The following is a 72,089-nucleotide window of genomic DNA, read 5'->3' as shown; positions in this document are numbered from 1 at the left end:
ACTTTACAGTTGGCACTATGCATTGGCGCAGGTAGTGTTTTCCTGGCATCTGGCAAATCCAGATTTGTCATTCGGGCTGCCGGATTGTGAAGAGTGATTCATCACTCCAGAGAACATGTTTCCACTGCTCCACTGAGTCCAATGGCGGCTAGCTTTACACCACTCCAGTCAACGTTTGGCATTGCACATGGTGATCTTAGACTTGTGTTCGGCTCCTCTGCCTTGGAAACAAATTTCATGAAGTTCCTGACAAACAGTTATTGTGTTGACCTTGCTTCCAGAGGCAGTTTGGAACTCGGTAGTGAGTGTTGCAACCGAGGACAGATGATTTTTATGCGCTATGCGCTTCAGCACTCTGCGGTCTAGCTCTGTGAGCTTGTGTGGCCTACCACTTCAAGGCTTAGCCATTGTTGCTCCTAGATGTTTCCACTTCACAATAACAGCACTTACAGTTGACTGGGGCAGTTCTAGCTGGGCAAAAATTTGACAAACTGATTTGTTGGAAAGTGGGCATCCTATGACGGTGCCACGTTGAAAGTCACTGCGCTCTTCAGTAAGGCCATGATACTGCCAATGTTTGTCTATGGAGATTGCATAGCTGTTTGCTCGAATTTACACACCTGTCAGCAATGTGTGTGGCTGAAATAGCCGAATCTACTAATTTGAAGGGGTGTCCACATACTTTGGTATACAGTATATAGTGTATAATATGATTTGAAGTCATTTTATCTGTGGCCAATGATCTTGTGCCATTTTGGATGGGCACTTCTACTGTAAACGACCACTTCCACTGTTTGACAGCACCCAAGGGGAGCTTGACCTGCCTAGCTCTCCTGTAAATTCTGTGGTGAAGTCGTGTCCCCATGAGTGACAGAACCCTGAGCCAATCACGGTGCAACTAAAAAAGATTATCGATGCCTACGTTCTGTGCTTTCTCTGGCTGCCACTCCAACACAGAAAGCACTGAGCTAGGCTGAAACACCTGCATTTTGGAGCTACCTTACTCAAGGAAAGACACCATCTGGTATGTTGCTTTATTTAACTCAAGGATTATTCTTTCTACATTGTTTGCTAAACTGATATGTGACACAAATTAATGCTAGAATTACATGCAAAACAGGTCAACCTTTTTCACAGTATTTATATTACAGTAGGTGTACTGTAATATTAAATACGGAATTTTACTTGCCACTGAGTACGCTGTAAATTGTCAAATTCATGATAACCGCTTTAGTGTTCAAATGGTTTTTAGTGCTCCAAAAATGAAGTATGGTTCTTTCTTCTGAATTAATGGCAGCAATTGGCCAGTAGGTTTCTTTAGATTTTCAGGACAAGGCTTGTGGAATATGTAAAATACAGTATATTACTGTATTGTGTGGTAGTAAAACATTCTCACTCATGGGTACAACAAATATAGCCTCTTAAAAGGCACATCTTAAAATATGTTAATTAGACAGGTACTTTTTCTCCGCACACAATATTTTCCCACAATGCACCATCATGAATTATGTAAACACATTTACTGTATTCTGCTGTGCATTCTAGTGTTTTACTGTTGAAATTACAGAAACGTCTTACAGTGTTTCACTGACCATGAGAAATTAAAGGTCCCGAACAGTCAAAATCATGTTTTCTTTTGAAATGTGATATTTTGATGAAACCAGATCAAAGTAAGATGATCAAAGTATGAAAATGACTTTTGCTTCAGTATTGGTAAAGTTTGATTGTAAAGTTACATCAACTTTTGAATACATCAACATTTGAATACACACACCAATGGTAATGTCTTATTCTCTTCCCTAATTCAAATAAGCACCGCCTTGTAACCAATATTGCAGAAGTCATGTTAACAAAAGGGCGTGGTTTAAATAGTTAGGTAGCTTGTCTACTGGTGCCAAAATTTGACTGCAGCGTGTCAACAAAGATTATTTGTGATCAGCTATTCATCTAAGGCAGTGGTTCCCAAACTTTTTATAGTCCCGTACCCCTTCAAACATTCAACCTCCAGCTGCATACCCCCTCTAGCACCAGGGTCAGCACACTCTCAAATGTTGTTTTTTGCCATAATTGTTTCCAGTGGTTTGTAGAAGAGGGTGTATTCCTTAATTGACCCCCCATAAACGTAACGGACATATACCAGGAGCTGTGCCAGGCCCACCACCTCTGTTGACTCATCCAGCTGTAATGCATAGAATTCACTGGCTTGTATGCGAAGCAGTAATTGTTTCAAAACATCTCCTGCCATGTCAATGATGCGTCGTGAAACAATGTTGTTTGATGAAGTGATTGTCTGTATAGTTTTTTTGTCCTTTTCCCCCAGCATTGTCTCAGCCTCAGCCATATAAGACACTTCTAACCCCTTCTTATTATTAACGGTATCTGATGCTTTTATACATGTCTTACTACTCAAAAGTCTTATTCATTTTCACTCAAAAAACTTCTGTGGCTTATTTTTCAAATGGTCATGTTTCATTTCTACATTTCTGCGCAAGAGTGAAGGTTTCCCACGAGAGAGTAACAGTTCATGTGATTGGATGTTAATTATTTGACTAGGCTACCTGTATTTTACATTGTTTTGTTATTTCGGTGAACACTATATGGTTTAATTTGATTTTGTCAGTGAAACGAGGCTACTCAGGTGAGAAAAAACATCACCCAAATGTATAGCCCCTTTGGAAAATCTAAACGGACTGTTTGAAAATGTGAATCACATTTTTATTTGGCATAATTCCGACAGCATTGCGCGTACCCGTACCCCAGTTTGGGAATAACCGATCTAAGGCAAAGATTCTTATATGTTTCTGCTTTCATATGTGTCTGTTTAAGCTAGTAACTGGGTAGCTGGGTCTTCAGCCAGCATGGGACAAAAGCAGGGGAAGGGATACCCTAAATGCTGACGCAGTTGTCATGTCATTACATACACAGACATACCAAATGGAAAATGAATTCAGCTTTCTTGATGTCATTGATAGTCAGAGAGATAGATAGATGTATGTATAAACAATGTCTAATAAGTATAAACAGCTCTGGAAAAAAATTAAGAGACCACTGCAAAATTATTAGTTTCTCTGGTTTTACTATTTATAGTTGTGTGTTTGGGTAAAATTAACATTTTTGTTTTATTCTATAAAATACTGACAACATTTCTCCCAAATTCCAAATGAAAAAATATAGTCATTTTGAGCATTTATTTGCATGAAATAACAACTGGAAAAATAACAAAAAATATGCAGTGTTGTCAGACCTCAATAATGCTAAGAAAATCAGTTTATATTCATTTTTAAACAACACAATACTAATGTTTTAACTTAGGAAGAGTTCAGAGTTCAATATTTGGTGGAATAACCCTGATTTACAATCACAGCTTTCATGCGTCTTGGCATGTTCTCCACCAGTCTTTCACATTGATGTTGGGTGACTTTATGCCACTCCTGGCACAAAGAGTCAAACAGCTCCGCTTTGTTTGATGGATTGTGACCATCCATCTTCCTCTTGATCACATTCCAGTGGTTTTTAATGGGGTTCAGGTCTGGAGATTGGGGTGGTCCTCCAGCCACACCTTGACTGACCTGGCTGTGTGGCATGGAGTACTGTCCTGCTGGAGAAAAAAACAAACATTTTCTTTTTTTTTAAAGCACCCCCAGGTCATCACCGATCCTCCACCAAATTCCACAATGGGTGCGAGACCTGTAGAGGCCTACAAGCCACAGTGTCTTGCACCCACTGTGACATTTGGTGGAGGATCGGTGATGAGCTGGGGGTGCTTCAGCAAGGCTGGAATCAGGCAGATTTGTCTTTATGAAGTACACATGAATCAAGCCACGTACAATGTTGTCCTGGAAGAAAACTTGCTTCCTTCTACTCTGACAATGTTCCCTAGCTCTGAGGATTGGTTTTTCCAGCAGGACAATGCTCCATGCCACACAGCCAGGTCAATCAAGGTGTGGCTGGAGGACCACCAGATCAAGACTCTGTCATGGCAAACCCAATCTCCAGACCTGAACCCCATTGAAAACCTCTGGAATTTGATCAAGAGGAAGATGGATGGTCACAAGCCATCAAACAAATCCGAGCTGCTTGAATTTTTGCACCAGGAGTGGAATAAAGTCACCTAACATCAATGTGAAAGACTGGTGGAGAGCATGCCCAGATGCATGAAAGCTGTGATTGTAAATCAGGGTTATTCCACTGAATATTGATTTCTGAACTCTTCCTAAGTTAAAACATTAGTATTGTGTTTAAAAATTAATAGGAACTTATTTTCTTTGCATTATTTGAGGTCTGACAACACTGCATATTTTTTAAATTTTGATCAGTTGTCATTTTCTGCAAATAAATGCTCTAACTGACTATATTTTTATTTTGAATTTGGGAGAAATATTGTCAGTATTTTATAGAATAAAACATAAAAAGTAATTTACCCAAACACATACCTATAAATAGTAAAACCAGATAAACTAATAATTTTGCAGTGTTCTCTTAATTTTTTCCAGAGCTGTATTTAATGAAAAGTACCCTGACCTCACCCTGTAAAGTTTAAACTGAAATGACCTAAGATGACTTATTTTACTTAAGATTAGTAAGATTACTTACTTAGCTTGATAAACAGTGCTGACAACGTTATTAGGGCTAAATTAAATAGCTAACGTGGCGATATTGATTACGTTAAAATATCCAAACAGGATAAAAAAATAATTTGTGAAACCATGTGATGTATGGTGTTTTAGTTGCTTTGTGATTTGATAATTTCCCTGCAACACAGCCCACTGTATCCATGTTGCTTGACATAGGTGATGTCAAAGAACCGCCAGTCAAGGTGAGCTCTCCATCCATCCATCCATCCAGCCAGCCAGCCAGCCATCCATCCATCCACTCAGTCTGTCTTTCCAGACTTCTTGGTAATTTGACATGAGAGGAAAAGTGATTTTTCTCAAATTTTTAGCGTTTATATAATGGAAAAATATTATGGGTTATATTTTAGTCACTCAAAGGGCTATTTTACATGGAAATCGGAATGAGTGCACGGGACCTTTAACGGATTCCCATCTTCCAACGCCTCTATGTAATATAACACAATACTATGTGTTTAAATAAACCAAGACGTGCAGCATTATGTATCCTCCCACACTCCCACCCCCCGCCTCCCATTATTTGCCTCTCTCTCATATACTGTCTCCCGTACGTCTGTTTAGCTGAACACCTAGCAGATAACTACAGATCTATGTGAATGTACGGAGTGAGGAAGTGTTGCTGATCCGTTCTGCATATTCCTCTTGGCATCCCAGAAGAACGACGTTCGATTAGGGGGGCTCTCCGAGACTCTCGTGATAGAAGTGCTGTGGCTGTTCAATCCACACTCCGCAACGATGTCCGAATTTATAAGCGCCTTTCTCACCATATCGGGATTATTTTCGAGCGTGAAGACCCTGACAGCCGTTAATGCAGAGCAAGGTAAGAGAAGCAGGGAGACAGGGGCGTAAGAGATGCGCAGTCCGATCAAACTTGCCTGGTTCATGCTTTACCCGTAGGCTACCGATGCATGCTACCGGAATAATTCAGTTGTCTTAACATAATGTTCCTTTTATTCGCCCTTTGCTAGTCAGTATCATTGATGCCTAATTTACAAATTGCCCACTATGGTTCTGGCGAAGGTGCAAATGTGAATGAAATGAATTGACTCCCCATTCATCCCCATTTTTTGACACCGGACTCATTTAGTCAAAATTATTGTATTTGTGTACGGTGTAGTTCTATTCAGAATGATGAAGTAATATAACTTAATACTGGATTTACTCTGAATTTTATACGCATAAGTAGACTAGATCATAGTTCATGGAATATTGTGAGTGGACCGTGGAGCCTTGTGTTTTAGGGTGTAGAATGCAGCAGGTGACAACCGCAACATGGGATGCAGTGACACGCGCACGGTGTATTCATAATGATATGAGACTTTTCAAGAGCAGACGCCTTTTATTGGCATGAAGTAGCCTACATGAATGTTGCGATTCTTTGTGTGGTTGTTACAAATGGGGTGTGTGCAGAAGTGGTATAAATTGGGAAATTATTGTGGAAAGTGAATTAATTGGAGAGCTGATTTGGGATGCCCCCCTTCCATAAATCAGCTGATACATAAGATCGTTTTGATGCTCTCTAAGATAGAAAATGTACATTTCAGCTCATCTTTTGTTTTACTTTGTTGCTCTAGTTGCTGTGTTGAGAGGTAGGCAATATAAATATAGAAAATGTAATCAAATACACCCAACAGAGCGTGAATACCATGGAAACTACAGTAATAACAGAAGGTGAGAGAAACAATGTTTACTTAGGCTTTGAAATGAAACGATTAAATAGAAGCTCCAACTCCCGGTGGACGCCCTCCTGCTCAGACAAACCACCTGAAATGCAAAGAGAGCCTTGAGTTTGTGTTTTGTCAGCATTGCGCTGCTGCTATGACTCAGGCATCTCAAATCAAAGTAAGGAAATTGGTGTTATAGGCTTTGTAAGTTCGCATGGTGTTTCAAGTGCGAATGAATTTTGCCATGGATTTCTGTACAATTCAATAAAAAATACATTCACTCTGAGCACATGTATACACACACATCATTTAGCAGATGCTCTTATCCAGAGCAACTTACAGTGGCAATACCATATATTGATATCAGATATATTTGGATACGGCCATTAGAATAGCTAGAGTGAAATTCAGGTCGCTTCTTAAAAAGAAACTATGAACTGGTCTGGTATCCATCCCCCTGTGAATACTTCTGTAGAAACTAATTATTCATGGGAGAGATGGAGGAACCTGTTCATAAAGAAGTCAAGATAACATGACATTTTGGATTTTATAGACCTTCAGCATGCCTGGGCAAAATACCAGATACTGGTAAAGTCATTTGGGTGTTAAGTTTTGATTTTAAATTACTGTTGGCTAATGGTTTCCCTCAGAATAAAACCAAGGACTTCCCTGCAAGTATTCGGCTTGAGAAATGTATAATACAGTATTTAAGCAACCTTTTTATGATATTGTACTTTTTCTTAAATCAGTCCATGCCATCCTGCATTGAGCAGAGCAGCCAGGGGGTAGCAGTACAACGCTGAGCAGACACTGATATGATGAGAGTTGAGGTAGCTATGGCCCAAACCAACCTGCTTTTATTTGATCACAGTACCCTTGATCTCATGTGCTGACCGCCATACTAGATAACCATCACTACATACAACCAGCTCAAGGTTGTTAGAAATGTATAGCCCCTTTTACCAAGCTGGGCTAAGGTTATATGTTTCACGGCACAGAACAGGAACAGTAATGTTTCCCTAATTAAATCTAATGAGATCAGAAAGGTTGCCTTCAGGGTCTAATTAGATGAAATTAGATGCTATCTATCAGAGTGAGCATTATGCTATGCTAGACTATCGTCCAATGGAACCGAAGGCGTTCCTGTTGAAGGGTACAAATCAGTAGTCTCTATACAGAGCTACACAGCAAATTTTCCCGTTTTAAATCAACACTGAAAGAGTGGGACCATATGCACAATGGAACTAGGGTTAAATTAACACACTGCTTAGTGTAAAACCTTATTTGAATATATCAGAGTGCTAAAGCTTTTGAGTGAATTGTAGCGTTTACCAGCCATGACTGTGTTTGTTAGTGACAGAGACATGGTGCGGGAGAATCTGACGCAATGACATTGGATTGATGTGAGGCAGAAGAATGCTAAATGCTTTTGCACTGTAATTGTTAACCTGTGGAACTGTCTGACCAAGACAATATTCTGAGGGCACGGGGGGAAGGGGATCAAGGTCCAGGGCCAGTTAATTCGATTTGTCCAGGACCTGTCTGCCAGACTGTGGAAAAAATGGCAGCAATTCACTCCGATCGGACAGTCACTTGAGTAAAAAGGAATCAAATCCAACTCCGATTCCCGGCAGTACTGTGGGTATGGAAGCAAACACAGAGAATGGAGTTCACAAGCTCCGATGAAGCCCTGAACAGGCTGCAGGAAACCTTTCCAGTTGAAAGAGAGCCCAGTGCCCTGAGGAGAGGCAGAAGCGGAAAAAACAGAGAAGCACACTAGGCTACATATAGTGTTGCCTAAGACCAAGTAACTGTTCTTCTCTAGGAAGTAACTATAGAATTAGCCGATGCCAATGAGATACATGGACGCTGAAAGGACAATATAAAAGAGCAAATATAGAATGTAAGTCAATCATTTTTAGTGATTGTTCTATGGATGTGTGTGTGTGTGGACAAGGGGCTGTGAGTGAGTGTATGTGTGGTTATGAGTCTGTGCATATGAATGGAGAGTGAGGGAGGGGAAATGGGGATGTGTGTGGGAGGGTGGGTTGGGCGGGAGAAGATGGGTGTCTGATGCGTGGAGTGTATGTTGTGTGTGAATGGATGAGTAGGTGGATGTGTAGAGGGGTGTAGATGTGTATGAGAAGAGGGGAAGGGGAAAAGACGGAGGTTGGGATAAACAGGGCCTGAGCGGGCGAAGGGGGGGAGGTGGTTATAAGCTTAGCTAGGGGGGGCAAGGTTGGGTAAATATGGGAGGTGGGGATAAGCTTGGCTTGGGGGGCAAGGGGGAGTAAAGATTGGAGGTGGGGATAAGCTTGGCTTGGGTGGGATAAAGGGGGAAGAACAGTTGGTGGTGGGGGAGAGGGATGGATTTGGTTTGGGAGAGAGAAAAGGAATCATTATTTTGCTTTAAAAAAATATAACTTGTAAACCCCTGGTAAAATGAATAAGAGTTCTGGACAGATTAGGAAAGTATATCAAACCTTTATTAGTCCTTGTTTGTCATTGCAATTAAGATTTAACCTCTGCGCACCAAACCCGTTAGCGGGATTAAATACGACAACATACGGTGATCGCTACATAAATAGTCATATTAAACATTCATGAAAATACAAGTGTCTCACATGGGTCGAAAGCCTAGAATATTGCTAATCCAACTGCGTTGTTAGATTTTAAAAAAGATTTACTGCGAAAGAATACGATGCAATTATCTGAGAACAAAGCTCCATAAAAAAAACTATTTCAACCAGCACAGGCGTAACAACATCACAAATTGCAATAAAATTAATTGTTTACCTTTGACGATGTTCCTCTGTTTGCAATCCCAATGGTCATTGTTACAGAATGAATGGTCTTTCGTTTGCTAAAATCCATTTTATACCTAACACAAAACATTTTGTGAACCGCTTGTGCCGTAAATTCCGTCTCATTCCATTTTCGACGACACATTCAATGTAAATACACACACTAAACGTGACTTTTCCAGTCATGTTTGGTTTCATTGCAATCAACTGGTTTGTTTTTAACACAACCAAACCTGAGGGGTCATTTCGCAGGACATATTGACTGAAAGAAACCGATTTGAAGACAACAAGTAATGACATCATTGTGCACCAATGATATTACCGCGGTTTCGTTGATTGACTGTATTTTAACCCAATGACCACTGATCGTCTTGAAATCTAGCTGGGTAGATAGCCAATGAGCTGAGGTAAACGGCAATATGTAATGTTTATGTTTTGGAAGACCAACCCATGTAGTAAACTCCGGCGTAAAGCGGGTCATTCGCCATTGAAGATTCATGCCGAAAGGAGCCACGCATGTTACACATAGCATTGTTTTGGTAAAGCGCGTCTTCAGCTGTTTATATATCAAGCAGTATGGCGACTAAGTCAGGGAAAGCTAAATCTAAGTCTAGATATACTGATGTACACACAATTTTAGAAGAAATTGATCGGGAAAGTGAGACAGATTGTTGGAGGACGATTCATTTAGCGATTCCCAAATGGAGGAATATTTTTTGAATATTTTTTGAACGGAGAGGACATCGTTTTGGACTGGTAAGTTCCTCTCATGCTAATGCCTTTGTTTGAAATTAATGATATAAAATATTATTTGTGATTTTTAAAATTTTTAGTAGCAATATATACAAATGTAATGAAATGTGTAAAGTACACGTATGTATGTTTATGACCCATAACCTAGGTTTGTGTGTGTATATAAACATATTGTGGATTAGAGGGATCATGGCCGAGATGCGTGTGTCTGCCGCTCCACCCCATCCCACCCCCACATGAAATAGCCTATTTGAGGTTGTTGAGGGGAGGACAGGCCTACAACAATGGCCAAAGTGAAATGGAGACAGTAGATACAGCTGGTCTGTCATAATATAATAGAGACAGTAGATCTACTTGAAATGTCATAATATAAAATAAACAGTAGATCTGGAATATAACTTTTTGAAGTTTTCGTCCGAGTTCGCCTGGGCTGGCGCCAACGTTTGGACATGTGAACTAAACGTGCTAGCAAAAGTAGTTAATTGGACACTAGTAATGGACATTATCGAACAAAACAACGATTTATTGCAGAACAAAGATTCCTGGCACTGCATTCTGATGAAAGATCATCAAAGGTAAGTGAATATTTATTATGTAATTTTGTATTTCTGTTGATTCCAACATGGGGGAGAAATGTTGTGTACCTCTGAGCGCCGTCTCAGATTATTGCATGGTATACTTTTTCCGTAAAGTAAAAAAAAAATCTGACACAGCGGTTGCATTAAGAACAAGTGTATCTTTAATCATATGAAAACATGTATCTTTCATCAAAGTTTATGATGAGTATTTCTGTTATATAAAGTGGCTCTCTGTAATTACTCCGGATATTTTGGAGGCATTTCTGAACATGTCGCCAATGTAAACCGTGATTTGTTGATATAAATATGCACATTATCATACACAACATAAATGTATTGTGTAACATGATGTCCTATGAGTGTCATCTGATGAAGATTATCAAAGGTTAGTGATTAATTTTAGCTCTATTTCTGCTTTTGTGACTCTATCTTTGGCTGGGAAAAATGGCTGTGTGTTTTTTTTGGATTTGGTGCTGATCTAACGTAATGTGTTGTAATATGTTGTGTTTTCGCTGTAAAACATTTTAAAAATCGGAATGGATGGGTAGATTAACAAGATGTTTATCTTTCATTTGCTGTATTGGACTTGTTAATGTGTGAAAGTAAAATATTTCAAAAAAATATCTTTGAATATCTCACGCTGCCTTTTCAGCGGAATGTTGGGGGGAGGGATTTCGCTAGCGGAACGTGTGTCCTAGACAGGTTAAGGTCACTACTCGGGCTCCAAATGACCTATCGAGCCAAAACTTGGGATTTGGGGTCGCCTCAGCTAGACCTACACATAATGTCAGAACTGGACCCGCAGCTAGAATGTAACTTTGTGTTTTATGTTTTTAATATGGTTTGAACAGAAGGCGCTATGAATTTTGGGCCAGCTCTGAAATATGTGATAGTTGGCTTCTAAATGAGTTGGAAAAAGTGGGTGTGGTGTCAGTTTGTATCAGTTTGGTGTCAAAATGATATCTAATTGACTGATGGACGTTGACATGCTGGCTGACTTTTGTCCATTTGCAATATGTTTAAACAGTGAGGTACCATCACCAAAATGACATTCTGAAATCAACACCAATGAGCGATGGAGAGGAACCAGAATCACTGCCCGGCAATCCCGAGTTCATCAGGCCAGTCAATTTAGTCAATTTCGCATTCCTGCAGTATTTTTGAGCATGACAAATTCGTGATGGTAAATGCCCATTGAAACATATTGCAAATGCACAGTGCATTTGCAATATGATTAAACTGTGAAAAAACATCACCAAATGGACATGATGAAATCAACACAACGAGCGATGGAGAGGAACCACTATCACTGCCCGGCCATCCCGAGTTCATCAGGCCAGTCAATTTTGCATTTCTGCAGTATTTTTGAGCATGACAAATTTGTGATAGTAAATGCCCATTGAAACATATTGCAAATGCACAGTGCATTCTACTACATTCCAGAATTTGAGAACTGAACAACATCCATACTTTGGAGAATGTGTAAACGGTCGGTGGAGAAGCCAGCTACGACCCGGTCCATTTTGTTTCATGTTTGTGAAAGACAATACAGCCACATTACGCTAACTCTGTTTAAACAGGTGCCTCAGTTATACGGTTTACATCTAATTATTGTATAAAATGAACGAGTAAAGATTAAACTATTTGTGAAATTCTGTAATGTGATGTTATATCTTTGTGAGAGAATTGTATTCCCTTTAAAGTTGAACTAAGTCATTGGCCCGCCCCAGTGAGCATCATGATTAGGCATCATAGAACCTCCTTTTCTACTGTTACAAATAAAGGCCCCTCCTAAGAAAATCCTCTTCAGACTGAGCAAACCCACAGTGTGAGCTGTGATTGAGAATAGTTTAGACCACGCATACCTCGGTGTAAACTGAGGTGGAACAGGTTTGAGTATCAAGACTGGAAAACCATGCCATGTGGAGCATTGGCTACATGGCTTGAAATGTTTAAACTCTGAGATTATCTATCCCTACAGAATAAGAACAAATCTCAGATACTAATTTCTAGTCTGCAGCTAGAAATGATGTAACCTGGGATGCGAATACCGACAACCACCGAAACATCTATTCTATGAGAACATTTTCTGAATGGTTCTCTGACAAATCCATTCTAACCACGACATACTTTGATCTTCAGGGAAACAGAAAGATAGAGAGAGACTCAGATGAACTCTCCAGCGATGGACTGACGATTCCAACAGAGATCACAATGAGACATGGGCATAAATGTATACTGATTGCAATTATTTCCGAATGAGTGAGCGTTCATGTGGAAAGGATTAGCATTTCAGTGAATATAATTATCAACTGTGTGTAGTGATCTCTTTTGTCTATCCCGCTCTCTCTCCGTCCACACCCCCTTCCCTTTGTCCACCAAGCCGTCATATCGGCTTAGCCCACTAGGGAATTTTCTCTGTCCTTTGTTAGTAACATATATCTACTGTTTGTTTGTTTATGCATTTCTGTGATTATTTAGTTAGTAAATAAATGATTTAGCCAATTGGTGTATGGATGATTTATAGTAAAGGCTGGGTTTGTGCAGATAACCAACAATTTATGACGTTTGAAATGAGACTGACGTGAAGTAAAGAATAATTAATTAATAGAAGAATAATCGTGATTAGTTTAATCACGTAATAATAATTGCAGAGAATTGATTTGATAAAATAACAGTCTTCGCTTTTAATGATGCCAAAGACACGATACAGGACAAAAAACTCTCCCTCAATGTGAGGAAGACAATGGAGTGGATCGTGGTCTACAGGAAAAGGCGGGCCAAACAGGCCCCCATTAACATCAATGGGGCTGCAGTGGAGCCGGTCGAGAGTTGGTATCCACATCACCAACGAACTATGTGTAACTTTTTGTTAACTAGGCAAGTGATTTAAGAACAAATTCTTATTTACAATGACGGCCTACCCCGGCCAAACCTGGGTCAATTGTGCGCCGCCATTTGGGACTCCCAATCACAGCCTGATGTGATGCAGCCTGGATTTGAACCAGGGACTACAGTGATGCCTCTGGCACTGAGATGCAGTGCCTTAGACTGCTGTGCCACTCGGGAGCCCCGAGACCTGAACTACCATGGTCCAAACACACAAAGACAGTCGTGAAAATTCCCCCTCAGGAGACTGAAAAAATTTGGCTTTGGTCCCCAGCTCCTCAAAAAGTTATACAGCTGTACCATTGAGAGCACCTTGACCGGTTGCATCACCGCCTGGTATGGCAATTGCTCAGCATCTGACCGTAAGGCGCTAAAGAGGGTAGTGCGTACGGCCCAGTACATCACTGGAGCCAAGCTTCCTGCCATCCAGACTGCTGAACAATGAATCAAATGGCCACCGGACTTATTACTTTGATCCCCACCCCCCATTCCATTTCTTTTGTACACTGCTGCTACTTGCTGTTTATTATCTATGCATAGTCACTTCACCCCTACTTACATGCACAAATGACCTCAACTAACCTGTACCCCTGCACACTGACTCTGTACCCCTTGTAGTTAGACCCGTTATTGTTATGTTATTGCGTTACTTTTTATTATTTATTTATTATATTTTTTACTTTGGTTTATTTGGTAAATATTTTCTTAACCAACAGTGCAGTTCAAGAAGAGTTAAGGGCTTGTAAGTAAGTATTTCACGGTATGGTCTACACCTGTTGTATTCGGCGCATGTGACAAATAACGTTTGATTTGATTGAATGTGATGAAAAGAAATGGCAATCATTTTTTAAATAATAACTCATGATCTACTCATGATCTTTATGTGGACCACAAAAAATATACAATTCTTAGGATGGTTGATAAGTGACAAATAACAAATATATATAGACAGACTTTAGACTTTATTTCATCACTCAACAATATGAAAGCAGATTTAATTCAATCGAATAATCTTCCCATAAATCTTAGAGTTAGAATAAACCTCTTTAGAATGACATGGCTAGCAAAGTTTTTAATTTTATTTTAGGTAATACCAATAACGTTCTTTAAAAAAGTATACTTGATCATACCAGACATTACATGGGCAAATACAATTCATAGAATAAAAAGGAAAGTTTATGGTGGTTAACCCTTCCAGACTTGGAATTGCATCAACTCGCTACCCAAGGCTATTACTTGTGATATCCACTGTACAGGTATAGTTAAATGCACTAAATAGAAATAATTGGTACATATTGAAGATGTGCATGCTCATCCCCATAATATTTTTACATGTCTATTTTCAAAGGATAAAGCTAAAACACAACTTCATAGTTAAGAACACTATAACGATATGGAAGAAAATTAAATGTATATATTTAACAAGAAACAATATCCTTCCCTAGAACCACAATGTTATTTTTTATTTTTTTATTTCCCCTTTATTTAACCAGGTACACAAGTTGAGAACAAGTTCTCATTTACAATTGCGACCTGGCCAAGATAAAGCAAAGCAGTTCGACACATACAACACAGAGTTACACATGGAGTAAAACAAGCACCCTCTGCTATAGGGTGGTCTATAGCAGGCGGCAACGGTGAGAGACTTGTTTTTAGAGCTGTGGATATTTAAAAGTAGAAGTTCAAATTGTTTGGGTACAGACCTGGATAGTAGAACAGAACTATCAGGCTATCTTTGCAGTAGATTGCAACACCGCCCCCTTTGGCTGTTCTATATTGTCTGAAAATGTTGTAGTTAGGGATGGAGATTTCAGAATTTTTGGTGGTCTACCTAAGCCAGGATTCAGACACGGCTAGAACATCCGGGTTGGCAGAGTGTGCTAAAGCAGTGAATAAAACAAACTTAGGGAGGAGGCTTCTAATCTTAACATGCATGAAACCAAGACTATTACGGTTACAGAAGTCATCAAAAGAGAGCGCCTGGGGAATAGGAGTGGAGCCATGCACTGCAGGGCCTGGATTCACCTCTACATCACCATAGGAACAGAGGAGGAGTTGGATAAGGGTACGGCTAAAAGCTATGAGAATTGGTCGTCTAGTACGTCTGGATCAGAGAGTAAAAGGTGGTTTCTGGGGGCGATCAAATAGCTTCAAGGTTTAATGTACAGACAAAGGTATGGTAGGATGTGAATACAGTGGAGGTAAACCTAGGTATTGAGTGATGATGAGAGAGATATTGTCTCTAGAAACATAATTGAAACCAGGTGATGTTATCGCATATGTGGGTGGTGGAACAGAAAGGTTGGATAAGGTATAATGAGCAGGGCTAGAAGCTCTACAGTGAAATAAGCCAATAAACACTAACCAGAACAGCAATGGACAAGGCATATTGACATTCAGGAGAGGCATGCTTAGTCGAGTGATCATAAGGGTCCAGTGAGTAGTGAAGTTGGTTGGTGTAACGGCGATTCAGACAGCTAGCCGGGCCATCGGTAGCAAGCTAGCATAGGATGGAGGGCTGTTTTTAGCCACCTCGTGCGTTTCCGTCGGTAGATTAGTGGGGTTCCGTGTGGTAGAGGGGATCAATCCAATTGGCAAAGTAGATATAGTTATAGTGACCCAAGATAAATTGTCCAATAGACCTATTCAGATAGCAGCCGATATGACAGCTAACGATTAGCGGGCCGCAGATGGGCGTTCAGGTGACGTCGCGACGGAGGGGCCAGTTGGATAACTCAGATAATGTCGGTAGTCCAGTCGTGAAGGCCCGGTGGAGCTCCGCATCGGCAGTAAAACGGGTCCGGATAGGTGATTGTAGCCCAGGAGTGGCTGATGGAACTCTTCAGCTGGCTAGCTCCGGAATAATTGATGTTTGCTCCGGGATCGACGTAAGCCAATAGTCACACGGATAGCAGCTAGCTAGCTGCGAGATCCAGGTGTAAATGTCCAGAGCTTGCGATTGAAATGTACAAAACTGGCGATAGCTTTTCGAGCTAAAGGACAGCTGATGACCACAAACAGTTGTTAGCTGAATAATAACGTTAGCCAGTAAACTGGCTAGCTTCTGGCTAGCTTTTTGCTAGCTTCTGGTTAGCTTCTGGCTAGCTTCTGGTTAGCTTCTAGCTAGCTTCTGGCTAGCTTCTATTGTGGATTTCAGAATTGAGGTAAATTATTATTATTTTTTAATTGGTGAGGCGGGTTGCAGGAGAGTGTTTTGAAGTTGAGTTTTTGGAAAATAAATATATAAAAGATATGCGAAGAAAGATGTAAATATATATATACACGGGACACGACAAGACGAGGACAAAGGACGTCTGACTGCTATGCCATCTTGGTATAACTTTGATGGAATGTTATGGAACAATCCTTGCATAGCTTTTTCAGAATTCATCGATACATTGGCTCACATGGAAAACTAAAGGCATGGAAACCATAAATTACTTGGTAATATGAAATACATTTATTTCCATGACAGCTTTCTAAAGCAATTTTGGGTTGACCAGTGTAGATATTTTCAAATACATCAAACTTAAAAGTTTCATATCACAAAATGTTGATTTGAAATCTTTTGGACAATAGAGCAATCTTGAGGGAATCCTATTTGTCAGAAAGGATATTCATATGATAGGTAAACTATACAAAACCTTGCAGAGAGCCTATACAACAATAATCTTTTAGAAAAAATCTATACTATGATAACCAAGTTTTAAAAATAACTGATATTGGCACAAGATCGAGGGAATGTTGGAACATGACTAACGAGATTAAAGTTAACAAAAATGTACACTTAATCCATTATGAATTAATGTATAGAATTTATTATACAAGAAACTAATTTCACAAATGCTACAGCACAATGGCAGTCAAGTCTGAAGTTTAAAAATACTAAAGACTCAAAAATTCATGCCTTCTGGGAATGTAAAAAAAATGCAAAGTTATGGGGAAAGTTGGAAGTCTAAATGTCTGAGGTAAGGCAATGTAAATGTACTTTTAATTTGTCTGTCTGTATATTTGAAGACATGATATATTAGGGTGCAGTGAGATACCCGATGTGTTGGACAATACTCTTCTCATCAATTATCTTTAACAAAGTATACCAACATTTTTTAAATCAGCCAATTGTTCACCCAATGGAAAGGTCAATGCTTGATTATCAAAAAACTGAAAGAACATGGTTGACGGAGAGAAATCATGCAGTTTGAGACCATGTGGCAGAAAGTGATAATGGCACTGGAGATAGGGGTGGGGGCTAGTGGGTCTGGGCAGGTGTGATGTTGTATGATGTAGTCATTTGTATTGTCTATAAATTATTTTTAAAAAGCTAATAAAAAAACGTGTTTTTCATGAAATGTGATGATATTTCGAAGAAACCAGATCATAGTATGATTACCAAAGTATGACCAACGACTGTTGCTTCTACATTGATAAAGTTTGATCATAAAGTTATTGGTCCCCACCCCATGTCAAACACTTCAGGAGGCAGGATTATTAAGGGGATAGGGTGACATCACCCTAACTCTCATTTTAATACAACAATGGTAACATGATATTCTCTTACCTAATTTAAAAAGTAGTGCCTTGTAACCAACTTTGGAGAAGACGTGTTTGCGGAGGGCTGTGGTTTATATAGCTAGACAGCTACTCTACTAGTGACAAAATGTGACTGTACGGTGTCAGTAATTATAATTAAAAGTTTACATCTATGGCAAAGATATTTATATGTCTCCCCTTTCATTTGTGTCTGGTGTTAGCTAGTTACTGGCTAGCAAGGTATTCAGCCAGCATGGAACAAAAGGGGTAAAGGGTCATTCAAAACCCTGAAGCAGTTGTCATGTCAACACATCCGTCAGTGCTGCTGTGAACCGCATTACAAGAAGGAAAGGTGACTGATGTTTGTCGGAGATGTAGCCTTCTGGGGAAGTGCGTGAGCAGGAGCATGAATTCTTAAGTGAGAATGGCAGCAGTGGGTGGCTTGATACAGAGTTTCCTGAAGTCCAACTCGGAGATGGAAGTCATCATGCAAGGACGAGGGCGGATGGTGAGATGAAGCGAAGCGGAAAGAAGGGAGTGAGGTGTAAACACGAACCGACTGTGAAATAAAGCAGAATACTTTCTCCTTTGGGTCAAGTACAGGAGAGAAAAATGCATGTTACGCACTTGAGTGAGGAGAAAGAAGCTGTGTCAGGTGACGGGAAGGCTTCCGAGCCTCACCCCAATGATCAAGAAAATGCCTGAGATTACTCTGGCCCAGTGTGAGTATGATTCATGGAGAAAGTGGATCCATGCCTTTTGGACAATCCATTTGTGGTATCAGGCTGGGTGATGAAGGAGTTGGGTTCTGTCAATTCGGTCAAAGTATCCAGAGGTGGTCTTGTGTTGATATGTTTGTGTGCCTGCTGCTCAGAGGGAGAGGGCGCTACGCTTTCAGAGACTCCAGTGAACGTGGTCTCCTGCTTTGCTTTCTAGAGTGGAGTGCCGTTGAATAGAATGATAACTGGGGTGGGGTTGAGTGTTAAGCTGAAGTCAGGGATGCCCAGTGTTTGTAATGCACGCCATTTGGTGCAACGCAGACCTGGTGGCAAAACCGAGACTGACGAGACCCTGTCTGTGTTTGCCGGATAAGTAATTCTAGGGCATATAAATTGTCCTGTGAGAGCTTTTGTTCTGAAGCCACTACAGTGTTTCAGATGCCAAGTTTATGGTCATGTTGCAGCAGTATGCAGGAGACAGATTCCGAGGTGTGAGAAGTGGGCAGAAGGGCATGGGACAAAAGAGTGTGTAGTTTTGTTAGAAAAAGTGGTGTTTCAATTGTGGGGATGGCAATGTTGCTAGGGATCAGAAATGTGGATAAGCAATGCCCATTGCATTTATCAAGAAGAAGCATTACAAGAGACATGCCAATCAGGAGATGTACAACAAAAACAAAACATAATTGATGCAATTTCAATGTTGTTTGAGTTGCTTTGTGTATAACCAAATTTCCTTGAGATGAATTTACTGCAACACTGCTCACTGCATCCAAGTTCCTTGACATAGGCGTTTCAAAGAGCCTTCAGTCAAGGCAAGATCATGAATATACACTCACCACCCACTCAGCATGAATTTTCAAACTTCACGTTAGTTAGTCATGAGAGAAAAATGAATTCTCTATTTTTTTTGCATTTCTATCCCCAATACATATTATGGGGGATATTTTAGTCAATCAAAAAGCTATATATCATGGAAATCAGAAATACTGTTAAGGATCGGACTCTTTTTACAATTTTCGCCTAAATGACATACCCAAATCGAACTGCCTGTAGCTCAGGGCCTGAAGCGAGGATATGCATATTCTTGATACCATTTGAACGGAAACACTTTGAAGTTTGTGGAAATGTGAAATGAATGTAGGAGAATGTAACACATTAGATCTGGTAAAATATAACACAAACAAAAAAACATGCGTTTTCAAATATTTTTTTTCATCATCTTTGAAATGCAAGAGAAAGGCCATAATATAATATTGCAGTTTAGGCACAATTTAGATTTTGGCCACTAGATGACAGCAGTGTGTGTTTCAGATTGATCCAGTGAAGCGTTGCAATACTGGACAATATTTTGTTTTAAGTCTACCAAATGTGCCGAATTGGTCAATTGATACATTTTCAAGTATATAACTATAGAGAACATAAAAAAATTATACGCTAATACAACATTTTAGTTTACACACTCCCAGGAATGTCATACATGATGGATCATTAGCGTATACACTAACTTTCACACATCTAGATGGCCGGACGGGGTGGGTGTGGAACCAGAGACAGCAGGGGTTCAAACTGCAGAACCCAGTTCCTACATTTGAATATAAAAATGGATTTTATCAAGCAAAACTATGCTACATTTTTATCTCTGGGACCCTCAGGATGATAAATCAGAGCAAGATTACTGAATGTAAGTACATTATTTACCTTCAGAGGTGAATGTATCAAACCAATTGCTGTGATAAGAGTTTGTTGTTGTACACTCTTTTCAAAATAATAGCAAGGTATGTTTTTCACTTTAATAGTTACTGTAAATTGAACAGTGCAGTTAGATTAACAAGAATATAAGACAAGTCTATGTCCTGTAAAGTTTGCTGTTACTTACAACGTCATGCAAATGTTTGAGTAATCCAAAACCGTGGCCTATTGTGGAAGTGGCTTTCAGATTGTAATTTTTTGTCCACCTGTAAGAGTCAATGTCATTCATGTTAATGTCATACCCTGCAAATTTCAATTATCCTTTCTTTTTTTTACCACACCTCCAGTTTTCTAATCTTACCCAGTGGATCATAGCTCAATAACCTGGCATCAATAACCCAATTTTAACAAAACAATGGGTTGTATTCTGTCCAATATTTACTCAAATTGTGTTGTTTTTAACCCAACATTTTTGAGAGTGTAGGAGAACCAACCTAACCCTATCCTGTTCCCACATGGCAGAGGAAGTCGAGGCCTCCAGCCCTCTGCATCAGGTGATTTCTGTCATTTTAGCCAGCCCATAGGCCTCTGAGGACTTTTCACACTACTGTGCCGAACTAAACCAAGCCAAGATGAGCAGTACAGTGCTGGTATGGTTACACATCAAATCAAATTATACTTTACACCTGTTGTTTACGAAGCATGTGAAGACTAACAGAGAAATGCTTACCCAACAATGCAAAATATAAAAATTATAGAAAGATAACACAAAGAATAAATACACAATGAGAAGGGTTAAATTGCTATTTATACAGTGTACCATTACTGAGTTGATCTTCAGGGGTAAGAAGTAATTGATGTAGATATGTACATATAGTAGGGATAAAGTGACTAGACAACAGGATAGATAATAAGCAGTAGCAGCATCATATGTAATGAGTCAAAAGAGTTAGTTCAAAGGGGAGGGGGGTCAATGCAGATAGTCCGGTTAGCTATTTGGTTATCTATATAGCAGTATTATGGCTCGGAGGTAGAAGCTGTTCAGGTTCCTGTTGGCTCCAGACTTGGTGCATTGGTACCACTTGCCATGCAGTAGCAGAGAGAACAGTCTCTGACTTTGATGGCTGGACAATTTTTAAGGCATTCCTCCGACACTGCCTGGTATAGAGGTCCTGGATAGCAGAGAGCTCAGCCCCTGTGTGATGTAATGGGCCGTACTCACTACCCTCTGTAGGGCCTTGTGGTCAGATGCCAAGCATTTGCCATACCAAGTAGTGATGCAAACAGCCAAGATGCTCACAATGGTGCAGCTGTAGAACTTTGAAGATCTGATGGCCCATGCCAAATCTTTTCAGCCACCTGAGGGGGAAGAGGTGTTGTCATGCCTTCTTCGCGATTGTGTTAGTGTGTGTTGACCATGTTAATTCCTTAGTGATGTGGACAAATAGAAACTTGAAGCTCTTGACCCGCTCCACTACAGCACCCTCGATGTGTTATGGGGGCGGGCTCGGCCCTCCATTTCCTGTAGTCCACGATCACCACCTTTGTCTTGCTGACGTGGAGGGAAAGGTTATTGTCCTGGCACCTGTCATTGACCTCCTCCCTATAGGCTGTCTTATTGGCATCGGCTTACCACCATTGTGTTGTCAGCAAACGTAGTAATAGTGTTGGAGTTGTGCAAGGCCACGCAGTCATGTGTGAACAAATAAAATCAAATGTATTTATATAGCCCTTAGTACATCAGCTGATATCTCAAAGTGCTGTACAGAAACCCAGCCTAAAACCCCAAACAGCAAGCAATGCAGGTGTAGAAGCACGGTGGCTAGGAAAAACTCCCTAGAAAGGCCAAAACCTAGGAAGAAACCTAAAGAGGAACCAGGGTGTACAGGAGGGGACTATGCATACAACCCTGAGGGGCCACTGTTTTGAGGGTCAGCATAGCGGATGTGTTGCAGAAGGAGGTATTCAGTGCCAGGGTCCTGAGCTTTGAGATGAGCTTGGTGGATGCTATTATGCTGAATGTTGAGCTGTAGTCAATGAACAACATTCTCAGATAGGTCTTCCTCTTTTTCAGGTGGGAGAGGACAGTGTGGAGTACAGATCTGTGGATCTGTTGGGGTGTTATGCAAATTGAGTGGGTCCAGGGTGTCCGGGATGATGATGTGGATGTGAGCCATGACCAACCTTTTAAAGCATTTCATGGCTACACATGTAAGTGCTGTGGGTCGATAGTCATTTGGCGTTCTTGGGCACAAAGACTATAGTGGTCTGCTTAAAACATGTAGCTATTACAGACATGGTCAGGGAGAGGTTGAAAATGTCATTGAATACACTTGGTAATCCATCTGACCCACGGCTTTGAGAATGCTAACCTGTTTTAAGGTCTTACTCACATCAGCTACGGAGAGCGAGAACTGCTGGTGCTCTCATGCATGGTTCAGTGTTGCTTGCCTCGAAGCGAGTATAAAAGGCATTTTGGCTCATCTGGTAGGCTTGCGTCGCTGAGTTTCCCTTTCTAATCATCATAGTTTGCAAGCCCTGCCACATCCGACAAGTCTCAAAGCCGGCGTAGTAGGATTTGATGTTAGTTCTGTAGTGATGCTTTTCCGAAAAATATAGAAAACGGTAAATAGTATGGTCTACAGTGGCGTGTATACATGGATGCCAAGGGAAGCCAGACTTCCAGAGAGACAAAAGATTCTATTTGTATTTTTATTTTTTTTGTAAATGTTTGCATTTACAAAAAAAAACAAATACAAATAGTATCTTTCGTCTTTCTGTGTTTCATAATTTTCCTTCATTCAGCCTATTGCGTATTGATCTCACAGGAGATAGAATCCTAGCGAGCAAAACAGCGCCCCTCTGTCTCTCTAGGCCTTCTATCTGATGCTGTCTGGTCCAAACGAGTATCAAATCAAATGTTATTTGTCACATACACATGGTTAGCAGATGTTAATGAGAGTGTAGCGAAATGCTTGTGCTTCTAGTTCCAACCATGCAGTAATATCTAACAAGTAATCTAACCTAACAACTTCACAACTACCTTATACACACAAGTGTAAAGGAATTAATAACAATATGTACATTAAAAAAATTTGATGGCCGAACGGCATAGGCAAGTTGCAGTAGATGGTATAGAGTACAGTATATACATATGAGATGAGTAATGTATGGTATGTAAACATTATATAAAGTGTCATTGTTTAAAGTGGCTAGTGATACATGTATTACATAAAGATGGGAAGATGCAGTAGATGGTATAGAGTACAGTATATACATATGAGATGAGTAATGTAGGGTTTGTAAACATTATATGAAGTGGCATGGTTTAAAGTGGCTAGTGATACATTTATTACATCACTTTTTCCATTATTAAAGTGGCTAGAGTTGAGTCTGTATGTTGGCAGCAGCCACTCAATGTTAGTGATGGCTGTTTAACAGTCTGATGGCCTTGAGATAGAAGCTGTTTTTCAGTCTCTCGGTCCCCACTTTGATGCACCTGTACTGACCTCGCCTTCTGGATGATAGCGGGGTGAACAGGCAGTGGCTCGGGTAGTTGTTGTCCTTGATGATCTTTTTGGCCTTCCTGTGACATCGGGTGGTGTAGGTGTCCTGGATGGCAAGTACTTTTCCCCCGGTGATGCGTTGTGCAGACCTCACTATCCTCTTACGGTTGTGGGCGGTGCAGTTGCCGTACTAGGCGGTGATACAGCCCAACAGGATGCTCTCGATTGTGCATCTGTAAAGGTCTGTGAGTGTTTTTGGTGACAAGCTGAATTTCTTCAGCCTCCTGAGGTTGAAGAGGCGCTGCTGCACCTTCTTCACCACGCTGTCTGTGTGGGGGGACCATTTCAGTTCGTCCGTGATGTGTACGCAGAGGAACTTAAAATGTTCCACCCTCTCCACAACTGTCCCGTCAATGTGGATAGGAGGCTGCTCCCTCTGCTGTTTCCTAAAGTCCACGATCATCTCCTTTGTTTTGTTGACATTGAGTGTGAGGTTATTTTCCTGACACCACACTCCGAGAGCCCTCAGCTCCTCCCTGTAGGCCATTTCGTCGTTGTTTGTAATCAAACCTATCACTGTAGTGTGGTCTGCAAACTTGATGATTGAGTTGGAGGCGTTGCATGGCCATGCAGTCATGGGTGAACAGGGAGTACAGGAGAGGGCTGAGAACGCACCCTTGTGGGGCCCCAGTGTTGAGTATCAGCGGGGTGGAGATTTTACCTACCCTCACCACCTGGGGGCGGCCCGTCAGGAAGTCCAGGACAAGGTTGCACAGGGCGGGGTCGAGACCCAGGGTCTCAAGCTTAATGAAGAGTTTGGAGGTTACTATGGTGTTAAATGCTGAGCTGTAATCAATGAACAGCATTGTATGACATTGTTGCCGCCCGGGAAGCAGCAAGGGAAGCAAGTGAGCATTTGGCCTCCCTTGATATTTTTTGGGGCCAATCAGCATTGAGCTAGATTGAGCGAGCGCAACTGTGAATGGTCCTGGCGCACTCAAAAAAAGTGTCAAGGGATGCCAGGTTGGATTTTGGCATCACTCCTATTAAATCCCATTGAGAGCATACGTCATTGACAGAAAAACTTTAATTGTTGCATCGCGTTGTGTTGTTGTCCTCCAGTGGCTAGCTAGCTAAAATGATCCCTTTCCTAAATTATCCATGAATGGAGAAAAGGATTTGGACTTGTGGTTTTACTTAATTCTCTGTACTGGTCAATGATTATCACAGCGATTCTGATCCAACCATTAATTCATATATTTTTGTGCCCCTGGCCTGAGAGGATAGAATTCAATATTAACTAGCTAACGTTGCCCATGAATGGAAGTTAGGCAAGCAAGCATGTATTTTAGCGAGGTAGCCTTAAGACAACAACAATAAAAGCGTGTACTGTATGACAGTGATAGTCCGTTTCATCAACATGAAAGAGAGGAGGATAAAATTTATTCAACAAGTAGGGTGAATCAACATGGTTTTTCTACTTGCACGAAAACGCACACACACAGAAATCAGAACCATGGTCAGCCACATCATATTTAGCTTACATTGATTGGACTAAATTGTTTTTGGTTTCTTTATTTGTCACTGTATTAGACTAAGCAGAGGTGATTTGATGATGTTGAAATGTTGAAAATGAAATGTTTTCTTTGTAACTTGCAGTTACTCTGTGGTTATAAATCAATAGTTGTTAAGTGGTCTGAAAATGTTGGAAACATTAACTTGCTTGACCATGCTGTAGGTCATGTCTGTTACATGCAATATGCGTTGTTGCTGTGCGTTTTTTTTGATAAAACAAAGGTGTGGTAGGATTTATTCTGTCTTTTTATTGTCTCTGCCTTTAGGCTTATTTATTACGGTCGTAAGGCATATGAATTAACAGGATATAGCGCAAACAACGCAATTATCATAACAGATTGGTTGTAATATGGCTTTTTTGGGAGGGGGTGATGATTTTGCCCACACACCGCTACTGATGGTATGCAGTTTATCATGAGCTGTTGTTAACAAAGAGATACCCCCCCCTCCTTACCCGAGTCTGCTGTCCGATCTTGATGATGCATAGAAAGACCAGCGAGATGTATATCCATATCCTTGTTCAGCCAAGACTCAGAGAAACACAGCATTACAGTTAATCAGGTCCCATTGATAGGATAGTTTCGAACATAGTTCATCCAGTTTATTTGTTGTCCAGTGACTGCACATTCGCCAACAGAACAGAGGTCAATGGCGGTCTATTTGTTTGGAGGTCCCCTCGCCTGGCTCTTTTTCGCCGCTGCATCCACTTTTGAATCCAGGGGATTAGGGCCTGGTCCAGAGTAACAGAACGTCTAGAGCTGCCAACTCGTTTATCCAAATAATTTTGGTCATAATAAATTATGGGGGAGATATGATGTACAAAAAAAGGTAAGATCTGCATATAAAAACATTGCAGAATTGGTCGGGAGCCCTTAAAACGGACGCTGAAACGTGAACGTGAAAATAAAATATCAAAGCCAGCAAAGCACAGTTCGGGTCAAAAGTTGGAACTATAGTGTGAAGTGTGTACAAAAGATGGGAGAAACCACAATGGATATTGGTCAGCAGAGTTCCCTTACACTTGACCCCTCTTGAAACCAGGGTGAAATAGAGTGTGTTGTCTCAGAGCAGTGAGAATGCTGAAAGCTAGTTTGATTTATAGAGGAAGAGATGAGGCAGTGGAGAGGGCTATTTTGTTGAGGGCTGCACTACTGAGAAGTGATTCATACAACACCTGTATGGTTGACTCTGTTATTTTAGTTGGCATTATTTATCCCCATGTCTCATATTTATAGAATTTTACCCTCAAGCTTAACTTGGGTTGAAGACTTGGGATAATTTTATTAACTTACAGTTTGACTGTTAGGAAAAGGTGCAAAGGTGAGATGTATTTTTTGCAGATTGAGATTTTGTTGAACTACAGTAAAACGGATGGAGATAGATGAAATAGCCTTTTAGTATGTGTAATGCTTTGGGACTAACTCAGTTAATCTGACAATGCGAGAAACCCATTCTATGTTAAAATCCCAAGGTGTCAGCAATAAGAACATTTTATATTTCATGAAAGTAATAAATGTTTTTGATTTGTGTAATCAGTAAACATTACACCATATGCAGGTAACTGCCAAAATAAATGGAACACTTGAGTAAATGAGTGTCGTGTCTTTGGCTATGCGGGACTAATTGCTATGACATGCTATTCTATCCCTGGCTAACAAGTTGAATCAGCAATACAAAATTGGGTTTAATTATTTATTTACTAAATACCCAACTAATCACACAGAATTACACATACACATAATTAATCATAACTTGATTACAAATTACGTCATAAAGGAAGACGTCCCTAGCGGGCGGAACAGATATGACAGCTTGTTACACAAAAGAAAAGGGGCTGGGTTTGAGTGAAAGAGCGGGAAGACTGAGTACAAAGGAAGGAAGAAGCTGTGCTATCGTAAATACAGTATCTTATGCATTTTAAATTAACGCCCATTTGGAAAAGGAAAATGCAATAAATATTTACTCTGAGCTGCGCTTCAGTAGGTTGGTGGTAGATGGAAGACCGTGTTGTCAAACCGAGTCCTTTGTCCTTTGAAGAATGTCTCTGGTGGTCAATTGGATACGTTGTAGTAACATCGTTGTGTGATTGACAGGATACTCTGTCTGTTCCTTCCTAACCCTCGTTTGCAGCTGCTGTTGCTAACTCAAAGGCTAGGAGGTATCACTTCTGTAGTGAATAAGAGCTCAAAGTTCATACCATTTGCAACCAAATTGCAAATGTAACATCAGTAGGGTAGAGAGAGGAAAAAGGGGGGAAGAGGTTTTTATGACTGTCATAACCCTACCCCCAGGCCAATGTCATGACATGAGGTATACAAAGTATATTGAAAGTTGGGGAGTTCCTGAGTTAATTAAGGAATTAACATCCCATTTTGCTTAGGGCCATGTATAAAAATGCCCAGTTGCTCATTATTTTGGCTACCTTGACTAGAAGAAGACATCTCAGTACTTTGAAATAGGGGTCTCAAATGCGCATAGGGATTTTAATATATATATACACTGAACAAAAATATAAACGCAACGTGTAAAGGGTTTCATGAGCTTAAATAAAAGATCCCAGAAATGTTCCATGCATACAAAAAGCTTATTTCTCTCAATTGTTGCTCACAAATGTGTTTACATCCCTGTTAGTGAGAATTTCTCCTTTGACTAGATAATCTATTCACCTGACAGGTGTTGCCTATCAAGAAGCTGATTAAACAGCATGATCATTGCAGAGGTACACCTTGTGCTGGAGACAATAAAAAGCCACTCTAAAATGTGCTGCAGGACTGTCCACCAGTGGTGTTGCCAGAGAATTGAGTGTTAATTTTTCAACCATAACTTGTCTCCAACGTTGTTTTAGAGAATTTGTCAGTACGTCCAAGAACACAGTGGCCTGTGAAGTTTGCAACCACCAAAACTCTTCATAGAGCTGGCCACCTGGTCAAACTGAGTAATCGGGAGAGAAGGGTCATGGTCAGGGAGGTGACCAAGAACCTAATGGTCACTCTGACAGAGCTCTAGAGTTCCTCTGTGGAGATGGGGAAAAACTTCCAGATGGACAACCATCTCTGCTGCACTCCACAAATCAGACCTTTATGGTATATTGCTCAAATGGAAGCTAATCCTCAGTTAAAGGCACATGACAGCCCGCTTAAGACTCCATGAGAAACAAGATTCTCTGGTCTGATGAAACCAAGATTGAACTATTTGGCCTGAATGTCAAGCGTCACATCTGGAAGAAACCTGGCAGTATCCCTACGGTGAAGCATGGTGGTGGCAGCATCATGCTGTGGGGATGTTTTTAAGCGGCAGCGACTGGGAGACTAGTCAGGATAGAGGCAAAGATGAATGAAGCAAAGTATAGCGAGATCCTTGATGAAAACCTGCTCAGGCCCTCAGACTGGGGAGAAGTATCACCTTCCAATAGGACAACGACCCTAAGCACACTGCCAAGACAACCCAGGAGTGGCTTCGGGACAAGTCTCTGAATGTCCTCAAGTGGCCCAGCCAGAGCCCAGACTTGAACCTGATCCAACATCTCTGGAGAGACCTGAAACTAGCTGTGAAGCAATGCTCCCCATCCAACCTGACAGAGCTTGAGAGAATGTGCAGAGAAGAATGGGAGAAACTCCCCAAATACAGGTGTGCCAAGCTTGTAGCGTCATACCCAAGACTCGATGATGTAGTCGCTGCCAAAGGTGCTTCAACAAAGTACTGAGTAAAGGGTCTGAATACTTATGTAAATGTAATTTCAGTTTTGTATTTGTAATAAATGTATAAAAAAACTGTTTTTGCTTTGGCTGACACCCGTGGTATATCAGACCATATACCACGGGTATGACAAAACATTTATTTCTACTGCTCTAATTAAGTTGGTAACCAGTTTATAATAGCAATAAGACACTTCAGGGTTTGTGGTATATGGCCAATATACCACAGCTAAGGACTGTATCCAGGCACTCCGCGTTGCGTTGAGCATAAGTACAGCCCTTAGCCGTGGTATATTGTCCATATACCACACCCCTCTGGCATTATTGCTTATATATAGACTTCTTACATTTAAGAATGATGAGGGCACTGTGTTCTTGAGGACCTTCAATGCAGCAGACATGTTGTGGTAACCTTCTCCAGATCTGTGCCTCGACACAATCCTGTCTCGGCGCTCTCGGACAATTCCTTTAACCTCATGTCTTGGTTTTTGGGTCTGATATGCACTGTCAACTGTGGGACCTTATATATGTAGACAGGTGTGTGCCTTTCCAAATCATGTCCAATCAATTGAATTTACCACAGGTGGACTCCAATCAAGTTGTAGAAACATCTCAAGGATGATCAATGGAAACAGGATGCACTTGAGATCAATTTTGAATCTCATAGCAAAGGGTCTGAATACTTATGTAAATAAGGTATTTTCTTGTGGAAGAACGGTCTCCCTCCAGTAGAGTTACAGACGCTTGTACAATCTGTGCCAAAGTGGATTGAAGCAGTTCTGGCAGCTTGTAGTGGCCCAACACCCTATCAAGACACACTATGTTGGTGTGTCCTTTTTTAAATTTTACCTGTACATGGCAATGGAACAAATGTGATGTTGCAGGCAAAGCCTGCTGCAGTGCATGTATGTTATAAAAATAAGTTAACTACCAAGACAAGACATTCTATCCTATTCTATCAGTTATGTGCTATTGTCAGTGGACTCCTCAGTTCTACACAGGATTAGGCTAGATAGAGTAGCTCATTGCCCCAGGGTATGTACGCAGGCATTGACAGTCAGGTGCTTCTAGAGGGCTTGATGTGGTCTTGATGGGTTTACTGTATGCTACTGAAGCTCAATAGGACACTTATTGAAAGTGGCACAATTGGATTTTGATTGTGTTAACTTAGTGTCACACTGCATAATCCTAACGGATGGCAATTCAATCAGCTGTAGATTGGGTGGCATGGTGGAAGATCTCCAGTCACCCGCTGGTAAATTGACTTGACGGGATTGAAGGAGGAGGAGCCTGTTTGTTCGACCCACGTGATCTGTTCGTGCTAATTCGACTTAATTATTCATCAGCGAGTGGTTTAATGTTACAGAATTGGTTTGTGATTAATGAATCAATGACTGTTTCCTAATGAAAAGGGGCCTGTCTCTGCTGACTTGTCTCTCAAAGTACTGGGCTAAGCCAGCTAGTACTACTGAGATGGCTGTTGCCTTGGAAAATAATCACAATAAATTATTGATATGATAAAAAAATAAAGTAATCATCCTATTATTACCCTAATATGATCATAATTAGTTTAGTTCAAGATAATGTTATATAATGGTAGATGAGATGGTATTGTATATATTTATTGCAGAACACATTGTAAAAGCTGCAAAGGTCACAGCAAATTATCCAGTGTTAAATCAACACCGAAAGAGTGGGAACATATGCACACTGGAATTAACACACTGCTTAATGTAAAACTTAATTTGAATATTTTCCAGAGTGCCTTACCTTTCGAGTGAATTATGACATGTTTATTGCATTGATCAATGTTGACTCCTATAGGCTTCACCAAGTTAGATCCTAAGTAAATATGTTATTCACATATGTGACTCACAACCTTGATTCGGTCTTATGTAGTAATATTTGAAATTGTGTTTTTTACATTGGATAAAAGTAGACTCAGAGCTAGAAAATGGTATATCATACACTGCAGTTGAGGAATAAATGGGAAAGTAATTCAACTTTGAAAGTTGATATACTTGTCACGCCACCTTTGAATGTTTTGGTACACCTACAGTACTGGGGAGCTCTTCTTTGTCTACATCCGTTCAGCATAGTTGACACCCCACCTTAGCCCTACCTATCTCTTTAAGGATTCACATGTAAGGCCAAGCACCAATCCACCAAAGATTTCAAAGGTGAAAGTAATAGCAAAAAGTAGTAGTAAAAATACATTTTATCTAGTCCTTGGCCTATTTCCTAATCTGACTTTGGTGCAGGTCATATTGTTCTTCACATTACCATCTCTGGTAAACAAACACTATATAAAATAAAATAAAATGTTTATTAATCGCATGCTCAGGATACAGAAGATGTAAACGGTACAGTGAAATGGTTCCTTGCATAGTAGTCTTTAGACATGTAGCTAGCTAAACAATGAACCATAATCCAACCCACACTACTAGCAATACAAACTGATTGTCATAGCTAACCACCATGCATGAATCTGTAGGTATCTAAAGCTAACCAACTATATAGGTTCAATGTTAGCTAGCTAGCTAACACTAGGCTATAACCAGCAATGAAAATGGATTTCTGAAATACTATTACTAAACAGATCATACACGTAACGTTAGCTAACGAGACAGCTAATGTTAGCTAGCTAGCTAACGGTACGCTTTAACTTGCAATGAAACAACTATCTGACAAAATTAGAAATGTATAATATCTGAAAATGTGGCTTGACGATAGACCCGTATACATGGATGAACGCTTCTCCTTCTCTGTCATGGATGCCATGGTTTCCCTTAGTTTGAAGATGTAATCCAGAGACAGGTGTTTTATACAACTGCCTTCTGTGTTCTCTTTTCGACTCCATCCGCATTTGCAGTCATACTCTGCTTCCACCGGGCATTCCACTGATTTCAAAACTCGGTCAACTTCTTCCTGTTGATCGTCGTCTCTTCCTCATCACTGTCATTAGAAGACTCTACAATGTCTGGTCCGATAAAAATTATAACTAAATCAGGGATTTCCTCATCGTCTGATTCATTTTCAGAGTCAGGTTGTTAGTATGGCACGATCGTCCTACAGAAAGTAGTCCATCACAACTTTTCCCATTGATCTTTGTCGATAGCTCCTGTTAAATTCAGGCCAGAAATGTTGAGATCAGTAGCAACACTTTTTCAGTACTCCATGATCACTTTCAAAAAAGCCACAGTAGCAAGGATTATCTATACATACTGAGTAGCTTATGTTATAGACAGAAGCATGCTACATGGAGGATCAAGCCAAACTCATCTCCCAACATTTCCAGCCCATCCATCATCTCAGCCAAACATGGCTAGCGGCAAGGTTCCAGTCTTTTCCTTGGCTAAACCAACTAGGCTCGTAATTTAACCATTTTATTTCTATTTACAGATGGCATACAGGTTTGTAATTAAGGCACATGAAAAGTTCACATGTTCTAGAGGGCATTTATGCCAAAAAAGCATTTTGCTTACACAAAATGTTTGTTTTTGCTCGTGATTTTACTTTTGATAACAGATCTTCGAGTCATGCATCAAAATCACTAAGCAGTGTACTTTGAAGCAGTGTGCTGATGCCTGTAACACTTTAGCAGCAGCTCCTGGTCAATGGTGTCCGAAGCTTTCTTTTGATCACATGATCACCGTCGAGCAACCACCTGATTGGTTTGATAGAAGACAAAAGGCTATGCCGCGCATGCACTACAGAGTGTTGGATGTCATCTATAATAATTTAACTGGTCTAAATTATTTTGACCAGCAGGTTCCACTAGTGTACACTAGTTGATCAAATCCTTGTGTAATGATCCTATTTAAGACACAATTGGATGGAAAACCTCAATGCATCAGGAAGCTTGGTTTCCATCACTAGTTTTTGCATGTACATTGATTGATTCATTCATTGATTAATCTTATGCTACACAAAGATAAATAACATACATTTTTCTAAACTAATCCAAAAAGTTAGTTCGATTTTTTTGCACCCCGTTACTGAAATGGTTGTTCTAGTTTGAATGGTGTAGATAGTCTCTACACAATTTTCCTAATCCTGACAGTCATTCTGAATGCAAGTCTCGCTGAGGCTGTGTAACATGCTGTTCTCCCTGTTATCTTGTTTCCCACTCTATCCAGACTGGACATGAAGGTTTCCCTTCAGGAAATACCACTGCAGGTTGTCCTTTTGCCTAACTTTGAACTAGTTTGTGTAGTTGACCTTAGCCCTCCTCCTCTGCCAGGTACGGTCAACTTGGCAGCAGAGTGGTTGTTGTTGTTGCCCTGGGGGTTGTTACCATGGAGATAGCCTCCTGTTGCACTGTACTGTACAAGCCATATACAAAGCAATAGAGGGAGAGAGGAAATGTTTTTTTTTTAAATTATCCTTGGGAAAAACAAGGATTGTAAAACCAAACACATCAAATCAAAATGACCAGCATGGTCAAATAATAATAATCACAGTAGTTGTCGAGGGTGCAGCATGTCAGCACCTCAGGAGTAAATGTCAGTTGGCTTTTCATAGCCGATCATTAAGAGTATCTCTAACACTCCTGCTGTCTCTAGAGAGTTGAAAACAGCAGGTCTGGGACAGGTAGCACGTCCGGTGAACAGGTCAGGGTTCCATAGCCGCAGGCAGAACAGTTGAAACTGGAGCAGCAGCACGGCCATGTGGACTGGGGACAGCAAGGAGTCATCATGCCTGGTAGTCCTGATGCATGGTCCTAGGGCTCAGGTCCTCCGAGAGAGAGACAGAAAGAGAGAAAGAGAGAATTAGAGAGAGTATACTTAAATTCACACAGGACACCGGATAAGACAGGAGAAATACTCCAGATATAACAGACTAACCCTAGCCCCCCGACACAAACTACTGCAGCATAAATACTGGAGGCTGAGACAGGAGGGGTCAGGAGACACTGTGGCCCCATCCGATGATACCTCCGGACAGGGCCAAACAGGCAGGATATAACCCCACCCATTTTGCCAAAGCACAGCCCCCACACCACCAGACTACACTCAATCATATGACCCACTGACCAAATCGGAAAGATAGGTAGGAGCAAGCCCATGTAATGCTTTGTAGGTTAGCAGTAAAACCTTGAAATCAGCCCTTGCCTTAACAGGAAGCAAGTGTAGGGAGGCTAGCAGTGGAATAATGATCAATTTTTTCGGTTCTAGTCAGGATTCTAGCAGCCCTATTTAGCACTAACTGAAGTTTATTTAGTGCTTTATCCGGGTAGCCAGAAAGTAGAGCATTGCAGTAGTCTAACCTAGAAGTAACAAAAGCATGGATACATTTTTCTGTATCATTTTTTGGACAGAAAGTTTCTGATTTTTGCAATGTTACATAGATGGAAAAAATATGTCCTTGAAACGGTCTTGATATGTTTGTCAAAAGAGAGGTCAGGATCCAGAGTAACGCAGAGGTCCTTCACAGTTTTATTTGAGACGACTGTACAACCATTAAGATTAATTGTCAGATTAAACAGAAGATCTCTTTGTTTCTTGGGACCTAGAACAAGCATCTCTGTTTTGTCCGAGTTTAAAAGTAGAAAGTTTGCAGCCATCCACTTCCTTATGTCTGAAACACAGGCTTCTAGCGAGGGCAATTTTGGGGCTTCACCATGTTTCATTGAAATGTACAGCTGTGTGTCATCCGCATAGCAGTGAAAGTAAACATGTTTTCAAATGACATCCCCAAGAGGTAAAATATATAGTGAAAACAATAGTGTTCCTAAAACGGAACCTTGAGGAACACCGAAATTTACAGTTGATTTGTCAGAGGACAAACCATTCACAGAGACAAACTGATATCTTTCTGACAAATAAGACCTAAACCAGGCCAGAACTTGTCTGTGTAGACCAATTACATACACAAATAGATCCAGTTCTGTGTGTCAGTAATGCTCATTTCATGCCCCTGTGCCATGGCAGCAGTAGCTGTGTTGTGGCTGTGGCCCAGGGACCAGGCTGTAGTGTGGAGCAAGGCCCAGGGCCCAGGGCTGCTGAGCCTGGCTGAAGAGACTCTCTCCTTCCCAGCTGCCACCTGGCACAGGCCAAAGGCAGAGCAGAGGGCTCAGTGGCCGATGCAGCAGTGGCCCAGAAATGAGAACAGGCCAGGGTTTCATCCAACACCCAACCAGCCTTATTCAGGATCAACAGAGAGAGAGACACCCAGAGCCAGATGGTGATGTCAATATATAAATATAATTAATAATAGTAATTTCATGCTACACTGTCCTTCGTTAAATTAGGGTGCTAAGACATATGAAAATTGGTGTTGTAAATACATCAGTGGTCACCAACCTTTTGAGTCAAGATCGCTTTCACAGTCAAAAAGCAAGCTGAGAGCTACTGCTCAGATTTGTTATTATTATTATTTTTTTACATTATCCTCACACAAACAATTTTGTAGGAATGAGGTTTAGGCAGTTGGCCTAATACATTATCACAGCATATTAGCTATATGATTGGCAAAACTCAAGCTTTGATAACAAAATAGATCAGTTGGTTTAGCACTTGTGAGGCACTGTGGAGCATGAATTGAAATAATTCACTTTTTATTTTATTTTACTGGAGGACTGATGGTACCTGTATCTGATGGTCAACGAGGTCAAATCACGACGTCAGTGATCTTCAGGTCGAAAAGTCGAAACTCTAGAAAGATGCCCGAGTTTCCGAATTGGAATTCCGAGTTGGTTGACTGTTCACAACTATTTTTCCCAACCGCCTCTCACGGTCCCTGCTCTCTCATTCCTTTCCTCCGGTGAGACTGACCAGAGAGAGGGGACAGTGTCTTCCACCTGCTCTCTCATTCCTTTCCTCTGGTGAGACTGACCAGAGAGAGGGGACACCGTCTTCCACCTGATGGCGAAACTAGAGTCACATCTCATCTGCCTCATGCACAAATTCATGTTGTTCCTATGACCAGAGAAAGTTAAATATTGCATAATTAATATTAAAATCGACACAACGAACTGCTAATAATAATACAACGCAGGGCTATCGATACTTGGCAACTCATTCATTGCAGCTGCAGCCTGAGCGGAAGTACGGAGAAGCGCGTTTGGTAATAATGTTGAATAAAAACAGTGACAGTGCTGAATATAAACTGAAACATATACTCACTCATAAAAACAGCAGCTCTTTGCTGTATTTGTTAACAGTCTCTGTGGTCATGGTTTTAAAAGTTATTAATAGTAGCCTAATAAACTTAGCTCCGGCCAGGGTCATGGAAGCTCTGTAGCCATGTTGATTTGAGCTATCCAATTGGGCAGTGCAGTAGGTGCACTCGATTTAGTCACAGTTTTGTTCGTTGGCTTTTCTACAGAAATATTTGGTGATCGACTAAGAACACATTGAAGATCAACCAGTCAATCGTGATCGACCGGTTGGTGACCACTGCTCTACATAATGTGATCATACTGTATGAATGCATAGGCAACAATAGTAAACTGGGCAGTCACTGTATCAGATATATATTTTGCTTTTACTCATAAGAAATTATCGGTAAACTATTAGTGGTATGAGTCACTAATAGGAGACAGATCAATTGGAGAGGTGCAAGGCATTGTCATAATATACATTATGTATAAGGAATGCATAGGCACTACTGTGTATGGGCATAACACACAGACACGAGGAGGCTGGTGGGAGGAGCTCATTGTAATGTCTGGAATGGATTCAATGGAATGGAGTCAAATGGGGTTTCCAGATGTTTGATACCATTCCAGTCATGACAATACAAATGTACTGCTATAGCTCATCACACCAGCATCCTCTGACGCACACACACACACACACACACACACACACACACACACACACACACACACACACACACACACACACACACACACACACACACACACACACACACACACACACACACACACACACACACACACACACACAAACAAGCACAGGCTGTCATTTTTAAGTAGTTCATTGAGCTGCAGTACATGTAGAGAGGATTTGGCTGTGTACACTGTTACCCAGTCCAGGGCTTTGGAAGTCTAGATGGAAGAGAGAATGATTTGCATTCATTGTTACAACATATTGTAACATGGAATCTACATGGAAAAGACATTGGATTTGAAAAAAATGAATTATAAGTAAACTGTTGTTTTGAGGGTGAATTTTCAACCCCAGAATTATGTCATCACTGTATCCAATTTTCAACATAGACAACACTGAATTTGTACCTTTTGAAACATCAAACCTTCAATGTTATATCCACTATCAGAAGAAAAATAAACTATAGGCTGGACAGCATCTCCTACTGGAGAGTATATCTACAGCTATTAATTGATATTTGTCACTACTACCAATGTGCTATCTTGAGAAATCTTAAAAACTAAATAATATGTTCTGTTGCTATCAAAGTCATTCCAAAGGGTAGGTTTAACAGAGCAAATGAATACTTTGTCATATATAAATACTTTGTCATATAAAACAATACTTTGTCATATATAATCAAATCAGTAGAGGCTGCTGAGGGGATGACGGCTCACAATAATGGCTGGAACGGAGCAAATGGAATGACATCAAACACATGGAAACCATATTTGATACCATTCCACTTATACCGCTCAAGCCATTACCACAAGCCTGTTCTCCCCAATTAAGGTGCCACCAGCCTCCTGTGTCATCAATAGCTTTTGTTTAAATTCAACCCAGGGTTCAACTAAAAGAAGACAACACATGCAGTGCCTTCAGAAAGTCTTCACACCCCTTGATTACTTTTTCCACATTTTGTTGGTTTACAGCCTGAATTTAAAATGGATTACATTTAAATGTTGTTTCATTGATCTACACACAATACCCCATAATGTCAAAGTGGAATTATGTTTTTAGAAATGTGTACAAATTAATTAAAATGGAAAGGCTGAAATGTCTTGAGTCAATAAGTATTCAACTCCTTTGTTAGGGCAAGCCTAAATAACGTCATGAGTAAAACATTTCTTAACAAGTCAGATAATTGCCTGGACTAACTATGTGTGCAATAATGGTGTTTAACAGATTTTTTAATGACTACCCCATTTCTGTACGGTCCCAGTGAATTTCAAGCACAGATACCACACGAGGGGGCTACAACAGACTCCTCCGTCACAACTTCCCCCTAAGGCCATTCTGCTTGCCCCAGCCCGTTAGCTGTCTGAATCACTGTGTCTCCAGCCCGCCTAGCTACTCACTGGACCCTATGATCACTCGGCTACGCATGCTTCTTTCTCCCTAATGTCAATATGCCTTGTCCATTGCTGTTTTGGTCAGTGATTGTCTTATTTCACTGTAGAGCCTCCAGCCCTGCTCAATATGACTTAGCTAAACCTTTTGTTCCACCTCCCACACATGCAGTGACATCAACTGGTTTAAACGGTGTCTCGAGCCAATACCGCTCTCATCATCACTCAATGCCTAGGTTTACCTTCACTGTATTCACATCCTACCATACCTTTGTCTGTACATTAGGGCTTGAATCTATTCTACCGCGCCCAGGAACCTGCTCCTTTTACTCTCTTTTCCGAACCTACTAGATGACCAGTTCTTATAGCTTTTAGCTATACCCTTATCCTCCTCTGTTCCTCTAGTGATGTAGAGGTTAATCCAGGCCCTGCAGTGCCTAGCTCCACTCGCATTCCCCAGGCACTATCATTTGTTGACTTCTGTAACCGTAAAAGCCTTGGTTTCATGCATGATAACAGAAGAAGCCTCCTCCCTAAGTTTGTTTTATTCACTGCTTTAGCACACTCTAACAACCCCGGATGTCCCAGCCGTGTCTGAATCCTGGCTTTGGAAGGCCACCAAAAAACTGAAATTTCCATCCCTAACTATAACATTTTCCGCAAAGATAGAACTGCCAAAGGTGGCAGAGTAGCAATCTACTGCAGAGATAGCCTGCAGAGTTGTCTTACTATCCAGGTCTGTGCCCAAACAATTTCCAGGAACAAGTCTCTCACCGTTGCCGCTTGCTATAGACCTTCTGCCCCCAGCTGTGACCTGGACACCATATGTGAATTGATTGCCCCCCATCTATCTTCAGAGCTTGTAATGTTAGGTGACCTTAGAACCAGGAACAGATAAAGCCCTTGGTTCACTCCAGACCCTGACTGTCCTTGACCAGCACAAAAACATCCTGTGGTGTACTGCATTAGCATTGAATAGCCCCCGCGATATGCAACTTTTCAACAAAGTTAACTAACAGAAATTTGCATCCTGCAGCACAAACTCCAAAATGTTCTGGGACACTGTAAAGTCCTTGAAGAATAAGAGCACCTCCTCCCAGCTGCCCACTGCACTGAGGCTAGGAAACACTGTCACCACTGATAAATCCTCAATAATTGAGAATTTCAACAAGTATTTTTCTACGGCTGGCCATGCTTTCCACCTGGCTACCCCTACCCCGGTCAACAGCCCTGCATCCCCCCACAGCAACTTGCACAAGCCTCCCCCATTTCTCCTTCACCCAAATCCAGATAGCTGATGTTCTGAAAGAGCTGCAAAATCTGAACCCCTACAAATAAGCCGGGCTAGGCCATATGGATCCTGTCTTTCTAAAATTATCTGCCGCAATTGTTGCAACCCCTATTACTAGCCTGTTCAACCTCTCTTTCATATCTTCTGAGATCCCAAAAGATGGGAAAGCTGCCACAGTCATCCCCCTCTTCCAAGGGGGAGACACTAGACCCAAACTGCTACAGACCTATATCTATCCTACCCTGCCTTTCTAAGGTCTTCGAAAGCCAAGTTAACAATCAGATCACCAACCATTTCGAATCCCACCGTACCTTCTCTGCTATGCATTCTGGTGTATCAACACCATCGATAAGAGACAATACTGTGCAGCTGTGTTCATCGACCTGGCCAAGGCTTTCGACTCTGTCAATCACCACATTCTTTTCGGCAGACTCAATGGCCATGGTTTCTCAATTGACTGCCTCACCTGTTTCAACAACTACTTCTCAGACAGTAGTGTCAAATCTGAGAGCCTGTTGCCCGGACCTCTGGCAGTCTCTACAGGGTTCCACAGGGTTCAATTCTCGGGCTGACTCTTTTCTCTGTGTATATCAATGATGTCCCTCTTTCTGCGTGTGATTCCCTGATCCACCTCTACGCAGACAACACCATTCTGTATACATCTGGCCCTTCTTTGGACACTGTGTTAATTAACTAACCTCCAAACGAGCTTCGATGCCGTACAACACTCCTTCCGTGGCCTCCAACTGCTCTTAAACGCTAGTAAAACCAAATGCATGCTTTTCAACCATTCGCTGCCCGCACCTGCCCGCGCGACTAGCATCACTACCCTGGATGGTTCTGACCTAGAATATGTGGACAACTACAAATACCTAGGTGTCTGGCTAGAATGAAACCTCTCCTTCCAGACTCATATTAAACATCTCCAATCCAATATCAAATCTAGAATTGGCTTTCTATTTCGCAGACAAACCTCCTTCACTCACACCGCCAAACTTACCCTAGTAAAACTGACTATCCTGCCGATCTTCGACTTCGGCGATGTCATCTAAAAAATAACTTCCTATACTCTACTCAGCAACCTGGATGCAGTCTATCACAGTGCCATTCGTTTTGTTACCAAAGCCACTTATACCACCCACCACTGCGACCTGTATGCTCTAGTCGGCTGGCCCTCGCTACATATTCATCGCCAGACCCACTGGCTCCAGGTCATCTATAAGTATATGCTAGGTAAAACTCCGCCTTATCTCAGCTCACTGGTCACGATAACAACAGCCACCCTTAGCACACGCTCCAGCAGGTATATCTCACGGGTCATCCCCGAAACCAACACTTATTTGGCCTCATTTCCTTCCAGTTCTCTGGTGCCAGTGACTGGAACGAATTGTAAAAATCACTGAAGCTTACAGTGCCTTGCGAAAGTATTCGGCCCCCTTGAACTTTGCGACCTTTTGCCACTTTTCAGGCTTCAAACATAAAGATATAAAACTGTATTTTTTTGTGAAGAATCAACAACAAGTGGGACACAATCATGAAGTGGAACGACATTTATTGGATATTTCAAACTTTTTTAACAAATCAAAAACAGAAAAATTGGGCGTGCAAAATTATTCAGCCCCCTTAAGTTAATACTTTGTAGCGCCACCTTTTGCTGCGATTACAGCTGTAAGTCGCTTGGGGTATGTCTCTATCAGTTTTGCACATCGAGAGACTGACATTTTTTCCCATTCCTCCTTGCAAAACAGCTCGAGCTCAGTGAGGTTGGATGGAGAGCATTTGTGAACAGCAGTTTTCAGTTCTTTCCACAGATTCTCGATTGGATTCAGGTCTGGACTTTGACTTGGCCATTCTAACACCTGGATATGTTTATTTTTGAACCATTCCATTGTAGATTTTGCTTTATGTTTTTGATCATTGTCTTGTTGGAAGACAAATCTCCGTCCCAGTCTCAGGTCTTTTGCAGACTCCATCAGGTTTTCTTCCAGAATGGTCCTGTATTTGGCTCCATCCATCTTCCCATCAATTTTAACCATCTTCCCTGTCCCTGCTGAAGAAAAGCAGGCCCAAACCATGATGCTGCCACCACCATGTTTGACAGTGGGGATGGTGTGTTCAGCTGTGTTGCTTTTACGCCAAACATAACGTTTTGCATTGTTGCCAAAAAGTTCAATTTTGGTTTCATCTGACCAGAGCACCTTCTTCCACATGTTTGGTGTGTCTCCCAGGTGGCTTGTGGCAAACTTTAAACAACACTTTTTATGGATATCTTTAAGAAATGGCTTTCTTCTTGCCACTCTACCATAAAGGCCAGATTTGTGCAATATACGACTGATTGTTGTCCTATGGACAGAGTCTCCCACCTCAGCTGTAGATCTCTGCAGTTCATCCAGAGTGATCATGGGCCTCTTGGCTGCATCTCTGATCAGTCTTCTCCTTGTATGAGCTGAAAGTTTAGAGGGACGGCCAGGGCTTGGTAGATTTGCAGTGGTCTGATACTTCTTCCATTTCAATATTATCGCTTGCACAGTGCTCCTTGGGATGTTTAAAGCTTGGGAAATATTTTTGTATCCAAATCCGGCTTTAAACTTCTTCACAACAGTATCTTGGACCTGCCTGGTGTGTTCCTTGTTCTTCATGATGCTCTCTGCGCTTTTAACGGACCTCTGAGACTATCACAGTGCAGGTGCATTTATACGGAGACTTGATTACACACAGGTGGATTGTATTTATCATCATTAGTCATTTAGGTCAACATTGGATCATTCAGAGATCCTCACTGAACTTCTGGAGAGAGTTTGTTGCACTGAAAGTAAAGGGGCTGAATAATTTTGCACGCCCAATTTTTCAGTTTTTGATTTGTTAAAAAAGTTTGAAATATCCAATAAATGTCGTTCCACTTCATGATTGTGTCCCACTTGTTGTTGATTCTTCAAAAAAATACAGTTTTATATCTTTATGTTTGAAGCCTGAAATGTGGCAAAAGGTCGCAAAGTTCAAGGGGGCCGAATACTTTCGCAAGGCACTGTATATTTCCCTCACTAACTTTAAACATCAGCTATCTGAGCAGCTAACCGATCGCTGCAGCTGTACATAGTCCATCTGTAAATAGTCCACCCAGTCTACCTACCTCATCCCCATATTGTTTTTATGTACTTTTCTGCTCATTTGTACACCAGTATCTCTACTTGCACATCATCATCTGCTCATTTATCACTCCAGTGTTAATCTGCTAAATTGTAATTATTTCGCTACTATGGCCTATTAATTGCCTTACCTCCTCACACCATTTGCACACACTGTAAATAGATATTCTTTTTTTGTATTGTGTTATTGACTGTACGCTTGTTTATTCCATGTGTAACTCTGTGTTGTTGTTTGTGTCACACTGCTTTGCTTTATCTTGGCCAGGTTGCAGTTGTAAATGAGAACTGGTTCTCAACTAGCCTACCTGGTTAAATAAAGGTGAAATAAATACAGGAATTGTGGTCACAGGCAGGCAATGATCATACACAGGTAGGCAAACAGGCAGGTGAATCGAAACTAGCACTGAAGGCTGTAACTGGTTCTCACAAACGAGCTAGGAAAAGGTTTGGTAGAGTCACAAACATAATGAACTGAACTAAATAAGGAGCAGATGAGACCAGGTGAGTACCTAACACAGGTGACATCAATGAACAAAAATGAAAGGTCTACGTACAAGAACACAACGAAACAGAACACAAGGTTGACTAAGAAAATAAATACAGAACCTTACATGTGTTTAGTGCCAGCAGCATACCACACTGCATACCACTGCTGGCTTGCTTCTGAAGCTAAGCAGGGTTGGTCCTGGTCAGTTCCTGGATGGGAGACCAGATGCTGCTAGAAGGGGTGTTGGAGGGCCAGTAGGAGGCACTCTTTCCTCTGGTCAAAAAAAGAAATATCCCTCTATCCTGTGTAGGGTGCCGTCTTTTGGATGGGATGTTAAACGGGTCTCCTGACTCTCTGAGGTCATTAAAGATCCCATGGCACTTATTGGAAGAGTAGGGGTGTTAACCCCGGTATCCTGACTAAATTCCCAATCTGACCATCACAGTCACCTAATAATCCCCAGTTTACAATTGGCTCATTCATCCCCCTCCTCTCCCCTGTAACTATTCCACAGGTCATTGCTGCAAATGAGAATGTATTCTCAGTCAATTTACCTGGTAAAATAACAGATAAATAAAGTATTGTATAAGGCATAATCTTATTTCAGTTTTTTCTTCTGGCTTGGGCTCATGAACCTATGTTGTTTTGAATGAATCATCACTTTAGAAAACGTTGTCCATTTAGTTAGTGTTAGGCTTTTAAATAACAACCACAACGACCATGTTTTACACAGTTTCAACCTGCTGTTGAACTTCTTTCTTCAAATTGATCATCACAGTGAGGTGAGTTTTAAACACGGGATACTGTTTTGATGATAAGTGTTTGTTGTGATTTTCGATTGCGTTTGCGTTGATGTCAGAGTGCTTAAAGGGACAATAGAGCCCTGGTCGTTAGCAAGTTAGGTACTACCAAAGCATCTCCAGAGTGCATAAAAGAAGATTACCGTGACTCAATGGTCACATGGAATTTTACTGCGGTCATGACTCATGACTGCCACTGTGGCAATAATACAGTCTCCGCAACATCCTACTCAGTACTGTACTGTATTGTACTGTACTCTACTGTACTGTACTCTACTGTGCTATCCAAACTTGTGAAACATAGTCTATGATGGGTTCAGATTAGGTCCAGTCCGGTACGTCTGTGTGCGTTAACATCAAGGCAGTGTCGTTCGGTGCTTAGTGGGTGACAGTAAATGGAAAGAGAGAGGGAGGCTCATGGGTAGGTGTCAGTAAGAGCTGGGAGAGGTGACATTAATTGGAGAGAGAGAGACACAGGAACAGCGACAGAGAGGTTGTCCAGACCACCAGATTCATAAAGAAAACAGTTATGAGCTGAACATAACAGTATGGCATAGGAAGCTAATAAACCAACTGTGGTTTGTGACTATTATGATTTCCCATTGTAGCTAATTCAGTAGCAGTAATTAAATTACTGATTTTTAGGTTATTGTCTTACCAGTTGTGATCACTCAATCATTGATAAACTGAATTTATATCAGTAAAATCACTACAACTAATTGGTAGGTTTAGCATTACTCTTTACTTCTGCAAACATTATAATCCTCCCTTCTCATGTGGGAGAGAAATGTTAAACTGTCTTAAATATACTGCATGTGGGTTTTTGGTAATGAAATAACAAAGCACAAGGCAATATTTCTTAAACAATATTATCTTTTGATCTATTTCTGATACCCTTTAAGACTCTTTCTGATAGATGCTTACTAAGACCCCTTTTCCATCTGTTTATCCAGAAACCATAGCCTTTACTTATGCCTGATTTTTAAGATGGAAAATGGTTGAAAAATGTATCCATGCCTTTATTTCCCTAAAATATAGCCTCTGCTTTCATTTGACACCCAAGTTTGAAACTTGGTTTAAAACTCATTCTCTGCTGTTCGTTTGAAATGTGCAATGTTCAATCAGCCCTTTTTGCCTTGCTTCGCTGTGCTATGCCTCAGTGCTCAGTAAAAAGGAGCAGAGATTAAGCTCTCAGCCTCAGACAGACTGTCACAGTCACAGGTATCTGCTGCTCACCGACTAATAAAGGATGTTTGTCTGAGACAGCCCTCACAGTCACAACTATAAAACAATACAATCAAAGCATTTCTTCTTGGACCATTTTTGATACTGTTATATATATATAAGGATGAATTACACTTAATCAGAATGGATGCGATGGCTTGTGTGTTGCAAGCCAAGTGTTGCAAGTGGATGTACTGCCTCATGGTTTTCTAAATAGTTCCAGACCCTTCATACTTGGTGTTGTATCTTCCTGCTGATGTCTGCTAAGTTATTTGAAATATCTTTACTTGCGTTGGGCCAGTACCCGAAAGGTTGCTGGTTCAAGTAGCTGAGCCGTCAAGGTGCAAAATCTGTCGATGTGCCCTTGACCAATGCACTTAACTCTAATTTGCTCCAGGGGTGCCCTACTACTATAGCTGACTCTGTACAACAACACATTTCACTGCACCTATCCCGGTGTATGTGACAGAAAAACATATTAGATCTGACCTTCACCTCTTTACTGGACAAAAGTTAACAAAAGGTGTGTAGGGTCAGAGAGGTAGGAGGGGAATGGCTGTTGTGGTGGTTGTTACCCCCTTCCCTCCACACTGTGCCTTAGCCCACCGTCCACTGAGGTGAGAATTTATGGTAGTGCATTGTAAGGGCAGGGTGTTATATATAGTAATGATTCCTCACGCTAAGGTCACAGCAGGTCTTTGCTTAAGGTATTGATATTAACATGCAATTAGCTCTCATCATGGTCATCATTAGCTTATATCATGGGCAAAAAACACAATACTAATCTGAATGGAAAATTTGGCATTGAACAATGTATAAACTACTCTGAGTCAACACTGATTGTTGAAAGTTTGTGAAGAAGAGACGAGGAGGTTGTTTTCAAACATTCATGCTTTCATCTATCAGTGGTTTGATAGATTGGTAGTGAAGAGGAGGAGAAAGATCTGTTGATTTTGGTTGATTCCGGTAATTTCTCGCTCCAGTTGGCTCAATTGACACATTGTAAATCAGCCGTGTAAACTTTTTATTTACTCTTTTTATGTAGCATAGCCAGTAAACAGAGGTTGGAATGGGATGGAGTGAATGAGAGCCTGGACATAGGAGAGGTTAACGCCTGGACGGTTCTGTCTCTCCCAGTGTTGCTCACATCATACTGTATGGTGACTCTTCCACCTCTGTCTCTGTCTCTCTCTTTATCTTTCTCTCTCTCTCACTCACTCTCTCTTTCTCTCCCTGATCACACACTTATTTTTCTCTTCTGTCCCCTCCAAAGATAATTAATGTCTTTCTGGGGACAAAATCAAAGGCATGATGCAAATCATGCAATCACAGGTGTGAGGCAGGAGCTGGAGCTGAGAGGGAAAAACCACACACCCCCTTCACCGCTGACTGTATAGCAGTCTGAACAAGCTCTTAGTATGGAGGGGATGAAATCCTCTGTTTATTCGTTTATTTTGTCATGAGATGAGAACGACGAGCACCTCCTCTGCTGATGATTCATTATTGTCAAGTTGAGGGAAACCCTCACAATCAATCACTCTGCTCTGAGCTGACATTTTACCTTGATTGGCAATTACACACCATTGTTCACAGCAACAGATCTCTCCGTTAATAATGTTATTGGGTGGTGACTCAGTCACTGCTGTTCTGTAGCTATGAAAATGGGCCTTTATTCTGTTTTGATTTGGTACTCATAAAGGCTTTTGAATTTCTAATGTTAATGTACAATATGCAAACATGAACCACCATTAGAGTTTTATTGAACAGTTTTTGATGTTTGACAAATTATTATGCACCCTGATTGTTCTGCTATCCCCTGAAGCAAACTGACTTGTTTCTTGTAATCAAGTGATGGCTTGTCACTTCACTGACGTGGTGTCTGTTCAGTTCACATCACTGTATAAACAACCTGCTCTCATTAGTATTTCAACTTTCATTTGAGTTAAGAGACAGAAACAGAGAGAGAGAGAGAGCCAGAGCGAGAGAGGGAGAGAGAAAGAGAGATAGAAAGTGACAGTCACCTATGGAACAGACCTAATTATCGGAGAATACAAACACTGCAGCACAACAATTACATTGCTGCTTTGAGAGATTCCCTTCTTCCATGTAATCCAAAAACAAAATACAAACAAGGCATGTTTATTGCCTCTTGGTACAGTAGTGTATATACATTACTTTGTGTGTGTGTGTGTGTGTGTGTGTGTGTGTGTGTGTGTGTGTGTGTGTGTGTGTGTGTGTGTGTGTGTGCGTGTGCGTGTGTGTGTGTGTGCGTGTGTGCATGCGAGAATACGATGCGATTATCTGAGGATAGAGCCCCATAAAAAACAACTATTTCAACCAGCACAGGCGTAACAAAATCACAAACTGCAATAAAATAAATAGTTTACCTTTGACGATCTTCCTCTGTTTGCAATCCCAATGCTCATTGTTACACAATGAATGGTCTTTTGTTTGATAAAATACATTTTTATAGCCTAACACAAAACATTTTGTGAACCCCTTGTGTCGTGAATTCCGTCTCATTCCATTTTCGACGACACATTCGATGTAAATACACACACTAAATGTGACTTTTCCAGTCATGTTTGGTTTCATTGCAATCAACTGGTTTGTTTGTAACACAACCAAACCTGATGGGTCATTTCGTGGGAAGTATTGACTGAAAGAAACCGATTTGAAGACAACAAGTAATGACATCATTGTGCACCAATGACATGACCGCTGTTTCGTTGATTGACTGTATTTTAACCCAATAACCACTGATCGTCTTGGAATCTAGCTGGGTAGATAGCCAATGAGCTGAGGTAAACGGCAATATGTAATGTTTATGTGTTGGAAGACCAACCCATGTAGTAAACTGCAGCGTAAAGAGGGTCATTCGCCATTGAAGTTTCATACCGAAAGGAGCAACGCATGTGACGCACAGCGTTGTTTTGGTAAAGCTCGTCTTCAGCTGTTTATATATCAATCAGTATGGCGACTAATTCAGGGAAAGCTAAATCTAAGTCTAGATATACAGATTTTACAATTTTAGAAGAAATTGATTGGGAAAGTGAGACAGAGATTGTTGGAGGACGATTCATTTAGCGATTCCCAAATGGAGGAATATTTTTTGAACGGAGAGGACATCGTTTTGGACTGGTAAGTTCTTCTCATGCTAATGCCGTTGTTTGAAATTAATAATATAAAATATTATTTGTGATTTGCCCCACCCCCACATGAAATAGCCTATTTGAGGCTGTTGAGGGGAGAGCAGGCCCACAACAATGGCCAACTTGAAATGAAGACAGTAGATACAGCTGGTCTGTTGTAATATAATAAAGACAGTAGATCTAGCTGGTCTGTCATAATATAATAGAGACAGTAGATCTAGCTGAAATGTCATAATATAAAATAGACAGTAGATCTAGATGGTCTGTCATAATATAAATCATAATATAATATACAATTATTATACCTGTTGATACAAGGCTCATATGTGAAACTATTCTAACTGAACATTTTCTTCCACAGTGACACTGACTCCGAATGGGAGCCCCCAGTGCCAAGGTGTGAATCCCCCACTGAAGCTGGTTCATCCAGCTCCTGCCACAAGTGGTGTTCATCTGCCCAAATTTACTTCTGCAGCATGGATATGCCTCAGGGCCAAAAGGGCCCAGCATGGAGGCGTTGCTGTGTTCTTTGCAAAGTGAAGTCCCCCGTCACCTGCACCAAATGCTTGGTGACCCTCTGCTTTACAGCAGAAAGAGACAGATAACTGACTTCTTCATTTGACCTCATATTTTTCTAAGTTCCCAATTGTCTCGAAAGCACCATCAGTGCTCTCGTCAGCATTAAAACCAAATATCGATCCACACCCCCAGACTTTGAGAAGCTCCTACGTGACATGCATCAAGCACACCCATCTCATTAGTGGTAAGATACATTATGTCAGACTAATTTGGAATTGACTGTCATCGCCCCACATGTGATTGTGAGTGGAGAAGACAATCAGAATTACTGTTAAAATATAATTCAATTGACTGCTATAACCCCAAATAAAAAAGTAAACATTGGCTGTGAATTAATTATATACTTGTTTGGGTGACAAGAATTTTCAGATAACAAAAGTTTGGGAACCCCTGCATTAGTTCCTTTTAGGTAGCAATTGTACCTGTGAATTAAGGGTATTGACGGTACACAAAATACATTTGTACCCTGGGAAACAGAAATGTACCTTCATATTGTACCCATTTTTGAGAACGAGAGTGACGATTGTACCTTAATATTCAAAATATGGGGTACAAAATGTACCATTATACTCTTTATCTGCACATGTACCCTAAAAGGTAGCGAACAGTAACATGTGAGATCATATGAGTACCTCTGAAGGTACATTTTATACCCCAGGAAGCAATACCGTACCCTTATTTCTAAGAGTGTAGGGAACTACTAATGTAGTTTGAATATTTCTGACTATCAAAGTGTCAACCTAGAACCAGCCTCCACTGGCCAAAGAATTCAAAGAGAAATATCAGAGACAAAGAGCTGTTAAAAAATTCCAATATGCTCCTCCTCTAAAACCAGTAAAGCATCTAGCCTCGTAGCGTAAATCTCCAGAAAGAGCTTGAATTTGGGGCTTCGTTCAAAGTTCAGGGGGATTTGTCTCACCCTATTACAGTATGTTGATGTGCCTAATTCATCTCACTGTAATGTTTCCCAACTAGAAATGCAGAACTGGGTGATAGAGAGAGGAGGAGCCATAATTTCACTGTTGTGGTCTTCAAAGTGATTTTCTGTCCTATTTAGATTATATGTACTTTTCTATGTCCAATTTTACTAGGATAGTCCATCATTTGATGCAACAGGTGTATTGAGCTTCTGTTCATTCCTTTATAGCTATCCACAAATTCTATAAATGTCCAGGAGTTCTGTGCCTTTAGAATGCCTGGTCTTGATTCTATCATGTATTTGCTATGTCAGCATTATAACAATGACTGATGTCTCAGCCCATGTGTAGGAGTGACACGTCACTTGCTAGTTAGGCTATTCAATCTCTAGTAATTTGGAATAGCCAATAGCTTGCAGATACAATTCTGATATCAACTTGTGTCAGTGAAATCGACAATATTTTAGGGATTGGATGAAATTGCATTAAAATTACATTCTCTGAATTTGTCTGTCTATGTGCTGTTCTCAGTATCTGTAGTAATGATGTTTCTCGTGGATGGTCGGTCAATCTAACGGACATATCAAGTCTTCATTGTTCATGATTTTCAGAGAGAGACAGTCAGTCTTATTTTAGAGTGACAGTCTGTCACAGATTAAAATGGCTGTCAACAGATTATAACACCATGGATGGTCTCTAGATGTGGCAGCCCTGGGGGACCTTTCTCCAGATAGCACCTCAAACCTCCTTCATTTTTATATCCACCTCAATGCAATCACCTTGTCGCTTCCCGGCAGCTAGTGTTTCCCAGAGGACACATGGGGTGCTTCATTATAGTGAGGCCCCTTACCGTCCATCCTCCACTCTACTGTGACCTAATGACTTTCTACACAGCATAGCCACGGATTAAAGCTCTGAAGCTCATCCTCCTTATTTTCCTTTTTTCTCTTGCCTTTCCTTCTCAGGAGAGAAGATGCAGTCAAAGCTGTAGCAGAGTGCAGACGTGTTTTATATTTATTCGTAGTACGAGAAAATGAAAATGGCATTGCCCTTTGCTGCATTGAATTGTTGTTCCCATTGTAGGATTTAAAGCTTATGTTATATAGATAGAGGCCAGCTAATCCACATACAGCTAGACAGTAAGTAGCTTTTTAGTGACTACACAGTTATCAGCGTTATGGTGGTGCTAAGGGATTCATTTTATGAAGCAAACAGAAGAGCCTGCTTGTGTTACAGCAAACCTGGTTGTTTAAAAGAAGTAGCCAGTATAATCTTATTATATAGGAGGAAAGTTGATTGAACATAGATGTCTAGAAATATAGTATGCTGATGGTTGCAATTTTTGTTTTTACAATGATTACAGTAGTTTATGGGTGATTGACGGTTAATCACGGGCTGCCCTTGCCCTCATATTGAGTAGCCTGTGAATATGGTTATTAGTATGGGGACTGGGCCCATAGATGCAGATAGAGCTTATTAAACAAGACAAGAACATATCGAAGAACGATGGATCTTAGGAGCTTTCATAATAATACCTTATTCATAATAATACCTTATTTGAGTGGATTGTATGTCGTTCATCAAAGTGAATAGTAAATTGGGACTCCACTATTTGTTAAAGTCATGTTGAGTATTGGTGTCAAAACAGTCTCACTGATAAATCTCTGTCATTGTAGCAGCAAATTTGCAACTGTCAAGCTAAAAGAGCACAATGATGCTTCTCCCATCTTCTTATTATTATTCACAATCCAATAGATAGTGTTAAGAATTATACACATCAAGAAGAATGGTATGAGCAAGTAATATTCCTCGTAGTGTAAGACTATTAGTGTACAATTCAGTGTGTGTATTTTGAATTGTAAAACTACTGTTAAGCTGTGCATTCTAACTAGCTCATGGGACATGCACTGCATGTTAACTATTACAGGGAGTGAGATGTGTTGTTGGCAGATGAACTGAAACAGGCAGAGAATATGAGCTGCCTTTAGAAGCTTATTAAAACTTTAAATAGAAAAACAAATGCAGTCGTTACTGTATGCCTGTGTCGACGACAACACTTCATGTCATTAGTTGCTTGAGTAGGGGAACAACTTCGGTTTTAGAAGTGGGGGGGACACATTTTCAGTTTTATTTTATCTAGTCAGATAAACACTCCTAACAGCCTACCCGACCGCTCGGAGCCGTCCGCATGGTCCTAAAGCACACCGTTGCCTCGTTTTGTATCACATTCCAATGATGAAACTGGAGGGGGGGCACAAATGCTATTTCAGAATGTGGAGGGGACATGTCCTCCCTGTCCCCAGTGAAAGTTGCGCCCCTGTACTTGAGGATTTATTTGAATGACTTGTGGTAGTCTGCTGTGATTAAAAAGGAAGGCCTCCAACTAATGCACATTGATTGGATGCTTGTTGCTCTTAAACCTGTGTCAGCCCATACTCAGCCAGCTATGGTAAAACTCAGCCGCCACAGTGCCCTCTTCAAAAACAATAACAACTGCTAACACAAAATCCATTTTTTTTTTTTTGTCCCTCTTATCTTGTCATTCTGAAATAGTTTTTTGGTTTTCTCAAGTTGTGCCCCAGGAGCATAGTTCTCTGTAAGTATTGGAAGTAAGAGGGTAAATTGTTCCACTTTCAGGTGCATGGAGCATGTTCTACACTGTAAACCACACTGGTCTGTCATTACATTTGAGTAAGCACGTTGCACTTAATATATCTGAGTACAGTTACTTGAAGTGTTTTTGTAGTAATTACTGAAACTGATATAGTCACTGTGACCATGTAAGGGTTCAGATTTTAGTTGTATCAGCTTGAAAATGTTGACTAACGCCCCACTAAGCTATGCTTTTAAGTTGTATAGGGAAATGTCAAAATGTATCAACTTAATATTCATCACCTCCAGCACCACCCCAACATCAACATATGTGAAAATTACACGTTTCTATGAGTAAAAAGATCAAGACAAATTAGTATATAACTAGTTGACAATTAGTGGGCAGGGCCTACTCACAATTGGTAAAAATCACACGATGCACACCGATGGTTTCATTGGAAACACATGTCTTCCTCTATTTTTTTACTACAAAACATAGAAATGCACCATTTTCACATATGTTGAGATTGGGGTGGTGCTGGAGATGATGAATATGAAGTTGATACATTTTGAAGTCATGTGCAAAACTATAGTGAAATGTCTTTCTTGCAAGCTCCAAACTCAACAATGCATTATCAATGTAGCCCTAAAAATAACATAAGGTATAATTCAATTTCCCAGTGTGCCTTGCCTTTTAGACGGAATTGTAGAGTTACTGTAAATGTGACAGAGACATGGTTGTTGAATTTGTTCAGTTTCAGGACTGTAGCCTTCACCAAGTGAGTTCCTAGGTGAAAACTAACTATCATTATAATTACACTCTTTATGACCGTGCATAACATATCCTATAAGGCTTTATTTAGAGGCCTAGCTTGACCCTAATACAGTGGCCTGAAATTCATGGGTTACAGGCCATATCAGGCCTGCGAGTAGATTTGCAAATAAATAAAAAATCCTGGTTGGATGATCTCCAGGAATCTTTCAACTGGGATTTCTGGAAAACATGGGACATTTACCAGAATTTTGCAACCCTACCAGCAAGTCACATTATGCTGGCTTGCAAAGTGATGTGTAATTCCTAGTTAGGATATCCAACAGTTCTATTCACCTGCTATCTGCTTTCATACCAATTGCCAAAGGTTTGGATTAGGAACAGTGTGAGGAAACTACCTAAGACAATTCAACTGGAACAACAATTTCAGTAACGGTTACAAAAAAATCAAACTAGATGATTAGTTTAGAAAAATGTATGTTATTTATCTTTGTGTAGCATAAGATTAATCACTCAATGTACATGCAAAAACACAGATATTAAAAACAATTCCCAAACATCAGCCTGCAGTAGAGCATACTGGGTAAAAAAGTGAACTTGTTACCATAATAAAACATTTAAATAATATTGCTGTGACTTCTAATGTAGTTTTTAGTCTGTACCACATAACCTTTTAAGTAATAATAATGATTTGATTGACTTTGAGTTGAACTAGAAGTATTTTAGTAAAAAAAATCCTTGGGATTTACAGTGCAGTTCTATGTTTTGTGTCTTCTATTTTCCATGTTCAGGCACTTCAAATCCATTTGAATATAAATATCATAAATGACACCAGGAGATATCCACGAAATGCTTATCTGACTGATTATATGCAGATCCTTTATGTACACGTAATTAGATTAGATTGGATGAAGTTTATTAGTCACATGCACAGGGATGCAGATGTAATTGCAGGGTACAGTGAAAATCTTATGCTCCGGGCTCCAACAGTGCAAGTCTGTTGTGGAATTTGAGCCAATCAGTTGTGTTGTGACAAGGTAGGGGTGGTATACAGAAGATAGCCCTATTTGGTAAAATACCAATTCCACATTATGGCAAGAATAGCTCAAATAAGCAAAGATAATCGACAGGCCATCATTACGTTAAGACATGAAGGTCAGTCAATATGGAACATTTCAAGAACTTTGAAAGTTTCTTCATGTGCAGGCGCAAAAACCATCAAGCACTATGATGAAACTGGCTCTCATGAGGACCTCCACAGGAAAGGAAGACCCAGAGTTACCTCTGCTGGATACGTTCATTAGAGTTACCAGCCTCAGAAATTGCAGCACAAATAAATGATTCACAGAGTTCAAGAAACAGACACATCTCAACATCAACTGTTCAGAGGAGAGTTTGTGAATCATGCCTTCATGGTCGAATTGCTGCAAAGAAAACACTACTAAAGGACACCAATAATAAGAAGAGACTTGCTTTGGCCATGAAACACGAGCAATGGACATTAGACTGGTGAAAATCTGTCTTTTGGTCTGCTGTCAAAATTTTAGATTTTTGGTTCCAACCGCCGTGTCCTTTTGGGACACAGTGTTTTCCGAACGGATGATCCACACGTGTAGTTCCCACCGTGAAGCATGGAAGAGGTGTGATGGTGTGGGGGTGCTTTGCTGGTGACACTCTCTGTGGTTTATTTATAATTCAAGGCACACTTAACCAGCATGGCTATCACAGCATTCTGCAACGATACGCCATCCCATCTGGTTTGGGCTCAGTGGGACTATCATTTCATTTTTCAACAGGACAATGACCCAACACATCTCCAGGCTGTGTAAGGGCTATTTGACCAAGAAGGGGAGTGATGAGGTCCTGCATCAGATGACCTGGCCTCCACAATCACCTGACCTCAACCCAGTTGAGATGGTTTGGGATGAGTTGGACAGCAGAGTGAAGGAAAAGCAGCAAACAGGTGCTCAACATATGTGGGAACTACTTCAAGACTGTTGGAAAAGCATTCCAGGTGAAGCTGGTTGAGAGAATACCAAGAGTGTGCAAAGCTGTCATCAAGACAAAGGTGGCTACTTTGAAGAATATAGAATATATTTCGATTTGTTTAACACTTTTTTGGATACTACATGATTCCTTATGTGCTATTTCATAGTTTTGACATCGTCACTATTATTCTACAATGTAGAAACTTGTAAAGATAAAGAAAGATCCTTGAATGAGTAGGTGACCAAACTTTTGACTGGTACTGTATATTATATATGTACATTGGGGCAAAAAAGTATTTAGGCAGCCACCAATTGTGCAAGTTCTCCCACTTAAAAAGATGAGAGAGGCCTGTAATTTTCATCATAGGTACACTTCAACTATGACAGACAAAATGAGGAAAAAAAATCCAGAAAATCACATTGTAGGATTTTTTATGAATTTATTTGCAAATTATGGTGGAAAATAAGTATTTGGTCAATAACAAAAGTTTATCTCAATACTTTGTTATGTACCCTTTGTTGTCAATGACAGAGGTCAAATGTTTTCTGTAAGTCTTCACAAGGTTTTCACACACTGTTGCTGGTATTTTGGCCCATTCCTCCATGGAGATCTCCTCTAGAGCAGTGATGTTTTGGGGCTGTTGCTGGGCAACACGGACTTTCAACTCCCTCCAAAGATTTTCTATGGGGTTGAGATCTGGAGACTGGCTAGGCCACTGCACGACCTTGAAATGCTTCTTACGCCTTCGGGCGGTGTGTTTGGGATCATTGTCATGCTGAAAGACCCAGCCACGTTTCATCTTCAATGCCCTTGCTGATGGAAGGAGGTTTTCACTCAAAATCTCACGATACATGGCCCCATTCATTCTTTCCTTTACACGAATCAGTCGTCCTGGTCCCTTTGCAGAAAAACAGCCCCAAAGCATGATGTTTCCACCCCCATGCTTCACAGTAGGTATGGTGTTCTTTGGATGCAACTCAGCATTCTTTGTCCTCCAAACACGACGAGTTGAGTTTTTACCAAAAAGTTATATTTTGGTTTCATCTGCCCATATGACATTCTCCCAATCTTCTTCTGGATCATCCAAATGCTCCCTAGCAAACTTCAGACGGGCCTGGACATGTACTGGCTTAAGCAGGGGGACACGTCTGGCACTGCAGGATTTGAGTCCCTTGCGGCGTAATGTGTTACTGATGGTAGGCTTTGTTACTTTGGTCCCAGCTCTCTGCAGGTCATTCACTAGGTGTGGTTCTGGGATTTTTGCTCACTGTTCTTGTGATCATTTTGACCCCACGGAGTGAGATCTTGCGTGGAGCCCCAGATTGAGGGAGATTATCAGTGGTCTTGTATGTCTTCCATTTCCTAATAATTGCTCCCACAGTTGATTTCTTCAAACCAAGCTGCTTGCCTATTGCAGATTCAGTCTTCCCAGCCTGGTGCAGGTCTACAATTTTGTTTCTGGTGTCCTTTGACAGCTCTTTGGTCTTGGCCATAGTGGAGTTTGGAGTGTGACTGTTTGAGGTTGTGGACCGGTGTCTTTTATACTGATAACAAGTTCAAACAGGTGCCCTTAATACAGGTAACGAGTGGAGGACAGCGGAGCCTCTTAAAGAAGAAGTTACAGGTCTGTGAGAGCCAGAAATCTTGTTTGTTTGTAGGTGACCAAATACTTATTTTCCACCATAATTTGCAAATAAATTCATAAAAAATCCTACAATGTGATTTTCTGGATTTTTTTTTTCTCATTTTGTCTGTCATAGTTGAAGTGTTATTATGATGAAAATTTACCGGCCTCTCTCATCTTTTTCAGTGGGAGAACTTGCACAATTGGCGGCTGACTAAATACTTTTTTGCCCCACTGTATAGTATTTGCCCCCATTCTACTTATGCATATTTTTTATTCTGAATGTTATCAGATCTTCAACCAAAACCTAATATTAGTTAAAGGAACCTGAGTGAACAAATATCACAACAATTACATACTTACTTAATTTGTTTCATAAACAAAGTTATGCAAAACCTGTGTGAAAAGGTAATTGCTTTTCATACCCTTTCACTCAATAATTGGTTATACCACTTTTAGCTACAATGACTCCAACCAAATGCTTCCTATAGTTGTTGATCCGTCTCTCACGTTGCTGTGGAGGAATTTTGGCCAACTCTTCCATGCATAACTGTTGTAACTCAAAGCCATTTGTGGGTTTCCAATTAACTTCTCGTTCCAAGTCCTGCCACAACATCTCAATTGGGATTAGGTCTGGACTTTGACTAGGCCCTTCCAAGACTTCAAATTTGTTGCTTTTAAAGCCATTTTCATGTCGACTTTATTGTGTGTTTTTGATCATTGTCTTTTGCATGACCCAGCTGCTCTTCAGCTCGTAGATGGATGGCCTGACATTCTCCTGTAGAATTCTCTGAAACAGAGCAGAGGCCATGGTTCCTTCGATTAAGGCAAGTCGTCCGTGTCCTGAGGCAGGAAAGCATCCCCAAACCATCAAACGTCCACCACCATGCTTGACCGTTGGTATGAGGTTCTTACTGTGGAATGCAATGTTTGGTTTTCGCATGCATACTGGGAGCCATGTCATTTAAAAAGTTATACTTTTGAATCATCTGTCCATAGAATATTCTTCCAAGAGTCTTGATGATCATCAAGGCGCTTTTCGGGCAAACCTGAGTCAGCATTTTGGATGACATGGGTGGACATCTTGAAGCAGGTGGAGCTACAGAGAGAACGAAAATGTCAGAAAACACAATAGCCAGCTGGTCTGCACATATACTGAGGTCACGGCTAGGGATGTCGTCTGGTTCGGCAGCCTTGCGAGGGTAAACAGGTTTGAATGATTTACATACATTCTCTGTGGAGGCTGTAAGTATGTAGCCCTCGTTGTCCTCTGGGTCTCTCCTCAGCTGCTCAGAGTCGCCGTTGTGCTCAAAATGTGACAAAAAGGTGTTTAGCACGTCCGGCAGGGCGTCATTCATGTCTGCAACGTGGCTGACTTTCTTTCTTTTTGTAATCGGTGATTGTTAGGAGACCCTGCCACATACACCTTTTGTCTGACCCATTGAATTGCTCCTCCACTTAGACCCTTTTTACTTGTGTTTCGCCATCTTGAACAATCTGCGTAGGTAGTTGTCTGCGCAGGTAGATGTCCGCGCCTCCATGGAAATCCAATTACTGGACACTGACATTTGAGAAGAGGGGTGGGGAAACTACGGCCGGAACAATCCGGTCTTTGGGAGGGTTGAGTATAAAAAAGAGGAACAGCAAACAGAAGGAACACCATCCTAATATTGAGTTGCTTCCAATGGTGCACCTGTAGATTTTTTGACATATATTTTCAGCCTCCTGGGAGGGAAGAGGTGCTTTTGTGCCTTCTTCACGACTGTGTTGGTGTGAGTGGACCATGATAATTCTTTAGTGATTTGTACACCGAGGAAGTTGAAGCTCTCGACCCGCTCCACTACAGCTCGATGTGGTTGGGGGCATGCTCGGCCTCCATTTCCTGTAGTCCACAATTAGCTCCTTTGTCTTGGTGACGTTGATGGAGAGGTTGTTGTCCTGGCACAACACTGCTAGTTCACTGACCTCCTCCCTATAGGCTGTCTCATCATCGTCAGTGATCAAGCCAAACACTGTCGTGTCATCAACAAACTTAATGAGGGCATTGGAGTCGTGTGAGGCCACACAGTCATGGGTGAACAGGAAGTACAGGATTGGACTAAGCATGCACCCCTGAGGGGCCCCCATGTTGAGGGTCAGTGTGACGGATGTGTTGTTGCCTACCCTTACCACCCGGGGAGGCGGCCCGTCAGGTAGTCCAGGATTCAGTTGCCGAGGGAGATGTTCAGTTCCAGGGTCCTGGACTTAGTGATGAGCTTTGAGGGCATTATGGTGTAGAACACTTAGCTATAGTCAAAGAATAGCATTCGCAAATTCCCTCATTGCCATGGCAGTGTGGAGTGCAATAGAGATAGTATCGCCAAGTTAAGGTTGGTCGTAAATTATCTGTGCTACGCCAAACAGTACCTATCCTTTAACGCACAATGGAGAATCACATTAGCCCGTTACAAATCAGTAGCTAGCTTCAGACAGTAACTTAAGTGCAATGACCTTCATAGCAACTATGTGTCTATACTCAAGCGGAACATTCCAATATAATCTAGGTAATTTATGCTTTTATACTGTTATATGTTTTCCTAGGGATAACATTTGTGGTGAGAATATATTGTAATATCCTCTCAGGATCTTTTTTTAAAGCAAGATCAGAATGTAAAGCATAGGCCCCCTTTAGATGGATCCAAGTCTCCAACAACCATTTCAATGTTCATTCCGCATGTTCTTGGCATGTGCCTCCAGGCCAGGCATCTAAACGACATGTAAGTGCTCCATCAGTCATCTTCTGCTGTCTGTAAGATGACATCCTCTTCTCCTAGCCATAGGAGATGGCTGAGAGCAGCTGCTGCTGGTAGTCATCAAAGTAGAATAGACTACATCAGACCTGGGATAACTATAGTTAATATAGTTACTAGACTACATCTCTGTGCTCACAACATGCAAAAGGAATGATTTATATTGAACTGAAGGGATTCTTATCAGAAAATAAATAACCTACTGGCTGCCAATCATTGTCTTCCTGCTCTTTTAATTAAGTCGAACACCTGGGATATAATGGGTCTGTGCCCTATGGGGAGATACAGGATTTAATTTTCCTTTTTATAGGTGTTTGTATTTCTGCTAAGAGAACCTTCATCTGCCTGTTGGCACCTCTTCTGCCTGATCATAGACACCTGTCATTTCCCCTCGCAGAGAATTGTTTTTCATCCTTTTATATTATACTGGGTTTTATCTGGGTAGATTGCAACGCACGAGGAAGACTCTCTCTGGGTTTGTTTGAGCTGTTAGCTTTTTTACACTGTACTGTTTTACTTTTGTGCAGTGGTATAGCCTAATTAAAGTGTGCTGTATCTGTATATCAGGCTCTGGGGTGATTTGATTTCCAAGGACAGCTGGTGATAATAAGAAAGTATTATGGCCAAACATCCATTCCTTTGCAAAATACAGTAGCAACTCATACAAGACTTCAGTAGTCTGGTACTCCCTGACACAATATAACACAAACTGTGTGGGATCGGTCCAGCGGGGTTCCGATCTATGGCGTAGCTAGGGGTGTTATAAACTGAGGAAGAGTGAACCTTTTAAGTTGCAAAACTGTAAATGATATATTTAATGTTCACAGAATGGCACTCGGGCCGGTTCAAGAAAGAGGAAACAAAATCCAAGTCCGGTTCAGAGCACAACAAAGATAATTTCGATAATCACCTAACTTGACTTTGGCTCACGACTGTGGGAATAACTTACTCAAGTTCTTCCTCTTTTAAGCCATTCTTTGTCTTTGTCTCCCAATGTCCTCTTCTGTCCTTTTATCCTTTCCTCGTTCTATATTTCTTGTTATTTCTTTGTCCGTTCCTTACTCCCACCCACTTCTCCATTGTTCTCCTCTTTTTCTCCCCCGTCCCTTCACCTGCGCCGGTAATAAGGGGTGTGTTCAGGGAACCCTGTGACGTCGGCGGGGATTCCCGGAGTCGTCCCCCCCCCCCGACTCTCATTGGCCCCCACACCTCTGGATGGTTCACATGTGATTGTTATTAAATCTAAATCAAATCAAATAAAATAAAATTCACATGCGCCGAATACAACGGGTGTAGTCTTTAATGTGAAATGCTTGCTTACAAGCCCTTCCCAACGATGCAGAGTTTAAAAAATTATAATGAAAAGGAAAAATAGTAACACAAGAGGAATAAAATGCACATGAATGGAGCTTGTATACATGGAGTACCAGGACCAGATCAATGTGGAGCTACATACATGGAGTACCAGTACCAGATCAATGTGGAGCTACATACATGGAGTACCAGTACCAGATCAATGTGGAGCTATATACATATAGTATGTAATGTATGTGAATGTGTGTGGATTTTGTGTGATAGTGTCAGTGTAGTGTGTGAGTGCATATATAGTCTCGTGAGAGTGCATAGAGTCAGTGCAGATAGGGGCAGTGCAGATAGACCAGGTAACCATTTCATTAACTATTTAGCAGTCTTCTGGCTATTTAACAGTCTTATGGCTTGGGGCTAGATGCTGTCTCGGAGACTGTTGGTCGGAGAGCCGATGCTCCGGTACTGGACGGTAGCAGAGTGAACTGTCTATGGCTTGGGTGGCTGGAGTCTTTGGCAATTTTTGGGCCTCTGACACTGCCTGATATAGAGGTTCTGGATGGCAGGGAGCTCGGCCACAGTGATGTACTGGGTTGTCCTCACCACCCTCTGCAGCTCTTTGTGGTCAAGGGCGGTGCATTTGCCATACCAAGCGGTTGTTCAGCCAGTCAAGATGCTCTCAATTGTGCAGCTGTATAACTTTTTGAGGATCCGATTATACAGTATGTTGAATGTGAGTGTATGTGCTTATTTGTGTGTGTGAGTGTCCACCCAGTAACATCCAGTCCACTTCTACAGTAGCTATGATCTCGGCTCACAAAGGAAGACACACCACTAGTTTTGAGGGAAATCGAGTTAGAACAGCTGGAATCAAGCTGTAAAATGTGTAACTAGAGGGTAAAAAAGAAAGAAATCTTGGAGAAAGTACTGTGGAGTTTTTCAATCAGTCCACACCAGCAGGAGACTGCAGCGTCTTCCATGAACAAAATCGTTAGTTCTGCACAATATGGTCGACAGCTAGGCAGCAGTGAAAACAAAAACATCAGGCAAAAGGTGCCATCTCTACTCCACTCTCAGACTTTATTTTCTGAACTGTCTACACTGAGTGTCCAAAACATTAGGACACATGCTCTTTCCATGATATAGACTGACCAGTTGAATCCAGGTAAAAACTATGATCCTTTACTGATGTCACTTGTTAAATCCACGTAGATGAAGGAGGAGACATGCTAAAGAAGTATGTTTTAAGTCTTAAGAATTGAGACATGGATTGTGTGTGTGTGCCAATGAGGGTGAATGGGCAAGACAAAATATTTAAGTGCCTTTGAACAGGTTATGGTAGTAGATGCCAGGCGCACTGGTTTGAATGTGTCAAGAACTGCAACACAGTTTTCCATGTGTATCAATAATGGTCCGACACCCAAAGGACATCCAGGAAACTTGACACAACTGTGGGAAGCATTGGAGTCAACATGGGCCAGCATCTCTGTGGACATTTCTTTCGACACCTTGTAGTCCATGCCCCGACGAATTGAGGCTGTTCTGAGGGCATTTGGGGGTGCAAGTCAATATTAAGAATTTGTTCCTAATGTTTTGTACACTCAGTGTATATAATAATTGTGGAGTTGGGAGACGGAATATGAACACTACACATGATTCAATAATTATAAGAAGGTAGCCATGTTTTGGGTACTGTAGTAAAGCTTCTATTGCTTTAATTCTATGGTTGTGATTCACTTTGATGGTTTGTTACAGTATGAGTTACATTTCCCAACAGGGACTGATGATTTATTCATTTATGAACGGAATACCCATTCAGTTATTAATTTTAATTAAGCAGAAACACGGGCCACATCAAGGGTATGAACTGTTAGAGAGAGACTTGTCTGAGAGCTGCGCCTTGCAATTAGTGGGCATCTTGCTGTGGTTATTATCAATGACATACTCTAACCGACTATGCTAAGAACTGCGCATGGAATATTTAGCTATACTTTAAAACCGGACGTTGTGTGCAGAGCTAGAAAGTTGGCTGTCAGAAGTATTACATTGTAAATGTACTTTTAAACCATCTGTCTGCATTTTTCAAGACATGGCATATGGGGGTGTAGTGAGATACCCTATGGGTTGGATGATTCTCTTGTCATCACTCATCTTGAAAAAACGTATACTAAAAACGTGGAAATCAACCAATCCGCCATCATTAACACAATGTCAAAAATGTCATTATTTAAAGATTGAATGTGTGTGGGCTACGGAGAGAAACAAAATAGTGCAGTTTCAGGCCATGTGGCAGAAGGTGATGTAGGTGCTGGAGATGGGGTGTGTGCTAGTGGGTCTGGGCAGGTGTGATGTAGTTGATGTTTGTATGATGTTGTCATTTGTATGTTTTGAATTGTTTATAAAATATCAAATTAATCATAGTATTTAGCTATACTGTAGCCCTCTGACAATAGCATATACTTACTTGTGTATTGTAGTCAAGTGACAACTAGGCTATCCCTAGCAGAAACCTAATATTTTTAATGACATACTGTAGCCTACTGTACTAAGAACTGTGCACATACTATGTTCAACAATATCCCACTAACAATAGCATACACTTGTGTATTGTCCTGCAGTGAAGTGATGACTGTTCTTAGCAGCAACTGAATATTATCAATGACATATTCTTCTGTACTAAGAACTGTGCATGTAATAGGTAGCTATAGTCCTCTGACAATAGCATTACACTTGTGTATTGTAGTGAATTGCCGACTATCTCTAGCAGCGACTGCTTGGATAGACAGATTTTAAGGTAAGGCCTGACAGCGAAGCGTTTGTTTGAAGATGGCCACCCGGGTTTTATTCCGTTATCACTATCGGTTTGATTGACTGGAAGACAACAGATTGCCTCCAATCCTGGCTCTCCTTAGTGAGTCTGTCAAATCATCTTTTGGCACGGGGACATGCTGTTGGAGAGTCCTGGCTGGGCTGCTGTAGCAGTCAGAGTTGGCCGCCGAAACCTTCACTGTGATTGGATTGACTGATAATCTGGTAATATGGTCCAATAACTCTCCTGATGAAACAGCAGAAGCAGTCCTGGACCAGTCAATGCTGTGAGCTGATACACTGAGCCAACACAGTCGGTGTGAAACAGATTGTGTTTACATTCTGACTGTGCCAATTTACTCCTTAAGAGCAACAGTTATCAATTCTATTGAGGTCCAAATAATTGACAGAGAATTTAATTTCCCTCCATCCAACATGATGTGGCTTAGAGAATGTCTGCTATTGTTGATTTGTTGAGGTGGGAATTCTGTCTAACCATCACTATGGTACAATAAATAAAGAACGTTAAATATCCAGAATATCAATACATATTTACAGTATGAATGTTAATGGTGTGTTTAGACAGCATTAGACAGTATATGAGTAGGTAAAAGGTGTGTGCAGCAGTAGTTACATAGGATGAGCCATGATTAAAATACAGTATATAGTGGAAAAAAGCATGTAAACATTATGAAAGTGACCAGTGTTCAGTGACTATATACAGTACATACATGTACAATGCCTTCAGAAAGTATTCACACCCCTTGACACTTCAAAATGTTGCTGTGTTACAGCCTGAATTTAAAATTGATTACATTTAGATTACGTACACACAATACCCCATAATATCAAAGTTGGAGTTATGTTTATTGAAATTTTTACAAATGAATGAAAAATCAAAAGCTGAAATGTCCTGAGTCAACAAGCATTCAACCCCTTTGTTATGGCTTTTAAAAGTAACTTAAGTTGCATGAACTCACTCTGTGTACAATAATAGGGTATAACCCACACATATACTTATCTGTAAGGTCCCTCAGTCGAACAGTTCATTTCAAACACAGATTCATCCACAAAGACCAGGCTGGTTTTCCAATGCCTCGCAGGACAGTAGGACAGCTCGGTGGATGGGTAAAAAAAAACAGACATTGAATATCCCTTTGTACATGGTGAAGATATTAATTACACTTTGGATTGTGAATCACACCCAATCACTACAAATATACAGATGTCCTTCCTAACTAAGTTGCCAGAGAGGAGGGAAAACACCATGAGGGTTTTAAAACAGTTTTTAATGGCTGTGATCAGAGAAAACTGAAGATGGATCAACAGCTTTGTAGTTACTCCACAATTCTAACCTATTTGAAAGAGTGAAAATAAGGAAGCCTGTGCAGAATACAAGTATTTATTTTATTTTATTTTTGATTTATTTCACCTTTATTTAATAACCAGGTAGGCTAGTTGAGAACAAGTTCTCATTTAAAAGCAGTGCGACACAAACAACAACGCAGAGTTACACATGGAATAAACAAACATACAGTCAATAATACAATAGAAAAAGTCTATATACAGTGTGTGCAAGTGAGGTAGGATTAGGGAGGTAAGGCAATAAATACGCCATAGTGGTAAAATAATTACAATTTAGCAATTAAACACTGGAGTGATAGATGTGCAGAAGATGAATGTGCAAGTAAAGATACTGGGGTGCAAAGGAGCAAAAATACATAAATAATAATAACAGTATGGGGATGAGGTAGTTGGATAGCTATTTACAGATGGGCTTTGTACAGGTGCAGTGATCTGTGAGCTGCTCTGACAGCTGGTGCTTGAAGAGATATGTGTCTCCAACTTCAGTGATTTTTGCAATTTGTTCTAGTCATTGGCAGCAGAGAACTGGAAGGAAAGGCGGCCAAAGGAGGAATTGGCTTTGGTGGTGACCAGTGAAATATACCTGCTGGAGCGCGTGCTACGGGTGGGTGCTGCTATGATTACCAGTGAGCTGAGATAAGGCGGGGCTTTACCTAGCAAAGACTTATAGATGACCTGGAGCCAGTGGGTTTGGTGACGAATATGAAGCAAGGGCCAGCCAACGTGAGCATAAAGGTCGCAGTGGTGAGCAGTATATGGGGCTTTGGTGACAATATGGATGGCACTGTGATAGACTGCATCCAATTTGCTGAGTAGAGTGTTGGAGGTTATTTTGTAAATGACCTCGCCATATTCAAGGATCGGCAGAATAGTCCGTTTTACGAGGGTATAATTGGCAGCTTGAGTGAAGGATGCTTTGTTGCGAAACTGGAAGCCGATTCTAGATTTAATTTTGCATTGGAGATGCTTAATGTGAGTCTAGGAGGAGAGTTTTCAGTCTATCCAGACACCTAGGTATTTGTAGTTGTCCACATTTTCTAAGTCAGAACCGTCCGGGCGGGCAGGTGCGGGGGGCGATCGGTTGAAGAGCATGCATTTAGTTTTACTTGTATTTAAATGCAGTTGGAGGCCACAGAAGGAGAGTTGTATGGCATTGAAGCTTGTCTGAAGGTGAGTTAACACAGTGTCCAAAGAAGTATCCAGAATGGTTTCATCTATGTAGAGGTGGATCAGAGAATCACCAGCAGCAAGAGCGACATCATTGATGTATACAGAGAAAAGAGTCAGCCCGGCAATTGAACACTGTGGCACCCCCATAGAGACTGCCAGAGGTCCGGACAACAGGCCCTCCGATTTGACACACTGAACTCTATCTGAGAAACCAAGGCTGTTGAGTCTGTCGATAAGAATGTGGTGATTGACAGAGTCGAAAGCCTTCGCCAGGTCGATGAATACAGCTGACAGTATTGTATCTTATTGATGGCGGTTATGATATCATTTTAGACCTTGAGCGTGGCTGAGGTTCACCCATGACCAGCTCGGAAACCAGATTGCATAGCAGAGAAGGTACGGTGGGATTCTAAATGGTCGGTGATCTGTTTGTTAACGTGGCTTTCGAAGACCTTAGAAAGGCAGGGTAGGATAGATAATGGTCTGTAGCAGTTTGGGTCTAGAGTGTCTCCCCCTTTGAAGAACGGGATGACCGCGGAAGCTTTCAAATTGTTGGGGTTCTCAGACGATACGAAAGAGAGGTTGACCAGGCTAGTAATAGGGGTTGCAACAATTTTGGCGGATAATTTTAGAAAGAGAGGATCCAGATTGTCTAGTCCGGCTGATTTCTAAGGGTCCAGATTTTTCAGCTCTTTCAGAACATCAGCTATCTGAATTTGGGTGAAGGAGAAATTGGAAAGCTTGGGCAAGTTGCTGTGGGGAGTGTAGGGCTGTTGACCCGGGTAGGGGTAGCCAGGTGGAAAGCATGGCCAGCCGTAGAAAAATGCTCATTGAAATCCTCAATAATTGTGGATTTATCGGGGGTGACAGTGTTTCCTAGTCTCAGTGCAGTAGGCAGCTGGGAGGAGGTGATCTTATTCTCCATGGACTTTACAGTGTCCCAGAACTTTTTGGAGTTTGTGCTACAGGATGCAAATTTAGCCTTTGCTTTTCTAACTGCCTGTGTATATTGGCTCCTAACTTCCCTGAAAAGTTGCATATTTCGGGGGCTATTCGATGCCAGTGCAGTACGCAACAGGATGTTTTTGTGCTGGTCAAGGGCAGTCAGGTCTGGAGTGAACCAAGGGATTTATCTGTTCCTGCTTGTACATTTTTTTAATGTGGCATGCTTATTTAAGATGGTGAGGAAAGCACTTTTTTTTAAAGAATAACCAGACATCCTCTACTGATGGAATGAGGTCAATATCCTACCAGGATAACCTGCCCAGGTCGATTTGAAAGGCCTGCTTGCTGAAGTGTTGTAGGGAGCGTTTGACAGTGATGATGGGTGGTCGTTTGACCGCAGGCCCATTACGGACGCAGGCAATGAGGCTGTGATCGCTGAGATCCTGGTTGAAGACAGCAGAGGTGTATTTGGAGAGCAGGTTGGTTAGGATGATATCTATGTTTACGGATTTGGGGTTGTACCTGGTAGGTTCATTGATAATTTGTGTGAGATTGAGGGCATCAAGCTTAGGATGGCCGGGGTGTTAAGCATGTCCCAGTTTACGTCCTCTAACAGCACGAGCTCTGAAGATAGATGGGGGGCAATCAATTCACATATGGTGTCCAGGGCACAGCTGGGGGCAGAAGGTGGTCTATAGCAAGCGGCAACGATGTCCTCTGTTCTGATTAAACAATAAATAGAACTGTTTGTAGGATGGCCAGGGTTATGATTGGAGAAAAAGGGGAAGGACTGCAAGCCGAAGAACACCATCCCAACCATGAAGCCTGGTTGTGGCAGCATGTTGTGTGGTGCTTTGCTGCAGGAGGAACTGGTGCACTACACAAAATAGATGGCAGCATGCGGTAGGAAAATTATGTGGATATATTGAAGCAACAGCTCAAGACATCAGTCAGGAAGTTAAAGCCTGTGTTGCAAATGGGTCTTCCAAATGGACAATGACCCCAAGCATGCTTTCAAAGTTGTGGCAAAATAGCTTAAGGACAACAAAGTCAAGGTATTGGAGTAGTCATCACAAAGCCCTGACCTCAATCATATAGAAAATCTGTGGGCAGAACTGAAAACGTGTTTGTGAGCAAGGAGGCCTAGAAACTTGAGTCAGTTACACAAGCTCTGTCAGGAGGAATGGGCCAAAATTCACCCAACTTATTGTGGGAAGCTTGTGGAAGGCTACCCGAAACATTTTACCCAAGTTAAACAATTTAAAGGCAATGCCACCAACTAATTGAGTGTATGCAAACTTCTGACCCAATGGGAATGTGATGAAAGAAATACAAGCTGAAATAAACCATTCTCTCAACTTTGATTCTGACATTTCACATTCTTAAAATAAAGTGGTGATCCTAACTGACCTAAGACGTGGAATTTTTACTCGGATTAAATGTCAGGAATTGTGAAAAACTGAGTTTAAATGTATTTGGCTAAGGTGTATGTAAACTTCCGACTTCAACTGTATATACTGTATTCTATAATATTCTACGGTATCTTAGTCACTTAATGTTTACATATCTGGCATTACTCATCTCGTATGTGCTATATATACTGTTTTCTAAATTATTGTATTCTATCATCTCATAAGTATATACTGTATTTTATACTATTCTACTGTTTCTTAGTCCATTCCGCTCTGACATCGCTCTTCTATATGTTTATAGTCTTAATTCCGTCCTACTTAGGTTTGTGTGTATTGGGTATATGTTGTGTAATTTTTATAGATATTACTTATTAGATATTACTGCACTCTCTGAGCTAGAGGCACAGGCATTTCGCTACACCCGCAATAACATTTGCTAATCACATGTATGTGACCAATAGAATTTGATGTCTGCCCTGCTATATTGGAGAAGCAGCTTCCATATACCTTTTCTCTCCTACTTTACTTTACGTAATGGTGTGAATGGACCCTAATAATTTCTAATGTTCCATGTTAGAGTGCTACCCTGTCCCTGTCACTTTCTGTGTCACCCTCATCTGGCATGCTACAGAGAGGTAGAAGGGGAAAGAGGGAGCATGCGACTCAAATGGCACTCTATTCGCTGTACCGCGCACTACTTTTGTCCATAGCCCTATAGGCCCTGGTCGAAAGGAGTGCACTATGAAGGGAATAGGGTGTAATTTGGGAGGCAGAAGAAGACACATTTGGCTCCTCAGTGGACCATGCTAAGGCTCAAACCTGATCGGAGCTCTCAGCCACAGCCTCAGACGTCTCGGTCTGTTCATAGCCCAGGTCTCTTGGTGCGTGACCTTATTCGCTGTGACATTTTCAACCATTAATCTCCAGACACACGTAAAGTGATGAAGTACCTCTCTCTCCCAGGTTACATTGTGCTCGTGTCCCACCATTTTCTGTGTGGCACAGAGGTCATTCAACCCTGTAGTTGTCGGCAGCGTCGAGGCGGGAGGTTCAACTGTAATTTAATCAGCTCACGAGGGACTGTAGGAGATCACTGCTTCAGTTAGTTGTTTGGTCATTTTTGCTATGTTATCACTGTGTGGTAGCATCAGTGTTTGGGATTTGTGTGCCATTTTCACAACAAAAAAAGAGAGTCTCTAGTGACAAAAGAGAATCTATTCTTCCTAATAATGTGTATGGTTTTAGCAGCATTTACTTCCAATCTGTTTTTTTGTGTCCACAATTGTTAGTATGCTTGTGAAATGAAGCAGTGCAGGCACATAAAGCATGCTACACTGACTATTCCATGTGACAACAAAAAGCATAGCATTTTTGCGCTGTCAGATGAGCAGAAATTTCTCAACTCGGCAAAACAATGGAACATGACTCCCTCAACAGTTTTGGAAACAATAGAACCTTAATGTGTGCTGAGCTATTGCTTTTAGGGATTAATCCCGCTCATAAATAATGTGGGACTCTGCTCTAACGAATTCACACATGCAATACAGCATTCAAGATAGTTAATGTCGCCTTTCTCCAATGATTTCTTTCTGGGCTTCTATAATGGAAGACTATCATTAATTTATAATATGCTGTAGAACAATGCACCGCTGTAGCCTACCTGGAAACCCAGGTTTAGTCTGTCAGCTCTGTTTGCCAGTGCAGTATATTGGGAGTAAAAGGTTACCCACTAAACCAGGGCCTTGAACAAAGCAACAATTTACAGTGATGACCCCGTCGCTTTTTCTTATCAGTATTATTTAATCACAGCTGAAGAGCGTAGCGCGTAAAAATGCAAGACTCACTACCAAGTTCCAAACTGCATCTGGAATTAACATCAGCACAATAACTGTTTGTTGGGAGCTTAATTAATGAAATGGGTTTTCATGGCCGAGCAACCGCAGAAACGCAGACACGCCTAAGATCACGATGCGCAATGACAAGTGTCAGCTGGAGTTGTGTAAAGCTCTCCGCCATTGGACTCTAGAGCAGTAAAAATGCGTTCTCTGGAGATGCTTCACCATCTGGCAGTTACATCTTTTTCGAAGAGGTTGCATTACCTCCACCTACTAAACTGGAGTTTTTAACTCCCTTACACTAAGACCACCACCATCGAAATCTGTTTAGAGGATTCTAAATTAAAACCAAAAGCGCCTCATGGGTCTCCCGGTGGTAGCCGGCACGGATGTCCAACAACACATTTTGCACTGCAGGAGCCCCCATCCACAAAGCCCCCATCCATCAAAGTACAGAGAAGTGTTGGTATTTTGTCCTGCTAATGGTGTCCAGGTCAGGATTTGTTTATTTTACCTTTGGGCAATTCAGTTAAGAACAAATTCTTATTTTCAATGACAGAGGCAGAACGACAGAACGACCTTGTCAGCTCAGGGATTTGAACTTGCAACCTTCCGGTTACTAGTCCAACACTCTAACCACTAGGCTACCCTGCCGCCCCAAAACATTTCTTTATTCAAGAATATAAGAAAGAATGTTGGTACTTATTTATTTTGATCCAATGCCATGAATGAATGAGTCTCTCAGCTTTATGTAGGGGATTTTTATCTGACTGTGCCATCAACTTGATATTATATAACAATATTTTGGAGATTATTTAATGTTCAATAAAACTAAAGTGTAATCTGAATAAAGGCCAAACTAATATTTGTAAAGGCCAAAACATTTATTTCTGTTTTTAGAGGGAGAGAAACACGGGGTCAATTGTGCACCGCCCTATGGGACTCCCAATCACGATCGAATGTGATACATAATAATAATACTTAATTTAGAACCTAATTTAGAAATACATTTGACGATATAATTCTCCCCCTACTGTCCATCTAGGCAAGTCTATTGTCCAGCTACCTGCTAGAACAGCTGGAACGTTTTCCTAGTCAGCGCCATTATTAGTGCAATGCCCCTTAAAGTGTTGCTCTGTGCTACCCAGTGTGGCGGGGTGGGGGTCCACACCACTCCCTCCTCATCCCTTCCCCATGGGCTAGGTCTGTCCTCTGTGCAGTCTCTGCAGTCCATCTCATGCCCTCTGCTCTTGTGCCTTGAACCTTGCACGCTTTCAGTGGATACAGCTGGAGAACTGCAAGGCAATCCCATTGTGTGCCAGTCGGGAGCCATAACCAATATGACCAATATATACTGTCCTGCTGATAACAGGGTTAATAATATATATGTGAGAATATCCAAGGGGATTTTATGTAATTCTAAATTATTAATAATAATCGCTTTGTTTAAAAAAAATAACATTTTGGAGATTATTTTGTTTTCAAATAATGTCAAATGAGCGAGGAAAAAGGCCATTCTTGAAAAGGTGGTGAGACATTGTTAGTAAATTGTAAATAATCCAGTTTGTTATTTAGTTGTTTATTATTTCTATCTGTTTTTAGGGGGAGAGAAACCAAAAACTTAGTCATCTCATGGGTCTTCCACTTGAGGCCAGCACAGGTACTGAACC

At 41.1% G+C, this 72,089-nt stretch overlaps 1 pseudogene; it reads right to left on the bottom strand.

Moving 5' to 3' along the window:
• Nucleotides 1-14,987: 14,987 nt before the first annotated feature.
• Nucleotides 14,988-58,148, bottom strand: LOC149972861 (uncharacterized; annotated as a pseudogene).
• Between the last annotated feature and the right edge of the window lie 13,941 nt (nucleotides 58,149-72,089).

This window comes from Oncorhynchus mykiss, chromosome 22, assembly GCF_057628025.1.
Source record: "Oncorhynchus mykiss isolate SJ-2025 chromosome 22, ASM5762802v1, whole genome shotgun sequence".
NCBI lineage: Eukaryota > Metazoa > Chordata > Actinopteri > Salmoniformes > Salmonidae > Oncorhynchus > Oncorhynchus mykiss.
Note: the sequence above shows the minus strand (reverse complement) of the source record. Positions and strands in the feature narration are given on the sequence as shown.